The sequence below is a fragment of the Nymphaea colorata genome, chromosome 4 (assembly GCF_008831285.2).
Source record: "Nymphaea colorata isolate Beijing-Zhang1983 chromosome 4, ASM883128v2, whole genome shotgun sequence".
Lineage (NCBI taxonomy): Eukaryota > Viridiplantae > Streptophyta > Magnoliopsida > Nymphaeales > Nymphaeaceae > Nymphaea > Nymphaea colorata.
In genome coordinates, this window is record NC_045141.1 from 870,068 (window position 1) to 942,156 (window position 72,089).

A 72,089-nucleotide genomic window follows, 5' to 3' on the forward strand; every position below is an offset into this window, starting at 1 on the left:
TGAAAGATTTTTGAGAAGGGAGAGAAGTACGCTCACGTCTTGGCTAATTGAAGCGGGAGAGGATCAGCTTGATTGGGGCTGACCCGAGGAGATTCATGCCATTTCTAGGATTTCTGAAGTTTTAAACCTAGGTTTTCATCTCTAGAAAGAGTCAATTTCTATATTGACTCCAAATTTGTTCAATATAATTTTGAAAATTAGGAAATCCTTGCTCCAAGCGAGTCATTCCTGGATTGCTTTGATCTGCATCAATCTTCTTTTGTTGGGTCTTTCTAGAATAATTCTAAAGAAGCAAATAAAGAGAGGGGGGAGGGAGAGAGAGTCATGCCGAACCATTTCTTCTCTAAATGTCTGGACTTTGAAGTCGAGAAATTTTTAATTCTCTTTAGTTGTTCTTATTAGTTGGGGTTTTACCCACTACAGAGAATTTTGATTTTATTTATGAAAATTCTTGGATTTAGTTATTGGGCCTCAATCCGGATTGATCTCAGAATTTTAGTTAAAGTTCTAGTTGAATTGACAAAAACTTTAACTTTGCGACTCATAATTCTAAGTTGCTTTACAACTGAAATTGTAAATGTTTCCTAGACTTGGATCTAGGATTGGATTGGGTGGACTTCGACTCCTGCCCGACATATTTCCATGGAATTTTTAAAATTTCCATTGAGAAAAATTTGAGAAATTTTGAGGTGGTAACAAGATTAAAACAATCTTGAAGGAACTTGTTTTATAAATTATCAACTGCCCTAAAGGAATTCGGTTTCACAAATCTAAAGCCGACCACTCTCTCTTCATGTATAGACAAGGTAATATGTTCCCTCCAGTCCTAGTATGTGTAGATGATTTATTACTAGCAAGACATGAACAGGCCACTATTGCAAAGTTCAAAGCATTTCTCTGCAAAAAAAAATCCATATGAAGGACTTGGGAAAACCTAAATATTTTTTTAGGCATCGAAATTGTGGATCCTCCAAAAGCATTTATTTATCACAACAGAAATATGCATTGAATATTATTCAAGAAGGTCTTTTAGAAGTCAAACCAATACCAATGGAGCAAAGACATGGACTAGATATTGATGAAAGAGAACTTATCAAAGATCCCGCTACTTATTGTCGACTGGCAGGATGGATGATTTATCATAGCATTACAAGCCCAGATATACAGTTCGCAATACACGTTTTGTGTATTGCTATGTAGCAACCATGCATGTCTCACATGCAAGCAGCTTCATGAGTTGTTTGCTATCAAGTCAAACTCGAAGCAAAAAAATTTGATAAGCAAACAAAACAACATGCAATTAAGTGCATTTTGTAACTCGGATTGGGCAGCTTGTCAACAACAAACTAGGCAATCGGCCATAGGTTATTGTGTGTTTCTTGTTTCAGTAACCATCTCTTAGAACACCAAAAAGCAGCAAACTGTATCACGATCATCAGCTAAAGCTGAGTATAAATCAATGGCTAACGTGTTGTGTGAGATCACTTGGATGAAAAAATTATTACATGAACTGAGAGTTTATCAAGCACAACCAGTCACTGTCTAGTGTGATAGTCAAGTCACATTTACTTATTATGAAAAATCCAGTTTTTCATGAACGAACTAAACATATTGAATTATATTGTCACGTTGTTCATGAAAAGCTACTTCAAAGAGTAATAAGCACATGCTACATTTGCAGCAACTGGCCGATTTTCTTACTAATGGCATTAGGACGTGAGGCCCTTCAACATTTATTATGCAAACAGGGTGTCAGACCTTCACGCTCCAGTTCGCGAGGGAGTGTTAACAATAAACGTTAAATTTTAATAAACGTTTTATTTTAGAACATTGGAGTACTAGTGCCGAATGAAGAAGGTTTCAGATTCCAGAGTAAGGTCCTTCCTTCCTAAAGAGCGACGACTTGGGTGCTTTAGGAAAGAAGTTCTAGGACGTTGTGTTCTTAGACGTCAAGTTAAAATTAACGTTCTACGTTGTGTAAAGTTTATATGTCCCTTGTACAAGAGTCTAACAATAATAATAATAGCAGAAAATCACCGTAAGAAGCTCTAGGACGTTGTGTTCTTAGACGTCAAGTTAAAATTAACGTTCTATGTTGTGTAAAGTTTATATGTCCCTTGTACAAGAGTCTAACAATAATAGAAGAAAATCACCGTTTCTCACCCATCTCTTTTCTCCCTCATCTTCTTGAGTTGCACGAATTGTAATAGGTCTCCTACATAAAACATTAAAGCATCGCACGCACACCAACATGTCACCGTCCTCACCGTAAAGAGTCGCCAAGATCCGATGAAAACCAATCTCTATTTTCATGCCTTCTCCCTTAGTGAAATCCTAGCTTTCGACTATGCAACTAAATCCCCTACAAACAAAACCCTCACCCAAAACGTAACTTAGCACTTTGCCAAGTTGCAGAGAGAGTGAGTGCATATATTTGTGTTTACATATCAAAAGTGATGTAGTCCACTATTTTTCTCTCACGTACTCAAATCTTTTTGTAGGGTTAATCCTATTCTTTTATATCTCCAAAAAACAAGAATATATGTTAAGAGCTGCATATCATTTCAAAAGGATGCAGCCGATCTATTTTTAATAAGTGTTGCCCCTCAAATGTTTTAATAAGAATTATTTCAAATGTATCCCGATCTTCTATGCAATTAATACATTATTTATGCCTAGTGATGGACATCATCCGAACATCTTCCCTTCACAAACTTGTCTTCTTATTACTTTAACCGCAGTTAGCACAACTTATGTAAAATGGGTTTATGTCATTGAAAAATGCTCAATGTGGTAAGGATTCTTCACAGATTCTTATGTCATGTTGTTGAAGCAAAAGTTTTCATCAACAAGTTTAAGTCAAACACTAACTTGGCAAATAATAATAATAATAATAAAGCGAAGGCAAGTTTTGATATTTTTCTGTTGCACTGTAATGAAGACGCATCTGTCAATTGCCTATTTAATTGGTAAATATTTTTTTAGCAGAGACTAATTAGCTAGAAATTGTGATAGTCAATTTAACCTCTTTTGTGTTTAAGTAGTTATGAATTTTGCAAGGCCATCAATCACATTTTGAATTCGCTGACAGCAGATTATTGTCTTCCTCAATGTCGATAGCATTGTCAGAACATGCCTGACTAGTAACAGTCTGAGCATCAGGAATAAGAGAATCAAGCAGTCCCATCTAATGGCTTATTTTATATATGAGTGCCATTCAACCATTTTATTTTAACTTGATGATATATGTATGAACGTATGTTTTTGTATATTGCAAATATTAGGATTTATCAATATCATAATTTATTTAAAAAGAGTAAGTGCTTACCGATGGGGGAAAAAAACGTCAGCAGAGAGACAATTATTGAGACGAAGCTCATATCAAAAATGAGGAAAACCATTACTAATGTGCTGAGGACGCGTCAATACTTTTTTAATGTATTACTGATCCTGCTTTTCACTTACGTCTAGAGCGACATCAACAACGTAATACCTATCACTAACGCTCAAAAAAATATCAGCATTTTTACCGGTACTAACGCTGATACAACATCAGTAAATAAGGTCTTCTTTAGCTCACGATCATCGTTAATAGCTTCACTGACATATAAATTACTGACATTTTGGAGAGAGTGTCAATAAAGAGTCCGGTAGCATTGTTTTAGAGGTTTTTCTGACGTCAAGAAGGGTCGGTTTGATTGCAGAGATAAAACTAGAGGGGAGGGAAAAATTGTACGGGCAGGTAATTTCACCCGCTCGTATTCCTTGCCATCAAATGGGGTCAACTTTCACCCGTTTCTCGTCGTCAACTTTCACCCGTTTCTCGTCGACCGACTGAACGACGCAAAGGGAGAAGGACGAGAAGAAGAGAAATGGGCAAGAGATAGTTGGAAGGGAGGGGCCTCCTGTTCACCATTCCTCTTGCTGATTGAAGTAGAGGGGGAGAAGAAGAAGCGGTAGAAGTAGAAGGGGAAGGACGAGAAGAAGAAGAAGAAGGGGTAGAAGAAGGAAGACGTTTCTTCCTGCGTCGGTTGGGTGCTTGTTGAAGGAGGAAGACAGACGGACACTTGAAAGGGCGAGGGTTTAACATGTCCGTGCGATCTGCCCTCGTCTCCTTCATAATTTGCTGCTCTTCTCCCCACCCTTTCTCTTCTCTGTTCTCTCTTCCCTTCCTTCCCCTCCTCTGTCTATGCTATTCCCCCGTTTCAATTTTCCCAATCTTCCTGGTCATCGGCCACCGGGCAATTTCTCATATACCCACCTCTTGTTCTCCCTCAGGAAGAACAGGAACACCCACGAGTCAAGAAAAGCTCTTTTAAGTGATTCGCTCTTTTCCGCGGCTGTATCATCTTCATAACCGTAATCACCGTCCAATTCTTTACTCGTTCTGGCACTGCCCATTTTAGGTATTAGGGAAAGGAGGCCGTTGATCTCTTGCAGTCATGGCGGTGATGGAGAATGGCGGCGTGGATTTGGGGGTGAAGGTTGGATCGTTGTTGGCCGGCGGAATTCAGTCATTTTCCAACCGTCACCTAAAAAGTCTCTCCTTCATTTTATCTCCTTAAAAAGTCTCTCCTTCATTTTATCTCCTTCATTTTATATTGTGCATCAAACACACTGAAAAAAATTTTCCTACAATTAAACAGAACCTCAAATCGGAAAAGAGTTAACATCATGTATTTTTTTCAGAAAAATATACCGTGATAAAATTAAATGAGCCCTAAAGAAGAGGTTTCTTACATGCACGAATTTGAGATATCTATTTTCTTTTTAATAATTATTCTCACTAAAAATTAATGTGGGGTGGGGCCATATTTGTTTTTCCTTTTAGCACGAAAAGCATTCAAGGCGTAGTGGATTGCATTAATATATAGATGGCAGCGTAAATTGCCAATGGCTGTCAATATTAGTTCAAAATTCTTCTACTTTGAAATTCTTTTTACTCGTGCACTTACTGCAATTCTAACTTTTAAAGCACTAGAAATATACGTCTAACTTATACTCGTGTTCTTATTTTTAAGAGAGAGAGAGAATAAATGCACCTCTCTCCCTATTTCCCTTTGCTTGTGGAGTCCAAGGCTTTTAGATTGTAGATGCATTTCAGCTCAGTGGCAGAGCCGCATGACAGTCTCACAAAGGTCTATTTACTTTTATATATATATATATATAAGTGCCTATAACAAAATTAAAGTTGTTGAATTAGTGCTCCCACCAACTAAAATTTTTTTTCTCTGCTAGTGCCCCATCTCCATGTAGACTATGAGGTTCTCGGTCACCTTCTTATTTCTAAACAACTACCTCCAAGTCCTACCCATGAATCCATCCATGAACCATTGAAATCTACTGGGTAGCAAATCCATTCCACTGATCGCCCCCCTATATCTTACAAATGCCACGAATGCTATTTTCCTTTTTCAAAACAAAAAATTTAAGTGATTTTTTCCATTATTTTCTCAAAAAAATATATGAAAGAACAGCCTTGGTACTCGTTTCATATGTCTCTTCGGCCGGTTCAATTTTATTCAGTTTCGACTCATAAACCCATCCAACGCTCTACTTATGAATTAACATCAAAAAGCTATTGGATTTGATTTTGCTTAAACGGATTTTGAGTGGCAGATCTTTTTTATTCCTGTCACTCAAGGGAACTGTAGACACGACTTTTCGTATCAAAGTTCAAGGCGAAGGCGAAAGGTAAGAGGGGCCTTACTTAATTGGCAGGCCATACAATAAATAGGAAGACGTTGACATGGCATGGGATGGGGGAAGAAAAAGGCCGCTTTCTGAAATTAAATATTTTGAAGGGCATTTATTTTGAAAAACAAATCTGCCACGTCTGAGCACGTCCCTTTTTTTATTCGTCAAAGATTTCGAGGCCCGCGACCGTTGCGGTCGCCCGACGGTTTTCGCGAGTAATTCGCCGGCCTTAGCTAATTGGACGATTATACGCCCATGCAGCACAAGGAATGACAAAACTGCCCCTTCTTCATCTTATGTTATGTTGGGTTGTGTTCGTTGTGCCACAGACTTAAAGATCTACAATGATTTACATGACTTTAACGTCAGACTTTCCCTTCTTCTCTCCTTCATTTCATCTTAAATTCATGGATTTTAACACGTAAAATATACGTTACTATCTTAAATCGATTTTACCTTAAATCCATGGATTTTAACATCTAAGTTGATCTTTTTTTCAAAATACACTTTTTTTTATGCAGTCTCAGTTTTTATCAAAAGCAAACTTAAGAAGTGTCTGGATGACACTCTCTAAAAACTTAGTTTTGTGAAAACCAATTTCTTTGAAAACCTGATTAAAAAATCAGGTATCCAAACTTTATTTAAATGTTTGGATGACAAGTGAAAAACTTAGTGTAGTGGTAAAATTCGATTTTGCCTGAAAAATATGGAGGAACATAGGCATTTCAAGTCCTTTATGAAAACTGGGTTTTGTCAAAACTCAACCAAATTTTAATGTCATTCAAACATTCTTGAAATAGTGTTTTTGGTGCAAAACCAAAACCTGGTTTTAGGTTGTCATCAAAACACCCGCTTTGGTAGACACATTTGAAAAAATGATGTTTGTAAAAATGAATTTTTTGAATGAGTTTTTGTAAAACATAGTTCTTAAGTTTAGGTGGGGAAAGCGAAAACTGGTTTTAGATCAATAACCTGGTGGGGAGAGAAGTTTTTCCACTTGCTTATGAAAACTCTGTTTTTGAAGTCATCCAAACAAATAAAAAAGGGCAAAAGAAGTAAAAGATTTTGAAATGTCAACTTCATTTCTTCGGTCAATTAAGCACATCCCAGTAGTTTTAATAACATCATTTATTTGTTATGTTGTACACTGAATGTGTCGCTTTTCAGCTAAAGTCAAGACTATGAGTCTAGGCATTATGCTTGCAGGGTTCAATTTTTTGCAAGCAGCTGAGGTGAGCTGAACTGAGAACGGCCAACATGTTAAAATGGATCAACAGCAAAGTTCATTTTTAAAGTTGCAAATCTCCTGATGCCGCTCTCATATCCAAACGCATGTTTTCCAATTGATTATTTTTGTGGGCCGGGCTTTTGATTCATTCAAGTGTCTCACACAACATTCCGTTGGAGAAGCTTTGGCGGGGAAAAGGAAGAAAAGGAAATGGAGGTAAATATATTAACCGTTTCTTTTGAGAGGGCAAGTGTGAAATCCACCAACTGTAGCGTAAAGGGTAATGGTACCACCCACTTTTTCTTCGCTTTCCAAGTAACTGGGCCATCCCATCCGCACATGCATGAGCTTTACAAGGCTAATTTCGACCGCAATGGAATGACTAGTTTAATTAACCTGGATCTCAAGTTTCCTTTTTTTTTTTTTTTTTTTGGATCTCGAGCCTCAAATCTCGACATCTGAAAACCCAACTACTTAGACAGCTGATTTCGGATGTGAAAGAAAAAACCCACGTTTTAGACAAAAATTACGACCGCATACTTTTTGGCAATTCACGAGAAATTGTGCATATTTCACCAATTATTTGAGCACTGGTTCTCATTTAATAGGTAATGAGTACATCAGTTACATGCAATTTGGATGAGAAAACGAGTAGGAGAAATATTTATTTTGTCCTAGTCTCTCTCTACTCTTGAACGAGCCTCCAAGGCAAAGATACTGATTTGATTAAATTTAACCAAGGGCTCGAATCAAATTCCCGCTAAAATAAGCGGATCCAAAGTTGGGACACCAAAATGTTGAGTCCTACTCAGAAACCAATTGTGACATAAGCACGATGAAATGAAGGAGTCTGCTTGAGAAGTAAGAATACTAAACAGAGTTCATGGTCCAGGAGTTTGCTGAATCGGTTGCGATCCGTTACCATCCCTTGCAAGGGGACACGGATGGTCGAGGGGAGATGGGATCTTCCGTCCCCTCTTCCTTCTCCCCTGACGCCGCCGAAAGCGCGAAAATGAACAATAAACAAAAGAAAGGAAAAGGAGACGGCGGACCCTCAAAAAGCCAAGGAAAGAAAAGCCATTCGGGGTCCACGTGTACAAACAGCGGGAGATCGTCGTTGTGCACCCCGTCGTGCCGGACGGTCAGAGATTAATTCTTCCGGCCATGACATCACCAGAGGATCCACTCGTTGCAGCGCTTACAAGAGTCTTTTTCCCTTCTCTCTCTCTCTCTCCCCCCACAACTCCCATGGCCGGACCCCATTGGACCTCTCCCCAAGTGTGAAGCTATGAAGCCCAAACAGGAAATGTATGCCCGAGCGAGAATTGGTCATGCTAACCAGTGATTTCTTTGAAACCAAGATGATCACGAGAGACATTATTAACCTGTGACTTCTTCTTCGAAGACACCATGCACAGAGACAGAGAGAAAGCCAGAGAGAGAGCGAGGGTGAGAGAGTTGGTTGAGGAGAGAGCAATTAATTCTTCTTTCATGGCTTTAGGCCTCTGCCTCGATTACCGTTGAACCTGTTACATTCTGTCAGGCCCTGAGTCAGTAGCGAGAGAGAGAGAGAGATTCCGCCATGAAAGCACCTGTCGAGTTCTTCACCCTTCTAGTCGTGGCTATTTCGATCTTTTACCCTGTCTTCTCTGCCATTTTAGTTGATTATTCAGGTGACCACCGACTCAGGAGGATACTGCACCACCCCCTGTTCCCTGCTGACCCCCCTTCTCCGCCTGCCCACACACCTCTCCCTCCAACTCCGACCATCGCTGCCCAGAACCCACAGTTTTTCCCTCACACGCCTCCGGGACCGCCACCGAACCAGACCCAGACCCTCTCCCCTGCCGCCAATGCCTCTGACCAGAACCGGACCGACATGTCCGATCAGAGGAAGATAAAGCCTGCTGGGAAGGTCTTCATTGCGGCTTCAGTCTCAATTGTGGCGCTGGGCAGTCTGATCGCATTGACTTGTTTCCTTTATTATCGCCGGAGACGGAATTCGGCTGAATCAGAGAAGTTGGTCGGACAGGGAGCTGCAGTCAGGCATGTCTCCGGCGAAACTAACCGGATTCGACGACCTTCAATGTCCGCAGCATCGCGTTTCCTCTACATTGGAACGGTGGAGCCATCAAAAAGCAGAAGCGGGGAGATAAAAGATTCACCTTATCACAGATTGAATGAGAGCCACGTAAGGCTTGGTTTGCACCAGCCAAGCCCGGAGCTTCAGCCGCTTCCACCACTTTCAGGACCGCCACAGTGGAGTCCTTCGGCGACCATGTCCCCTGATGAGGAGGATTCCTACTACAGCGCTAAAGCATCGCTAACCGGGAGCAATTGGAGCCCTGGCAGACTGGCTTTGCAGCAGAGATTTCCTACCTCCACCACCACCACCACCACCACCACCACCACGACGACCACCACCAACAGGAGCAGCACAAACACGAATAGCAGCATCAACACCATCATAAGCAGGGACAGAGCTATGGTGCACAGCAGAGATGGTAGACTTTCAGCAGAACGGTGCCCCACTGAAAGCCGAGATACCGCTCCTAGGATCAGCATTGCGTCATCGCCAATGTTGCAGCCAATGACTGTCACGGACCTGCTACCCTCTCCTCAACATGATATGCCATCACCGGCCATTTTTTCTCCGCCTCTCTCTTCTGCGGCAAGCTCGCCACTTCCCCTTCCAATTCCTGCATTTCCGTCAACATTGTCCGAGAAATCCGGCCTTCCGACATCACCGCCACCAGCTCCACTCGTGTCGCCATCACAAACACAACTGCCGGTGCCACCACCAATATCTCGTCAGCAGCAGCCGCCGCCACCACCGCCACCGCCACCACGGCCATCACAACCACCGCCGTCGCCACCACCACGGCGGCCAACGCAAACACCACTGCCACTGCCGCCGCGGCCACTGTTGCAGCCGCAGCACCTAATACTCAACAAGGATAGGCTGCCGAAATCATGCCCTCCACCCATGGCTGCTCACTTTCGGAATCAAGTTCTCTTTCCGGAGCCTAGCAGCCCAAAGAATCAGAATACTGATTCCATGGGCCAAGCACCTGCGGTAAATGACAACAAAGAGGCGTTTCCGGAGCAGTTAACTGACACAGAAGGTGCTAATTCAAGGCCCAGACTGAGGCCTCTGCATTGGGACAAAGTCCGAGCTAGTTCAGATCGTGCGATGGTCTGGGACAGACTGAAATCAAGCTCTTTCACGTAAAAATTTCAAACTCAAACATCCTGCTTGTTAATTCATCTTCTGATATAAATAAGTTCAGGCAGAGCAATTACTTGAAGGAAGAGTTTGTAGTCGGAAATTGCATGACATTAGGATGAGTCCCGATTCATATCTTACTTGGACATCATCATTGAAAATCACTTCCTACATTTATGAATCTGCTCAAGTTTATTAGTTACTAGTTGGTAGAAATGAGTTCCCCTATAATATGGCTGGATGTTGTGGCCTTGTTGTGCAGTTTCTGTATATGATTCAGCTGTTAAAGTTCTAAGTTGTGCGCTGCTCTAATATATCGTTTATGAATAGTTCATGTGCAGTTTCAGTTGCAAATCTGTAGTAATTTTTTTTTGCTACCTTCCTGCAGACTGGACGAAGATATGATTGAGACTTTATTCATATGTAAACCTTCAAATTCCTCCCAGAAGGAATCACTAAAGAAAGTTGTGCCTCCTACCGAAAGGGAGACCAGAGTACTTGACCCAAAGAAATCCCAAAACATAGCCATACTTTTAAGAGCACTGAATGTCACAAGAGATGAAGTGTTTGAAGCACTCGTAGAAGGTGAAGATCATGCTGTTCCTTGCATTTTTTTTTCTCTTAATTTGTGATTTCAATTAATGAGATGAAGCTTGATGCGTGCATCATTTTGTTGAGATACAGAGTATTAGTGTTGGGGGCAAGATTTCTTAACTGTCGGCCTAAATCCTGTCACCTGTAATTTCTGAAGTTTAAAACCCATGGACTGACCAAATTGGGAACACCAGGAAGACCAAGACAGATATATTCTATACATGCTGGTTTCTATTTAAAAAGCATGAAGCATCTGTGACGAAAGTACAAGGGCCATGATGCTCGAAAGGACAAACATCAAATATTCTGCACTTACAACTTAGGTTGTGGCTCAAATCTATTCATCTTGCTCCAAGATTGTACCAAGTTGGTCTAGTGAGATGAACATGAGCTGGCTCATAGGACTGGATGACTATTCAGCTTGGATACTTATGCCCTTTTATTATACAGGCAGCTTACAAAAATTTTGATATATATGATTACTCAAACCTTACAATTCCTATCACTATGTTCTATCCATTAATTTTATTTTTTTATCAAGTCCTAATCTCATCATCTAAATGATTGCTCGCTTGACCTCGGCAGCTAAATCAGACCTACAACCTACTAAGCCTGAAGTCATGTTTCAGCTTGGCTCATTATCAAACAGATTAGAGATGAGCTTGAACCAGTTTTTCATGATTTTTTTTTAGATTGACCTCAATGTCTGATGAATGTGAACCAAGCTAATCTACTTTATGGAGTTAACAAACTGAGAATGAGCGTCTGCCATGCAGTTCATTTACCCACAAATTTAGCAGGTTCATGTGCAAAATTAGATGTCTATATCCGAAGCATATTGCAGCAATTGCATGATTTTATTGTTTTCTCTACAAGAGTTATTCTTAGCGAATCATATCTTCTTTCTTTTTATTCTCCAGCTTTTCTTTGGTTCTAGCAACGATTATATGCTATATGCATATACTTGTATTTCAAAAAGAAAACCTATAAATTAAGTAAACATATATGAATAGAAAAACTGACTATCTCTTGTGGATTGTACATGTCTTCATATTCTACATAGGAAGGTTGATTCATGTGCTCATTCATTTAATCTAATTGACTAGAGTCAGATAAATGTACTGCATGCATGTACATTGATGTTAGTTCTGTATTATGTTTTGTTCCAAAGAAATAGTTTGCTTTTTTTTGTCGGAACTTACTTAATGATATATTGGCCTGGTGTTCCAAGCTGTTTGTTGGTAAAAAAAATTCAGTGTGTTTTTGCTATAAAAAGTACTAGCATGGTCAGTATTAAAGTTCATTTGTGCTAGAGCTAACATAGTACTGCAATTGTTTATCTTCTCGTGGATATCTTCTCCACCAAATTCAATTGCAGTAAGTTAGACACTGGTTCTGAAACAATTTCAGGTAGTCTAGGCTTATTTGTCTCTAGATGTCATTCCTTGGTCGATTCTGTACATGTGACCAATATGTTTCTGAATTATTCTTATTACCCTTTTCTTTACTTAAATCTAAGCCAAGGTGCCTCTGGATTTTCTTGTGTATTTTCATTTTCCTTATAAACATGGGTTAATTCCTCTACCTTAGTGAAATGGGAAAACAAAAGCTCTGTCAGCATTTCTTGCACTTCATTAGGTAACTGGGTTTACTCTTTCTGAGAAGTAGAGATAATGCAAAACACATTGGTGCAGAAATCACTGTCACCTGTAATTTCTGAGTAGTCCTTTTCAGTGAGTGGGTGTTTTGGTCATTCTTCTGCCTTTGATGGTATGACAAGAAAGGGAAGGGTTTTTTCTAAAAGGATAATGAAATCGTAAGAATATGATGGCCTCATATTTGGCCTGTAACAGCACATTAGAAAGCCAAAATAATGTGGAAGCTTAGGTAGATCACGGACTATAGAGAGAAGTGGAGGGAGATCGGAAGCAGATGGGTGTAACCTTTGGGCAGAGGGAATGTGAACCTTTAGGTAAGCCAATCTATTGCTTATGCGAGAGCTTCAGTCACATAACTCTCCATAAGTAGTCAAGTAATGGGAACCCAAAGCCCTCATAGGACATAAATATAGCATCCATTGAGAGAGATGGAATGTCAACTCTTCAGAAATTTTTTTTACAGCAAAATTTGAACTCCAAAATGCTGACTTGTCCCTTGTATCAGAATTTGTTTGTCCAGTAGATATGGAGGAGAGATGCATCAAACATGCTCTGTAGCTTTTTCTTTTTTCTGTTTTTTTTTTCATTGGTAGTACTAGCTTAGCTCTAGATTGTTACATCTGTTACATTTGTGCTAGAGCTAAGCTAGTTACTAGGTTTTTTACAGACCTTAGCCTGAAACAAATATGGGAACTTCAGTGCAATGAAAAATAGAGTAACATTATATCAGCAAAAATATAACTGACATTTTCTTTTACTTCTATTTCTATTTCAATTCATGTTTAGGACAGATGATATTTAAGAGAAATTTTTATTCCATATATATTACTAGTAAATTAATGTGAAGGAACCAAATTAAGGAATAAACTTTTAATGGGGGAAAGGCAATAAGTTTTTGTGAAATGAGTTATTGGGCTTACAGAGCAGGAAAAGGGAGATTCTTATGCATTCATATCAATATAATGAACGACTGTGGAAAATGGTACTATTAGCTGAAATATCCATCATTAATTTCGTTGGTATTTAGGAATATACTGTGTTTGCACAACCATGATGGACAACAAGTTCTGTCCTCCATTTTTACTCTTAGTAAGCACAGAAACATAGCACATGCACGTAGGCCATAGATATAAGAACCTTAGAAGCAGGAGATGTTATAGATAGCCAGTACATGCTTCCATGCGAAAGTATAAGTCTATGGCTCCATTTTTTTCTCGGCTCACGCAGCCATATGAACACCTTCTTTTCTGACAGCTTTGGTTGTCAATCTCTTTTTTGCTAAAAAAGATCAGTATGGGATCTCATTACACATAATCCAGTTATCTAACAGTTTTCTAATTGTATGAGAAGCTTTTCACCACAACAGGTAATCCTGAAGGTTTAGGTGTGGAGCTTCTGGAAACTTTGTTAAGGATGGCCCCAACAAAGGAGGAAGAACTACGACTTAAGGAATATAGTGGAGATATGTCAAAACTTGGCCCAGCAGAGCGGTTTCTCAAGGCCATCTTGGATATCCCATTTGCCTTCAAAAGGATTGATGCATTGCTTTATGTAGCCAACTTTGAATCGGAAATGAAATACCTGAGACAATCCTTTGAGACCCTGGAGGTAATTCTTGTGGATCCTTTAATTCTTGTACTTTCCTATGCTTGGAATCAAAAAATTTAGTAATTTATTGTAAAAAGCTGCATTGAGAAGTTAGGATATTCTATATATATCCATGGAGGCTTAGCACGTACCTGCATAATCAACCCCAGAAAGGGGGGCAAGACGATGGAAAAAATGATGTAAACAATGTAAGCAGGCCTTTGAAATTTGCACATATAGTATGCTTTTCATTTGTAGGATGAGCTGCAAATCCATTTCAATGAATAACACTCAAATGAAATGGGATTCTGATAAATACTGTATTAATATTGAGGTAACATAGCATCTTTTCAATTAACATGCTTAGTGACATTTCCTTCAAAAACATGTTCAGGCCGCATGCGAGGAACTGAGAAGCAGCCGACTATTCCTCAGACTGCTTGAAGCTGTACTTAAAACGGGAAATAGGATGAACACTGGGACAAGCCGAGGTGGTGCTGAAGCATTCAAGCTCGACACACTTTTGAAGTTAATTGATATCAAAGGAACAGATGGCAAAACAACGCTACTCCATTTTGTTGTTCAAGAGATCATCCGATCAGAAGGTCAAACAGTTTATAACAATGAAAAGCACCAGCAATCTGATCTTAAGGTTGAAAATACCCTCATTAAAGTACGCTCATGTGTGATTGAGGACAACCTCAAGAAGACAGGTTTGCGAGTTGTTTCTGGACTAAGCAATGAACTCAGTCATGTGAAGAAGGCAGCTGGGATGGATTCAGATGTCCTAAGCAGCTACTTGTCCAAGCTTGCTGCAGGATTGGAAAAGGTAAAGTCAGTCATGCAACTGGAGGATTCACAAAGAAACAGAGAAATCTACAACAGGAAATTTTGTGAGTCAGTGAAGCAATTTGTTGATAAAGCTGAGATGGAGATTCTTAGAGTGAAAGCTGAGGAAAGTGTGGCACTGTCATTGGTCAAAGAGATGACAGAGTACTTTCATGGTGATGCAGCAAAGGAGGAAGCTCATCCTTTCAGGATATTTATGATAGTAAGCGATTTCCTTTCCCTTTTGGATAAAGTTTGTAAAGAGGTAGGGATGATGCAGGAGAGAGCAATCATGGGTTCAGCTAGGACCTTTCTGATTTCAGAAGCAGCTTCCTTACCAGCCTTCCTGAGATTTCAAAGGACTGGTAGTTCAGACGATGAAAGTTCAGCACCATAGGCTTATGCTCAGCAATCCACTCAATTAGAGCAACCACACAATGCTTATTTTGTCCGAGCATTTTAAATTCCACTCCAACATTTCAAATCGGAAGATTGCATGTTAAAGAAATTATTTTTGTTTGATGGAAAAATCCTGACATCAATGAAGACTCAGAGAATCAAACTAACAATGGTTGTCAAGGTATCCACAAGACTGCAGCTCCTATGGCGACACAAGGGAGTGGAATTTTTCTGGTGCAATTCTATATAAAAAATCCAATGATGTGTAACAGAGAGAAGGCGCCTTGAAGAAGGTCCTTGTTGTCCATAGCCTATCCACTACCAATGGAACGGAACATTCTGCGTTACGTTTCAATATCTCATGCTGCTAAAAGGTAACACTTCTGATGAGAATCCGTTGGGAAGCAAAAATATGAGCTTTCTCTTCTTTATAGTGAGCTGTATAAAGTCCACGTTTTTTTTCGCATGGATAAATAATATTCATTCTTTTTCTTTTCTTAATTTTGATTTGTGAAAATTGGGTGCAACCTTTTTTGCCTTGCCCACCATAAGAACCGTTAACTTCAAGTTACATGGGAACTGGAATTAAGCCTCAAGCATCAAAAGAACAAGCCCACACTCAAGGTAGGATGAACCACCCGTCCATTCCTTAGTTTTAGTATTTCTAAGTTCTTTAGAAACCACGAGGACCGTTCTTAACGAGGTTTTATTAAGATGGTTCTTAATTGTGTTCTTTAGAGTAAGTTCTTATATGTTAGGTTGTTTATTGGACTAGCTAAATTCTTAGGAGCCGATAGCAAGACACTTCAATATTACAGCAGAGCATGACACGCCAAGACTCTTTTCTCTGTTCCTCGCATTCAAAAACTCCAAAAGTAAACTAATGAAGGATCATCTTTGACACTGTAAACCAATTACTGATTTTTTACATTACCATCGCTAGCAAGCAGCGGCATGGTTTCTACTTCGTTTAGTGCACCCTTCAAATTGCATGAACCAATCAGTCAGTTGCTATCCAAAGCGAAGTTCTAATTCTAACTGGACACAAAATTTCATAATCTCAAGATTTTCAACTACTATGTCACATGGGTTCTCTTAAATGGCTGCCGCACCCATGTCAACACTTGAGCCGGTTCTTCTCGGACAGCACCTGACCGAACTGTTTTAAATGTACATATAACTAAACTAGCTCTAACATAACAAGTTTATATGTAAATATAAAAAAATAAGATTACTAAACTGTTAGATAACTATATATATTTATACATATACATACACACATATATATGCAACATCGCTTAACCCACACCTAAATTTATTCGACATCAATTGGGACTATAATTTTTCAAACATGTAACATGCAAACAGCCAAGGAAAATATAACTTAAAATTTGAAGTTTTGAGATTCATATAAGAGCATAATCATTTTATGTAGAGCAGGAAAAGTAGCTTGAAATAAAGAAGCTATGATCCAATCCGTATCAAGTCAACGACTAAATGTTCTACAGTAGCATGATTAGCAGGCCCAACTAGGTAGCAGAAAGTAGTGCTGAGAAGAGTGTGGCTTTAGAAACCAAAACAAAGAAGCAATGCCAAGCCCCCTAGTGGAAAATAGTAATAGACTATGATGGTAGTACTCTCGGATTTTATTGAAGGTCCTCGCCCCCAAAGTTTATTGCCTGAATTTGGTTGCAATTCTTCTTCAAGTAATGATTTTCCAATGCTTTGATGAATTATGTATATTTTCAATGAGGATTAATTACCTTTAAAACATGATTATGCTTAAATTGCATTTGGTCATTATCTTATTTTAAAACTTAAATTGTGTTGATTTAGTTTAGCTTATCAATTATGAGCCTTTTTTAGATCCACTCATTTATACCATTTTAATATTGCGTAAAAAGTTCACTTCAAGTTCAAGGCCATACCACACAATTCAATCCTTTCGGAGACCAAGTATTTATGAGATCCAAATTCATCTAATCCAATCTATGTCAGAATGATCTAAGAGAACGTTCCAAAACAGACCCACATCAAATCAAGAGCTTTTAGTCTCTATATAAAATCAACTAAGCCAAAATAATTATATGGGATCCATGCAAGGACCTACTGCTTCTAAAATGGTCTATAAGGATCAATAGCTGTAGGATCTAGTTACTAATTTTTTCAAAATGATCCATATTTTACCAAATTATTTAATGGATTGCCTAACACAATTATTGTAAACACCCCAAATTTTGCTTTTATAACTTCCGTTTTACCTACAGTCCCGACCATATATCACCATTCTGCCATTCACTTGAGCATCATATCTAATTTAGGTCCAAATCCACGCCTTAGATCAGGTTTAGATACAAGTTCAGGTCAATATACTACTTTTGGATCCAATTCAGATCCAAACAACCACTTTTGGATCCAGTTCAGATCTAATTTACCACTTTCGAATTTAATATGGATTTAGATTTCACTTTCATATCAAATTTGAACCCAATCTAGATCCAAATTTCACTTTTGCATCCAATCCCGATCCAAACTATCTCCATCAAATCAAACATGACCAAATATCACTTGTAGATTGAATTTGGGTGAAATATCACTTCTAGATCCATTTGGACCCAAATTATCACTTTTTGATTCAAACCATGTTCATGCTGCCACTTCCAGATCCACCTGGTTCCAAACTATCACTGCTGGATGTAGTTCGAATCCAAATTCTCATTTTTAGATCCATTTTAGATCCAAACTATCATTTTAAGATCATTTTTTAATCCAGACCCTCATTTTTACATCCATCTGAAGCTAGGATATCACTTCGAGATCTATTTTGGTTCCAAACTATCACTTCTAGATCTGATTCAATATGAACTATCACTTACGAATCCAATCAGATCCAAATTATCAGTTGTGGATTCATCCATATCCAAATCTCACTTTTGGATCTGGTCTGCACTTACCATTCAAGGGTGCATTATGTGTGCTAAGTATACCAAATCATGTCTTTGAGAGATGATTATTTCCTTTCATAATCTTAGTTGGTTACCACAAATTAGGGAATTAATCACTCTTTAAGCAAGATTAAGTAATGTGCAAATGTATTAAGCAAAGATGAATGGAAATCTTGTCTAAATGGAAATTAGAAAAGATAATTAACATCAAGATTAAGGAAAGAAGGCATACCTAACCCTAGTTTTCACTCACTCCTCGATACTAACGCAACAAGTTAACCTTGACCTTCAGGGCATTGCTTTGGTTTAACATGCTTTCACCCTCTTGATCAAGAAAGAAAGATGTAGCTCCCACAATTTTTTCTTCCATCTCAAATTATCCTAATCACATTTAGAGTGAATCTAATCCTAGTCTAAAGATGATTAATAGATGAATAACAATTATTAAACACATAAATAAAGAAAGAGTGGCCAATCTCCATGAGCTTAATGACTAGTCCTGGAATATAAAGTTGAAATGAAAGCTAAGCTAATCTTAATTAATAGGGCCTAAGCACAATTAAAATTATTATTTAAGTTAAGAAAACAAATCATAACTGAAAAGCATGGCTTTAAATTAAAACCCAAAGCATGATACTAATCAAAATTAAAGAACCAGGGTTTGTGGGCTGACCTGGAGGGCTCGGGCGGGTGTAGGTGTAGAATGGCGGTAGAGCGTTGCTAAAGTGGTGTTTGAGTGTAAACATGCCAAATTTTTCATGCTGTAAAATGACTCATTTTTTATTGATTTTAGCATTAATCCAAACCCAAAAGGACTCCAGCCCTTGGTTAACCCTAGATCACTGTCACCATTTTACCCTGATACTCTAGAAGACACTATAAACAACCTTATTTGAGTGCATTGACCTCGACCAACCCATTTGCACCCTCCAATTAGGTCTCATGACCATTACTTTTGGTTTACTGATGCTTGACCAAGCAAATTTTGATTTAAAGCAATTCAATTGAGCTTGATGGGTCTCATTTGACAAGAAATGGTAGGTTTTTAGTTTCAATTTTCATCCTCAATGGGAACCAAGCCAAGGGCTGGTCCTTTATAGTCTATCCAATCAAACTTTAATGGCTCTGGTAGTACAATTTTCAAATTTTAGTTCTACTGAGTCCAGACCTTAAAAGGTAGGTTATGTAGCCACCCATTTTAGTAGTTTCAGCCCAATTTCACCATAGTTATGTTGAGTTAACCTAGATCGAGTGAGGACCTATTAATCATACTAAGAATAGTTAAATACCCATTAGAATAAGGTAGATAATGCCAGATTTAGTTCAATTGAGTGTCCTAGCTGTTAGGAAGTTACTCCCCTGGCGATAGTCACTCCATTTCTAATGTCTGAGCTCAATTTCTTTATATCATCATGTAAATTCTTATCGAGCTGGCGTTTGCATCCCAAAAATTTCATTGGTTTTGGAGTGCTTCAGAAAAATGAGGTTTAGTTTTGAAATAGGGAAGAAAGAGACTCGCCCGTCCGTACGAGGATCGACCGTTCCCGGCTCCTTTACCGGGGGTAATCAACCCAAGGACTATGTTGATCATTGATGCATTTCATTTTGACTTAAACAACTTTTTGATTCTATATGCGGTGTTGAAAAATGTTGAAAGTTTGGTGCTTCAAACTTTTGAAAAGATTCTTGAAGAATCGCTTGAAAATGTGAAATATTTTGAGGAAAAAGTGGAATTAGTAAATATCATTTGAAAAGCTTGTGAAATCATTTTGAAATCACTTTATTGTTTTCTTAAGACTTTAAGTAGGTTTGAGATTTTGCTCTAATTCGGTTACCACCTAGTTAGAGCTCTATCATCTCTTGCTTAAATTCTTTTGGAGATGTGCTTGTGATCATAAGTGAAATAAAGTGGGTGAGAATGCATGGATGCATTTATCCTATATGATTGGAAGAATGTAAAACATTCCTACCACAACATTCATCTAAAGTCATTCCTACCACAACATACATCTAAGAATTTTGTTTTTGTAAATATCATATATATGAAGGAAAAGTTTTTGAAAATGGATTGGGGTTGTAGACCTATCAAGCATGAATCCAATATTAGGTCATTACTTGGTTTGTAGTCTTAATGAAGTCAGTAAAATTTTAAAATCTTAAATGGTAAGATATTGAAAGAACGAAAAAGATGAAAGACTACATTTCAAGAGACATATAAAAAATAAAAGAGAGAAAAAGATCTTGAAAATCATAAAATCATATGTTTTTAAAGGAAGAGAGATACGTATTCATACACATATTTATATATATATATATATATATATATATATATATATATATATATATATATATATATATATATATATATATATATATATATATATATATATATATATATATATGAAATCTTGTAAAAATGAGGTTTAAAACAAATAGAGAAGAGAAGATCATTTTAGAAAGAGAGAGATTTAAAATGGAATACATGTACATATATTCATATATACATATACGAGAGTTTGTAAAAGTATGATAAATAATAAAGAAAGATATTCATGTGCACACATACGTATATAACATGTATATACGCATATGTCTTCATGAGTATTAAAATCAAGAAATGAATTGAAAATACCCGACTTCAATTTTTGATATATGCCGGAGGGGAACTTGGGCTCATGCAAGAACCTAAGTTGAGTCTCCAAGGCCGTATTAGAGAAGTTTCTTTTGAAAATGTTTTGGAAAATATGATTCATATCTAAACATGGAATGTTATGATTTAGTTTGCCACAAGGGATATATTTCTTCCACCATTGGGTATGGAAGAAAAGCAAGCAATATAACGAGGCACTCGTTAGGGTTCATAATGGGGTGATTAGAAAAGAAACTAGCGTAAAATGACATGCAAATGCATATTAACATGTACATATTTCGTGAAGGTTTTCCCGGGTTGGACAAGTCCCAACCTCAAAAATCACAAGAAGAAATCCCAACCCCAAACACTCACTCTCATCGTGCATTGGCTCATATAAATGGAAGATTAGAATATCATGCCTGAGCATCATTTCAAACATGAATGATGAATGAAGACAATATATCAAGTATATTTTTGGAGATAAATGAAGATATGGATTTTGTTTGTCTTGCTCATACTCCCGGTGCACTCAAGAGTAGCTCTTGATTCCGGATCATTTGAGCTATCTTGCGTGGCCATGGGGAGATGACAAGAGGAAAAAGACGATATGAAAAGGAAAGATTGCATGATATAAGCATGAACATAAAATATCATCTCATCTTCTCATGCTCCCGGTGCACTTGAGCATAGCCTCTTGACTCTAAAAATAGAGATTAAAGGTTATCTCATATGGCCATGGGGAGAGGAAGAAGAGAGAAAATGATGAAATGAAAATAGAGGTTTACATACCACGGATATGAATGATATTGGAAATGCCAGGGAGAGGAGAAAATGAAAATAGAGGAAGATTAAATATCTCGAATGTGATTGATATTGGAAATAAGTCCTCTTTTGAATGATCTTGGACTTACCTTGAATGAAGCTCCCATGATGTTGAAGATGAAGAGAAATGGAAACAGGAAAAGGGAGAAAGAAAGAACTCAAGAGAAACTCTAAGTCAAGGCTAACTCTTGCCCAAGAGGGGGGAAGTATGGGGTATTTATAGAGGATTTTGGAGCCAAAATTCGAAATTCAAATTCAAGAGGAAAAACTTTTAAGAGCCAAAATTTGAAATTCAAATTCAAGATTTGAATTCAAGAGGGTAGAGTTTTAGAGCCAAAATTCAAAATTCGAATTTAGGATTTGAATTCAAGAGGGAAGAGTTTTAGAGCTAAAATTTGAAATTTGAATTCAAGATTTGAATCCAAGAGGAAGAAGTTTTGGAGCCAATATTCAAAATTTGAATTCGGCTTTGGAATTTGAGTTTGGAATTCTCGATTTGGATCTAAACTTGGATTTTGGATCTCAATTTGGATTTAAAATTTATTTTAAAAATAATAGGACCAAAATTTTAATAGCCCCCTTTTTTTAAAAAAATTGGGGTGATTACAGATGTCCCTCTTTGTTAATAAGCCAGTGTTAGCCATGCTTAGTGACAAAGATAAGCGCCACAAATTTTTCAAACAAAACATGTTGGGAGAGATGTTTCAAGCTTAACCCCATGCCTGAATGGGTTGTTTGAGCTTACATTGCAGGTTTAACCCCTTGCCTGCGTGGGTTTGCCAATATGAAATTCAGGTTTACCCCCCTGAGTAGGTTGCCTTGACTTGCATCGCAAATTTATATCCTTACCTGTGTGGGTGGCATTGGCTTGCAGTGTAGGTTTAACCTCTTTACCTGTGTGGGTTGCTTTGGCATGTAGTGCAGGTTTAACCCCTTACCTGTGTAGGTTGTTTTCGCTTGCAGTGCAGGTTTAACCCCTTTACCTACGTGGGTTGCTTTGGCTTGCAGTGCAGGTTTGACCCCTTACCTGCGTGGGTTTGCCGATATGAAATTCAGGTTTACCCCCCTGAATAGGTTGCCTTGACTTGCATCGCAAATTGATATCCTTACCTGTGTGGGTGGCATTCGCTTGTAGTGCCGGTTTACCCCTTACCTGTGTGGGTTGCTTTGGCTTGCAGTGCAGGTTTAACCCCTTTACCTGCGTGGGTTGCTTTGGCTTGTAGTGCAGGTTTGACCCCTTACCTGCGTGGGTTTGCTGATATGAAATTCAGGTTTACCCCCCTGAATAGGTTGCCTTGACTTGCATCGCAAATTTATATCCTTACCTGTGTGGGTGGCGTTCGCTTGCAGTGCAGGTTTACCCCTTATCTGTGTGGGTTGCTTTGGCTTGTAGTGCAGGTTTAACCCCTTTACCTGCGTGGGTTGCTTTGGCATGCAGTGCAGGTTTAACCCCTTACCTGCGAGGGTTGCTTTGGCTTGCAGTGCATGTTTAACCCCTTACCTGCATGGGTTGCTTTGGCTTGCATTGCAGGTTTAACCCCTTGCTTGCGTGGGTTGCTCTTTTGTCCATAATGTCAGGTTTTATCCCCTTCCTAAATGGGTTGCTCTATAACAAGTGGCAATGCCAGGAAAGAACCCTCATCTCCTTGGATACCTCTGCTGAAACAAGGAATGAAGCCCTATTGCTCTAACATTAGTTGTGACAAGAAGATTTTCCTATCACGTCGAGTGCCTTTTAGTGAAATTTTTGTTTTCACCCAAGGCTGGATTTTGAACTTGTTAAAATTCCCCAAACTAGCGCTTGGGTTGAGCTTGCTTCGAAAAAGCCCTTAGCGAAACGGCCAAGTTGCGCTTGCTCCATAAAATTTCCTTGTCTAGTGACATGGTTGAGCTAGCTTTAGAAAGCTCCGAGCCTAGCGGCCGGATTGCGCGTGATCAAATATTTAGCTTAACAGCTGGTTGATTTGATTGGGATATGATCCCTTTTTCTATGGATAATGATAATTGTGTATGAAAATATTTGTTGCGAAAGCAATTTGAAAATGTCTCGAAATAATAAAAATGCCACAGTATTAGGAATTTGCCATGATTGATAAAGGAAAGAATGGTAGGTAGAAGATTGAGACTGAGGCAGAGAAAGTAATGGAAATTGTCTCAATCAAATAAGGTATGAGCAAAATTATATAAAGGAAATTGATATAGCTTCCACTAACAGAAAAATGTGGGTGCAAGGTAATGACATATATATGAACTTTGGTATGCAAGAATTTATGTTTTGTCTCTAAGGTAAAGAAATTGAGACAAAGCTTGTAGGAGAAAAATTTGTTATAAGAATATGATAGGTAGATGGTAATTCTCATGGCGAGATATCTAGTTGATAATGCAGCAAAACAAAGAATCTTAGTTTTGCGATTAAATCTCGAGTAGAGTATGAATATATGAGGTTTGACTCAGGAAGATATAGATTGAACCAGGGTGAATGAATGAGTCAAAAATTAGATGTCCAACGATTGAAAATATAATATATAGAGCATTAGCAAAAAATCTTGGAATAAATGATGACCCAATAAAATCATGGAAGTAGTAAAATGGAAAGAAATACATTCCATATGTATTGAAGTTGAAAAATTATTGGGCTAAATGTAAGTGAGAAAACAAGGAATGTATGGCCCGAGTCAAGCACGTGTTGATCTGAGACTGAACTTGAGGCGAAGAAAATAATGGAAATTGCCACAAATGTATATAAAAAATAATTGATATGTAAGGGTGAAAGGTAATATCACGTGTCTGCACTTGGATATGAAAGAATTTTGACACGTAATTGGGACAAAGCTAGTATGAAAGGAATTTGTTGTAGAAATATGATTGGTAAATAGTGATTTTCATAGCAAGATAGGAAGTTGATAATATAAGAAAATATAGAGAATTATTAGCAATTTATCACTTGTAAAGAGAATCTTAATTTTGAAAGGATTAAACCTCCAATAGAGTATAATGAATACATGATGTTTGATTCATATGGATCCAATAAATGGAAACCACGTGTCTGACGATTGAAGATGGAGTATAATTGAGTAAAGCAAATATTGATATTCAATTTGGGATAAATGATAGTTCAATGAAATAAGGAGAAAGATATGGGTGTTGAGGCCAAAATAATTATGTATGACTTGAGTCATATAAAGTTAGTAATTGAACCAATAGATGGGTCACATACTTGATAATAGGAAATTAGACAAATAAGGGATTGACAAGATATAGATTTTGAAGCCATTCTAAAAAAAGATTTGACAAGGAATAATTGATGATCCAATGAAATTGTGGAAGAAGTAAAATATGAGGAAAGATATCTCATAAGTATTGAAGCTTGAAAAAATGTTTGGCTAAAATGATGGCAAAAGACTGCCTGACCTAAGTCCAGCCAAGATTGGTAATTGAGCCAATAACTAGCCATCATGTTTAAGAATATGAGGTAGGACCAATGAAGAAATGAGTGATTGAAAATGTAGATCTTGAAATGATTCTTGAAAAATGGATGACAATATTTGAAAAATCAATGTCATGTAGATAATAGGGTCCAAACATGATTTCATAGCATGATCATGTTGAAGTTTATATAGAAATGATTGAAAAAGACATTGATTTAAATAACAAAATGAGATGCAAGATTATTAATTTGATCAAAGATTGCATGAAGACACACATGTATTCATCATATAATGATAAAGTATTTTTGAAAGTTACCTTTATCATGCATATATTTGAAAATGAGCTTAGGACCCTAATTGAATTTGGTTTGATCAAATTGTTGCATATAAGATATGCCAATATACCTTAGCCAAAAGGCTTAGTACGAGCATAGAATTCTCCATTAGGCAACTAAGGGTAAGGTTTATCCACTTCTTCTTGATCACTCGTCGATATACCATAAATTACCACTCATGGTACTAACGAGGGGGCATTCCCGCCCAAGGTATGGTCTAATTGTAAGGCTTAGTCTTATGCTACCGCCTAAGACCAAGCCCGGCAACATGATGACCGTGACAAATAGGTATTGAAATTTTGAAATATGAGAAATCATGAAAAATCAGTTGTCTCTAATGCAATGTTGCCTAAGATGGTGATTAAAATAAATAGAAGAGCAAACATGGTTTTCAAACAAGTCCTAAATTGAGGAGAGTTGTATTTGATCCTAGATCTAGGTGAACATGATTGATCATCCTCAATTAGTCTTATATACAAGAGAGAAAACATAATCATCAATCAATGTAATGAAATGCCGATGGGGTCAAGGCCAAAGAAGGCAACATGCTTTATCATCGGCAATATATGAGATGTTCAAGTTTGTAGAAGTGCATTAATTATAATCATAGCTAAACGATGACGGGTCCCATCACGGTCGCCATCTGTTTGCATCTCAAAATTTTCATTGGTTTTGGAGTGCTCTAGAAAAATGAGGTTTAGTTTTGAAATAGGGAAGAAAGAGACTCGCCCGTTGGTACGAGGATCGACCGTTCCCGGTGCCTTTACCGGGGGTAATCAACCCAATTTATCATTGATGCATTTCATTTTGACTTAAACAACTTTTTGATTTTATATGTGGTGTTGAAAAATGTCGAAAGTTTGGTGTTTCAAACTTTTGAAAAGATTCTTGAAGAATCGCTTGAAAATGTGAAATATTTTGAGGAAAAAGTGGAATTAGTAAATATCATTTGAAAAGCTTGTGAAATCATTTTAAAATCACTTTAGTGTTCTCTTAAGACTTTAAGTATGTTTGAGATTTTGCTTTAATTCGGTTACCACCTATTTAGAGCTCTATCCCCTCTTACTTAAATTCTTTTGGAGATGTGTTTGTGATCATAAATGAAATAAAGTGAGTGAGAATGCATAGATGCATTTATCCAATATGATTGGAAGAATGTAAAACATTCCTACCATAACATTTATCTAAAGTCATTCCTACCACAACATACATATAAGAATTTTGTTTTTGTAAATATCATATATATGAAGGAAAAGTTTTTAAAAATGGATTGGGATTGTAGACCTATCAAGCATGAATCCAATATTGGGTCATTACTTGGTTTGTGGTCTTAATGAAGTCAGTAAAATTTTAAAATCTTAAATGGTAAGATATTGAAAGAACGGAAAAGATGAAAGACTACATTTCAAGAGAGATATAGAAAATAAAAGAGAGAAAAAGATCTTGAAAATCATAAAATCATATGTTTTTAAAGGAAGAGAGATACATATTCATACACATAATTTATATATATATATATATATATATACATATATGAAATCTTGTAAAAATGAGGTTTAAAACAAATAGAGAAGAGAAGATCGTTTTAGAAAGAGAGAGATTTAAAATGGAATACATGTACATATATTCATATATACATATACGAGAGTTTGTAAAAGTATGATAAATCATCAAGAAAGAATAATAAAGAAAAATATTCATGTGCACACATACGTATATAATATGTATATACACATATGTCTTCATGCGTATTAAAATCAAGAAATGAATTGAAAATAGCCGACTTCAATTTTTGATATAGGCCGGAGGGAAACTTGGGCTCATGCAAGAACCTAAGTTGAGTCTCCAAGGCCGTATTAGAGAAGTTTCTTTTAAAAATTTTTTGGAAAATATGATTCATATCTAAACATGGAATGTTATGATTTAGTTTGCCACAAGGGATATATTTCTTCCACCATTGGGTATGGAAGAAAAGCAAGCAATATAACGAGACACTCGTTAGGGTTCCTAATGGGGTGATTAGAAAAGAAACTAGCGTAAAATGACATGCAAATGCATATTAACATGTACATATTTCGTGAAGGTTTTCCCGGGTTGGACAAGTCCCAACCTCAAAAATCACAAGGAGAAATCACAACCCCAAACACTCACTCTCATCGTGCATTGGCTCATATAAATGGAAGATTAGAATATCATGCATGAGCATCATTTCAAACATGAATGATGAATGAAGACAATATATCAAGTATATTTTTGGAGATAAATGAAGATATGGATTTTGTTTGTCTTGCTCATACTCCCGGTGTACTCAAGAGTAGCTCTTGATTCCGGATCATTTGAGCTATCTTGCATGGCCATGGGGAGATGACAAAAGGAAAAGGACAATATGAAAAGGAAAGATTGCATGATATAAGCATGAACATAAAATATCATCTCATTTTCTCATGCTCCCGGTGCACTTGAGCATAGCCTCTTGACTCCAAAAATAGAGATTAAAGGTTATCTCATATGGCCATGGGGAGAGGAAGAAGAGAGAAAATGATGAAATGAAAATAGAGGTTTACATACCACGGATATGAATGATACTGGAAATGCCATGGAGAGGAGAAAATGAAAATAGAGGAAGATTAAATATCTCGAATGTGATTGATATTGGAAATAAGTCCTCTTTTGAATGATCTTGGACTTACCTTGAATGAAGCTCCCATGATGTTGAAGATGAAGAGAAATGGAAACAGGAAGAGGGAGAGAGAAAGAACTCAAGAGAAACTCTAAGTCTTCAAGTGAGAATACTCTAGAATTTCTCTCAATGCTAACTCTTGCCCAAGAGGGGGGAAGTATGAGGTATTTATAGAGTATTTTGGAGCCAAAATTTGAAATTCGAATTTAAGAGGGAAAACTTTTAAGAGCCAAAATTCGAAATTCAAATTCAAGATTTGAATTCAAGAGGGAAGAGTTTTAGAGCTAAAATTCAAAATTCGAATTTAGGATTTGAATTCAAGAGGGAAGAGTTTTAGAGCTAAAATTTGAAATTTGAATTCAAGATTTGAATCCGAAAGGAATGAGTTTTGGAGCCAAAATTCAAAATTTGAATTCGGCTTTAGAATTTGAGTTTGGAATTCTCAATTTGGATCTAAACTTGGATTTTGGATCTAAATTTGGATTTAAAATTTATTTTAAAAATAATAGGACCAAAATTTTAATAGCCCCCTTTTTTTGAAAAATTTGGGGTGATTACAACTGATGATATCATTTTAGTAAGTTGATTCAGCTTCCCTCAGCCCAATGTAGTTACATCATTCATAGTGGAAGACCATTTCTGTTATACATATCCACCAACCTTATCTATTTCACTCACCCGATCAATTCACTCTATTTATGTCTGGAGTTCATTTTAACTCAATTTCCATTAGAATTTCCTGATCTTCCAATTGATAATAGTCTGGGAGTCACTGATTGGGGTTCCCTTTGTTCAACCTGTTGAAACTCCACCTAGAGCCATCCAAATTTACCAATTTTTTATTCTCACCTAGTGATTTTAGTAAAACAGACTTTTTGGGCATACCCAATAGCATTTTTGAATTTCGTCTGAACCAGGCTAGCATTTGGGATGTGATGACTGGCCTTGTCAAATTTAAGGACCATACTTCATTGGTCACTAATTTTGGCATGAACCTACAAAAATATGCTCAATAGGGCCCACAAATCCTAACCCCCTCAAAACTACCATAATAGTTGCTGCAGGTCTCCCAAACATTCGTTTCTGAAGACCACCTAGAAATAACTCTAGTGGGACACATAGATCCTAGTATAATCGTTCTTGTCAGAAATAGATAAACTTGAACGTAGAAGAGCCAACTCAACTCAGCTTGCAAATTTAGCCCCCACAAAACCCCACCTAGTTCAATCTACCAAAACCTGCCTAATTTAGATCTGGTGGGAACCATCAAGGCTACCACAACTGAACTTGGCTAAACCCATTGAACCTTAAAAGAAATTAAGATTTAGTCAATTCAGCTCAAGTCACCCAGACCAACATAAAGTGACCTACCCATGGTCCAAGGCTCGTCAAGCACATCTCTCACCTTGGCTCAAGCCAAATAAATTTCCTATTGAATAAGCTTAAGTTTACTGAACTTAATTTCTAAAGCTATAGACTTCGTTTTGCCAGGTTCAGTCAATGAAGCCCAATTCTATCAAAACCAATTATAGTTTGACCAGTACCTAACTCAAGCTCAGTCAATTGAGGTTCGTTTGCTCAAACAAGTGCTAGTTTGACTTGGTTTGTCTAGACTCAGTCAACATTGGACCCAAACCAAACTCACCTACCTCAGTGGGACCCAAAAAGGGGCACCTCCATGTTTCAGTTGAAATGTTCATCCAAATTTGTAATTTAGATCCAAAATCTACAATCTGAGTCCAATTTTGGATCCATATTAGACATACATCCTTATTTCAAATCCTATTTTGAAACTTCAATATTTTGACATCTGAACTAAATCTATATTTCAAGTTCAAATATTGATATGAATATGGATCTAAGTCCTATCATCACAATATGAAGCTCCCAAATGATGACACTTCTCATTGGGCTAATCCTAACTATCCAAATCAGGGTTATATTTTTCAATGATGCAAATCCTAGCCACCTTGTTGTGATGCCCTTTAGGGTTAAAACCCTCCAAAAATAACCAAAATGCCATAAACAACAATTGTAAATAGGGGTGAGAAGTAGACGGATTATTCATTGTCTTAGCACATTTCAGGTATGTCTCTCTGTTTTCTTAGTTTCTTCAAGCTCTCTTTGTAGATTCTCTGACTTAGCCAACTTTGAGGTTTTGAAAAGACCCAAGTTGAGGCTGCCATCCACCCTAGAAATCTCTAGTTGGGACATCCAGTAGGAAGAGGAAAGAAGAAGAAGAAGAAGAAATAGCTGTTTCCTAAGTAGGCTATCCTTCTCCCTCTCCATCCCTCACACTACAAGTTGCATGAAGCTCTCTATAGAGGCTTCATTATTTGTTTATCTTCTTGTCTATGGCCATTAATGAGAAGAGTTCGTATTCATGGATGAAGCTCCTTCTCAACACCAACATACTGCTTTCTTGCTCCTTCCATTATTATTTTAAGTTTTTTGCCTTACTAGTCATCTTAGTTGAGGCTACTTGCATGGACGTTGTCTCCCTCTTGAGGAACAGAATGCATGGTTTTATTTATTTTCTTACCAATTTTTTCGCATGTTGCATTTTCTTAGTGTTAAGAGCATTGATAGGTTGATACTACCTTTATGGATGTATCTCCCTCTTGGCCAACAAGGATTTATTATGTTTCCCTCATTGTGTGGCATATTAAGCAGGTTCTCGAATGGATCTTCAAGTTACGTTCAATATAAGATTAACTTAATCCATACAAAACTGCTTTATGCATTCTTATTTGCCAGTACAGTTATCTATATCTTTATGTTATTTTTTATTTTGGCATGCATGCATGCATTATATATGTTCGATTATGCATTATAGGTCTAGATATGCTCTATTCCATGATTTGCAAGTGGTCCACGTGATTAGTCTTGGTTCTTATTAAGAGTCTACATTTTGAGAACCTAGGTTCTTAAGGTCAAAATCTGTTTTCCAAAGAATCCACATTTTCGTCTAACTTGAGAATCCCTTTTCTCCCAGTCCACTAGCTAGTTTAACTAATCATAAGAGGCAATTGTTTTATTCCATGTGCCCAATAAGGTCCCACCAAGTTTTGTAAGAATTAGACTTATTTTGGCCCTCAGTTTGCATGATTTTCTAGATCATATTTTATGCAATTACAAGTATCCGAAATTTGGTCCTGAAATTTCATCAAATTGGGAACTCAATAAGTTGAGTTCTACAAGTTAGACTTCTGTTTTGTCAAAGCCACTGACTTGCCTCATGTGCCTAGTTAGCTAACACTAATTTTCAGCCTAGTCCAAGATGTTTTGGTTTTTTTAGATCGATTCCTTAGAGTCTGTTTTTTGCTGAATTTCCAACTTTCAGTTAAAACTGTTTCTGTCCCAATTTTGTCACATCATAGTTCCTGTTCTAGCTATAGTTTTTTCAGATTTTTTCACTTAGGATCACTTTGATAGACCAAGCAACTAACTACACTATTTAAGCCCATCCCAGTTCATCTAGGCATCTAAATGTGGTCATAAATTTGGCTGTTGGATCATTTTATCTGTCATTTTCCTGCAACTTCTGTTTTCTTACACTAAGTTTGCAACATCGTAGTTTTCGGTCCAAACCTTGTTATTCAATGTGTATACGAGGGTAGATTGATGATGTACGGAGAATATAGACATCAAATTTCAAGTCAAAGCTAAGGTTGTTTGATAAGATTTTCATTGTTCTAAATAGTTATGCTTGGTATGATATCATAATGACTTCCACAACACATGAAAACAATGTCATCTAACCATTGTCTAATGGTGTTAATCGTTTTCCTATCCAATATCTTCATTTATCAGCTTTCATATTTGCTGGCCTCTTGTCGTCAATGGGTGCATACAAATCATTACAATGGAGTAAATCCTTCATTTTTGCTTTTCATATAATCTAGTTTTTTTTTTTTTTTTTTCATTGAGAGAAATGATCATAGTGGTAGACAACTCCATCTTCCTATAAAAATGAACACCACAAACCTTAGGCACAGTGATGCCACTATGTTATGATGATTCACAACTCACAAACCTTGAGACAAACTCGTAAAAGCTCTCCTAAAATAGATAGATTCTTATGAAGAATAGATTACCAGTACAAGTGTATACTTAAAGAGACAATACAAGTTTGTTTCAATACTTAATGTTGCCACAAGAGATCTCAGACATAAAAGATGCATAGATTGAATATTTACGCAGCGAGCGACAACTTTAGCACCAATATAGCAGGCCAAACAAAAAGGGATTGCACTAAACTGCTGAAACTGATTTCGAACTGCGAGAATAGATGTGATGCTGAAATTTCAATTAAAAGTGAAGATATTGCAGAAATAAAACAGTAGAAAACAGTCACATTGAAAATGCCTAATTTTTAGGATGAAATAAATAAATAAATAAATAAATTAATAACTACACACACACACGTTAACATCAATATATGTGTTGTTCTTCTTGCATAAAATAGCAAAAATCATCTAAGGGAATGAACCTAAAAAGAGAAACCGCAAGAAAAGATATCACCGAGAATTCTTCTTTTCTTCCGCTTATTCTTCTCATTTTATTTCACTCCCTCTTTCTCTGCACATGCACCCACGCAGCAGCACGATTCTTCATCGTCTACAGCTGCGTTCTTTCTCCTCTTCCTCTCTCGCTGCCTTCACCGATGGCACCTCTCCCAAGCTATCCTATTTGTGGTTTTGTGAGAGACCAACGTAGAACTCTCGTTCCCTCTTTCTATTGGAGATCCCATGCTCCTGCCAGTTCTGCCCAATTCCAGCAGTCTATGGGTGAAGGCACGACTTCATTCAACTCTCATGAAGTCTAATTTGTTGATGTTGATAGAAGAATGCTTGCTGAAGCCGGATGTTGTTGTTAGCATCCCTCTTTTCTATCGGCATGTGTGCCAGTCTGCAGACATCAATGGCTGACCCTATTGTCGTCATCAGCCACCGTCATTCCATTTCCTTCCTCCTTTTCCTAACCTACGAAAGCCACTGTCTTCACTTCAATGGTGAATGATAGAAATATGGTGGCTGGGATCAGCCAATTTAATTGCATCAAGGTTGCAGGTAGCAAACAGATCCATTGCGGCTGAAGCAAGACACTATCGGACCCTCTTCCATCATACTGGATCTCAAGAGGCCCTATAATCTCATCGAGCAGTCCCTATTTGCTTGCAATCGAATGCTCACCACACTGCCGCTGCCATCGTTCCCAACTGCCAAAGGTTCCCCTGTTTCAGGCAGCCATTATCCCACTTTCTCCATTTTTGTCGCCAATCCACCTTCATCTGCTCACCGTCAATTTACTCTCCATTTGGCACACCCATTGTTCATCGTTTCATTAAATATCAGTTACCAACGAGATTGACTGGAGCAACCTTGGTCAATTCTACTCCCACGAACAGCATTACTCTGCCAAATCCCTAAATCAGACGTGGATTCTACCAGCATTGTTCTCAGCTGCTGCTGACTTTCACCAATCATTCGTCAGCCCCTGTTCGATGCTAGCCATTGCCCACCATTCCATATCATTCCGATCATTGCAGGCAATCATGGGAATTCTGGATGAAAAACTGCATTTCCCTGTTCATAACTGGCCTTTGAAGTTCTGGCTGAACATGCAACAATGGCTGCCCTTCCGAAAAGGTGTGTATTGTGACTTTAGATTTTGAGAATTTAGGCGTTTACAGTTCCCGATTGCTGCCGGTTCATCTTCTTCTGTCATAGGGTCGGCGGTCAACACTTCCAAATCTTGTGGACCTATTATCTCAGTTAAGAGTTTTCATTCCATTTTAACTTGCACGAGGATTTCAGTTCGCTTGCACCTTTCTTTGTATCATTAATTGCCATAGATCTGGTTGTAGGTTTATTAATATATGTTCTGGTTCTTTTCAGGGTGATTTGCCATGTTTCTATTGCAGTTCATCTAAACTTAGCTCAGATACATATTAATTTTCCTTTCAATCTGTTAAATATGTGTTTCATACCATTACATTTTTTTCTAAGCCATGTGACCAATCTCATGCTATCCTTTTGTTTTAATTCCTCTGTAGGTATGCATATAATTAAATTTATATTTATTAGATGCACGTCTACAATACGTTTTTCAATTTTTTGTTAGTCCAAGACATGTGTCCCTACAAAAAAAACAGGGTTGTACCAGTGAAGAAGAGTCACCAGCAAAGACAAAGAAATTATACCGGTGGAGGATTTCACCGGTATAATTGTGCCCGGTGATAAACTTCACCGGGATATTTTTTGAGAGAGAACCACCGCTATAGTCTTTTTTTTTTTTTTTTTTTGAAACCCACGTGGTGGGAAGTCTATACCGCTGAATTTTCACCGGTCTAGGCAGGAAGATTTATAACGGCATTCCTACAGCGGGGAATACATTGACCGCTATAGTTGAGATTTTACACCACTCAAATTTTTCGCTGGCAGTCTGTTTTTCCAGTCTCCAGTATAAGTAACTTTTTATACAAACCCACTCCCCCCACCTCCCTCCACAACCCTCGGATTTTCTTCCCGAATTAATTTCTCTTTCCTTCCCTCTAAAAATTTCTCTGTGCATTGTCGAAGGTTTCCATCCTCTTTCTTGTGGGGATTGCCGGTAGTAGATTCCGGCGATCATGCTTTTCTCTGGTAAGTGTTCTCTTCCTCCTTCCATTGTTGCTGCGTAGGAAGCTGAAGAGCCTGCCGGCTTCACCTGTGCCATTGAGGTTAATGAAAGGGAGCACCGGCGAGCCCTCCTATTCTCACTCTCAGGCTATGGCTTGCCCTTTTAGGGTTCTAAAATTTCCCCTTCGTTGATTGTGGGAACGCCCAACTGATCCTCTTCTAGCTGGTCGACCAGCAGGAGCGATGGAGGAAGGCTTAGCTTCCTCATCCACTGGTTCCGGCTTCTTGCAGTCGGATTCAGGGTGATCGGTGGAGGGAGGTAGAGCAGCGGATGATGCAGATGGAGGCGAGGCAAACAGCTGCGAAGGCGTAGGCTAACCACCCGCTCTTGGCTGCCGACGCCAAGATGTGGGAGATAATGGAAGCCAAGTGTTTGTTGAAATCTTTGAGAGCGGATGAGAGCGGAGTGTGGGTGCAGGTGCCGAAGTGGCACATTTCAAAAAATTTAGTTGCGGTGGTGGTGAAGAGAAGGTATTTTGTTATTATTATTATTATTATTAATTTATTATTATATTATAAAATAAGAATATATATATTATTATTACAATTTAGTTATCAATGTATATAAACATAGTTGCATAATTGTATTACATAAGAAAATACCATAACAACATATATTATATATATTATATTATATATAGTAATTTAGTAACATGACATACTAACGGTCTAACATAAAACATAAAAATTGATAGAATCATAGAAGTAGAAATTGAAAATTTGAAATTAAAACTTTAAAAGAACAAGACAATATAAGCTTAGATTATATATTATAAGTTTATAAGATGACAATATATCACTATATCACTTGCAAAGTATATATGCACGACTGTATATATACACGACTGACAATATATATTTGTTAGTTGAACTTTGAAACTTTTATAAGAGATTCAAAAACAACTCAACAAGCATCTAAAATAAAATGCTAAAAATGTATATAACAATAGTACCAAAAGATGAGACACATTTAGACCGAACGCGGGTTGACCACACCTGACTTGAGTTTGACATGAGTCAGGTGTGTGTCAAAAATGGACAAATATAGTCTGGTGCACCTGAGATTCACGTTGACTGGGTTCAGGTGTGAGTCGGAGCCGCACCCATGTCTGGTGCACATGCGACTCGGGTGCAGTAGTAAAATAAAAGAGTCCGTGTGACTTAGATTGAAATGTGTCAATGAACATTTAATCATTCCTTCACAATGGTCGAGCAAGCATGCTTTAGATTGTAGACTTTTCAGGCTATGTTATTTTGATGTGTTCCTCTTCCTGTTAACGTTTCTTTTGATCTTTCATACTTCTTGTTCTCTTGCAAATCGAGGCTACTTTGGGGCATCAGATAAGTTGAAGGTTTTTAATTCCCGCTAGAATTTGTCATCATATATCAGTGTGCTATTGGTTTGGGCCCATTGCTGCTTCTTAAAGTATCCAAAATTCTCCTTGCAGAACTAAATTCTACAGGTCCGTAAAGGAGAGCCACCTGAACATCATGGAACCTAATGTATGGTGAACACCGATTAGAGAACCACCAAGTGAAAACAGAAGACCAAAGTTCCTCCTTCTGTCAAAAAAGGTGTCTCCTCTAAGATCAAAGAGTAGAGGGTCTTTTACTAAGTCCACGGATTTCAAATTCTGAGTATTCAAGACTTGTTCAGATCAGAGGTAATCGAACACCTTTGTAAAAAACGGCTTGCTAGCATCCTTGGCTTGTAATCAAGGACAATGTTTCTTAGGAAGTTCCGGTATTAGGTAAACTTGTGAAGTTGAAAACTGATTTTTCCGCAGGTTTAACTTCAAGTCTTACGTCCAAAATAAGAGTGCAGTCGCAGAAGAAAATGAGTTCCAGCCAAAAAATGTGGCACTCAATTTATGGCACAAAGGAACCATCTCCGACCAGCAAAATCACCGCTTTTTTGTAGGGCTGAAAACGAGCCGAGTCGAGCCCGATCAGCTCGACTAAGTAAGACACGAGCTCGACTCGGCTTGAACTCGAATATAGCTCACCTATCCTGACTCGAACTCGACTCGATAGTCACTTGTCGAGCTCAAGCATTAAGCTCGATAAGCTCGTTTAAAGTATACTCATCCTTGTTGAGCTCGAGCTCGATTAACTCGTTTGGTACTCATCCTTATCGAGCTCGATTAACTCGTTACCAAGGAAATCAAATGTTCCATTAATGTTTATCCTCATAATTATTTTTTGCCTACGATTTCCTGAAAAAACTTCAACTTAAAAAAATAATAATAATAAGAGGTCCTATTTGAGTTGACAAAATTAAACATCATAGGGGTTGGGAGTCAGATCTTGTGAACATTATATATTTTCCTATTTGCAGCTAATGGAAACTGTTGTTGTTGTTGCTGTTGTTGTTGGACAACACTTTGTTGTTGCTCTGGGATCTGCTTTTGGAGTTGCAAACTTTGTTGCAGAAGAGAAGATTGGAGGGGATTCTGATTGGAAAGAAGTAATTGCTGCTGGTTCACTCCAAGCAATTGCTGCTGTTGCAGTTTAGACTGGATGAGATTCTGTTGCAGCAGCTGGTTTTGTAGCTGAGATTGTGTCAATGGTTGACTGATAAGGCACTGAAGAGCTGCTTGTGACACTTGTTGTTGTTGCTGCTGCTGCAGCTGTTGTTGCTGTTGCTGCAGTTGTTGACCAGCGATTCCTGGTTTCTGTGTCTGTGTGAAGGGGTTTGCCAAAGTCCTATTTTGCTGTTGAAGACTATCTAGTTGTTGAGTTTGCTGCTGCAAGTTGGGTAGTCCAAACTGCAGGTTAGATAATGGTAGGACATGGCCCTGAAGGGCTAATTGCTTTGAAGGATCATCCACACCAACATTATGTAATTGTGATGGTGTCATGGAGGGAAAACAGTCAGCTTGAATAACCGAACCAAGAATCTGGAGGTTCTGCTGCATATTCATCCACTGAACCAAACTCATACCATGTTGTATTGGGTTTTGAACATCTTTGATGCCAATATCATCAGTAAGCCAAGGCATTGCATTTTTAAAGGCATTCTCTATCTCTGACTCTTCACCTGAAGAAAAGTAAGAGATCATGGTTATAAACGATTTCCAAGAAGCCTCACAACATCTCAAATTCAAGATAGACCATCAAATATTCATCGGCAACATAACTGGAATGAGGGTTAAGATCCTCAAAAATGTGGAAGCAACAAAAGATTAAAGAACTTTACACACATAAAAAAACAAAGGAAAGGCTATGTAGTAATCCTAAGTTCCTAACCTTGGATTATAGATCACAGTGACAGGACTAATTAAGCAAGCATAACAAGCAAAGACAAAAAGAACCATAAAACCAGATTGAAAAGGGACAATGCATCGATTGAAAGGAGAACCTGGCATTCATAAACAGGTCAGGGAACAACAAAGTACAAAGCAAATAAACAGTCGTTCTCTCTTTATCGGCACTTGTATAATGGTTTTACATCATGATAGATCCAACTGGACGAACATACAATTGACAGGAGGCGAGGTCACAAAGAAAGGATCAAGGAACCCTGATAACCGAATCGAACCTTGTGACTAATGCTACTTCTTGTTAGTGCCCTTATTGCCTCCCGCATTCCCGGATGCTGCTGCTTCTCCCCCCCGCAGCTTTCTTCGCCGCCTTCTCCTGGAGCGCCTTGGCATCCAGGGGGGACACGACGCCAACACCAACCAAAAGGGAACCATCAATCAAACGAAATAAAGTATATTATAATAGAGAAGACGAACACATCGCAACCATTATCACCATCTTAAAAAAAAACGAAAAACCAACTCACTCCAAAAACCTAAATACCCAAAATGCAGAAACAAAACAAGAACGAGTCCACACACAAGCAATCAAAGATTCAAAAGCACAACCCAGTTCACAAGACCAGCTCCCGCACCATGAGCAATTGAAGAAAGCCATTAACAGATGAAAACAAGAGCAAAAATGGGATAAGGGACAAAGGAGAAGATTACCTTTCCCTTCTCTGTTCCGGAGTCAACCCATCATCTCCGCCCTTCCCCTTGGGGTTCCTTGCCTGAGCCCTCTCCAGATCTCGCTCTCTCTGGTTTCCCCGTGGGCTATCTCGTCAAGGTAAAGCACATCTCAATCACAAAACCAATAAACAGTGAAGAAAAAGAGGGGATAAAATATCAATAAAGGCATGTCTTGAGACGCAGAAACGGCATTAGATTCTCACAAAAAATACACGAAAAACACGGATTATTGGGGTTTTGAATAGAAGATCGCCGAAGGAAACAGGTATTCCCACGATTACTTTTTCCGACACAAACTACCATCGAGCAAATAAACACTAAAAAGGAGAAGACATTTAAAATATTCTCAGTTTATCAAGGATATGAGTCATTCTGGTATCGTCGCCGGGAGGAAGAAACGACGACTCCGCCTGTCAGCAACAAACCAAAAGATCGTGACCAATGGAAAAGAAAAGGGTTCCAAAGATCATCACACCAACGGATCAGAAAATATGCCAATGATGGTCTTCCTCCTAAGATCGAGCAACTGATTTCTTTTTCTTCCTCAGGAAACAAACAGAGAGAGAGAGCGCGAGGGAGAGACCTGGAAGTGCAGACGTCGGAGACGGGAGAACTAGAGAAGAGAAGGTGAAGTCGGAGAGACCGAGAGGCAAGAGAGGGAGAGTCGGAGTCGGAGAGAGCTCAGAGAGGGAGAAGTGAGAACGAAAAAAAGAAAGTAGGAAACCCTAAATTCTCGAAAAGAGTTTCCCGCTTTCTCATTTGAACCGGTTTTAAAAAAACCGGTTCATTAACTAATCGAACCGAGGCGAGCTGTAACCACTCAAATGAACTCGAACTGGACTCGATTAGTTAAACGAGTCGACTCGTCAACTCGAGCTCGACTCGTTTAACTAAATAAGCAGCTTGAATGTGCTTACGAGTCGAGCTCGAGTAGCCCGACTCTTTGTGCAGCCCATATTGCATGAAGGTATTCTTTCCCAACGTGGAAGAATTTTTTCTTGTGCAGATAATAGGCAAAGAAACTGTGGCAAGGTTGGAGCTGCAGCATCCTTTCAGCTGTTATAAAGGAGGAACATTCTGGTCTTTGCTGAGGACAACAACATGTACGGGTGATAATATCTAGTGGGGTCAAGTCTTCACTTCGTCTATTGAAGAAGAATTGCAAGCAGGGGATTTGTGTGCGATTATATGACAATGGACCTCAAATGTGGTACCACAGTCATTGCAGAGTATCCACATCATCTTGTTTTGGTACATTTCAGGCATGCTTATTATTGGCATTATCTTTCCTGCTTTTAGGGAAGTCAACGGATCAGATTCGGATTGGATATCCATTCGAAATGCCTTTAAAAATTTGGATATAGTAAGCAATTTAACATCCGAATAAGAAAATCAGATTGGATTCAGATTTAAGAAATAACATCCAATCGGATTCGGTTTTAAGTAAATATCCGATGGATACTCAACCATCTTATCCGATCGGATACGAATTCAGATTCAGTTTTAAGTAAATATCTGATCAGATACTTAACCGTATATCCAAATCCTGAGTTGATATCTGAATCTGAATTACATCTTGATATCTGAATCCAAATCACGAGTTGATATCCGAATCTGAACCACGAGTTGATATCCAAATCCAAAATGCAAGTGTTGAAATCCGAATCCGAACCTTGAGTTGGTGTTCCCACGTTTTGAAGTTGAGACTATGAATGGTTGGGCAAAATGGCTAACCAAACACACCAACTTAAAGTTCTGATTGAATAAAAATATGAGTTGTATATGAAGGTATAATCTGATTAAGAGGTAATGTTTTCCATAAACTTACATATAATAATAGTCAAATAGTTACCATATACAACATTTAACTTAAAGTATTCAAAACTATATCACATAAAACTAATTAATTAATAATTCATATAATATTTAATTAAACATTTTTTTGTAAACAAGCAAACTATTATAATTAAGACATCAACTAAACAAGATTTCTTAAATAATGTATTTATTTAATTAAAATAATAAAAAAACTTGTATTAAGAAATTTCAATAAAATGAGCGTTTTTAAAAATATGAAAATTAACCGTTAATAAATATATTTAATATGAAACAACTAGTAACTCATAAAAAAGTTTCATTTATTAAACTATCAATTATTTATTTAATTAATCAAGTAAATTATTTTGTATAATCATATAATATGTCCAAAAGTCTTAAATATTTGATATACAAAACATAATTCACAAATTTAAAAACAAAAACCTTTAACTAGTAAGAAAACAATAAATTGTTTGATTTAATAAATTATATGGTTTGATTGAATAATACAAATTTATGTAAAAGAACACTTATTGCAATAAAGCTAAGAGGGCTAACCCAAAAAGTTAGTGAGAATGTGGAAGAATGAAGGTTTGACATCATTGAAACACTCTTTTTACAGATATAAAATAAAAGGTTTTTAATTAACTCAATGAAATTAGAAAAAACCATTAAATAATGTTTTTGTTAAATGAGAAATAATAGAGGTCACTTGATATTATCATCAAATAATAGTTTACTCCATCAAAATATGTTATTATTTAAAAATAATAAAATCAATGTTCAATACGCACAATTGATATGAAAAAAGTATGAAATGTCATATGAATAACCTATGGAAAAAATATACAAATTATATGGAAAACTTGTGGAAAAAATATAGAAAACATATAAAAAAATATGTTTTATAATAAATTGTTCGATTTAATAACTATTTTATATATAATTAGAGTAATTATACATTTTTATGTAAAAAAAACTATTGTAATAAAGGTAGGAGGTCTAATAAATTATCTGATATATCATTAAACATTCTTTTTACGGATGTGACACAAATTATTTCAATTAACTCAATGAAATAAGAAAAAATTATTAAATGATGTCTTTTTAATGAAAAATAATATGGGTCACCTGATTTAACAATTATTATGAAGAAAGTATGAAAGTCGAATATACTAGTAAAAAAAAGAATTACGAGTTGTTTAGATGACACACTTAAATTCATTTCTTTAAAATGTTAAGTGAAGCCAAAATATAATTTTTTTTTATACGATAAACTTACGAGTTGTTTTGTTGTAAAAGTCAAACTATAATTTTAAAATTTTAAGTGAAGCCAAAACATAATTTTAATTTTTTTTTATATTCGATAAACTTACGAGTTGTTTTGTTGCAAGAGCCAAACTATAGTTTTAAAATTTTAAGGGAAGCCAAAACATAATTTTTTAATTTGTTTTATACACGATAAACTTACCAACAATTATTTCACATTAAATATATATTTTTAGCGATTAATTTTCATATTTTTAAGAACACTCATTTTATTAAAATTTCTTGATACAAGTTTTTTTTATTAATGTTAATTAAATAAATATATTATTTAAGATATAATGTTTAGTTGATGCCTTAAATATAATAGTTTGCTTCCTTGTTTACACAAAAACGTTCAATTAAATATAATATAAATTATTAATTAATTAATTTTATGTGATATAGTTTCAAATTATTTAAGTTAAATGGTAATATGGTAATTTTTTATTATTATTATATGCAACTTCATAAAAGTCATTACCTCTTAATGAGATTATACTCTTTCATATACAATTTACATTTTTTAATGTCATAACTTTAAGTTGGTGCATTTAGCTAGACCTTTTGCCCAACCATTCATAGGTCACAACTTCAAAACGTGAGGACACCAACTCATGCTCTAGGTTCGAATTCAGATCAGATTTGGATATAATTTAAAATTCGGTTCGGATTCAGATATAACTTAAAATTCGGATTCAAATCAGATTCAAGTATAAATAAAACTCGGATTCGGATGTAGATTTTAAAGTCGGATTTGGATATGGTATAAACTTCTTCTCATCTGAATTCGAAACCTAATCCGAATCCGAATATATGAATATCCGAAAAATCGGATATTAGGTATATCTGATCCGAATCTTGACATCCCTACCTGCTTTATCCCCCATTCAACCCATAGGTGAAAGTGTAGTTGCAACAAATTATAGATATGCAGTTGTTCTATCAATGGACTGGACGTTCATGCTAATTTCTCACAATTTTGTATGGCATTTAACTATACTTAAATTACCCTCATGGATAGGCTCATGCTGCCTCCCCCACTGGTTATAACTGAGGCAGCATACAACTCCATCATGGAGGCCTTTCTGTTAATATGTATATATTTTAATTATTGTAACTTCTAAGTAGGGTTCAACAAACCCCAGCTTGCCTGTTGAAAAGAGGTTATTGTTGTGTCCATTATATGGAAAAGTACCCTTATTGTTATGGCTTGGAAGTCTAACAACCTAAAGAAACATAAGTAGATGCATTCTGATGCTATGTCAATTGCCAACAAAAATTATCTAACTCTTTATTCAGGGGCAAACAGTTGGAAGTTTGCAATAGAGTTGAAATCAGCTGATTCAGCTCCAACCAGCAAAGGAGCTTGGCTGATGAAAAATCAGTAGGGGACCAAAACTGGGCAAACTGCTGAGAAGTTTCTCTTCTCCAAGTCTAGAAGGTCACTCCTTGAATACCTTGCAACTTCACCTAAAAAACCAAAAACGAAAAGGCTAAACATGTCACGGTCTCCAATTAGCTTGTGTATTTCTTATTGCAGAATAACAATGTAACAACTAAAAATTTCGATAGTCAGATACATCAATATAAGTGCTGAAAATTAAACAAGCACGTGAAAATAGAATGAGTTGATCACAGATTCATGTTATACTTGTGCACATTTTATTTCACATCTTTAGAAATTTCTGGTCACTTTCATCCCAATTTGACCTGGAAACCTCCTTTGTCTTAAATCTGCTTTCATTTTCTTCCTTAATTTCACTTTCCTATTTGCACAGAATCTTGTTTTACCATAAGCCATTGCCAAGGCAGGAGAAATTCTTGATTTTCTGCTGCCTATCTCCCTATTAGCATGCACTGTCCTTTTAGCAACTACATTCATACAAGGCTGATATCATAATAAGGAAACCTTTTGATTGTCTGAAATGTGCAACATTTTTATATTTTCTGCATCACAACTTAAAATGGGATACTGCTACTTGTCTGAATTTTTAAGGTACGATGGCTGTGTAAGGGAACTTTTCAACTTCAGCATGTACTTGGATATCAGCAATGAGATCAAGTTTGCATGGAAAATTCAGGTCTATGAACAAGTATAAAACATAGTCAGAAACACTTGAACTTGTTAGGACTCAATTTTTTTCTTTTTTCTCCATTGTTTTTCTCTTACTTGGTTACTAATTTAAATTTTACACAAGTTACCTTTATGAAGCAAAGGGTATAACTCAACTTGGCAGCCCTATGCCCCAAAATTTGTTTTTGTTTTTGGAGTGCTTTAGAAAAGTAAATTTTATAGAGGAAAAGGGGACTCGCCCATTGGTGCATAGATTGGCCATTCCTAGTACCTTTACTAGAAATAATTAATCTAAGGGCTATGTTCGCTCTCAATATATTTCATGTTCACTTGAACATCTTTTTCATCCTAAATGCAATGTGGTGGTTAGTAAGGAAATTCTTTTAAAGATAAGTATCTCACAAACATTTATCTAAAGATGAGAAAAGTTTGAAGTAATTTTCAGCGAAAAAACCATTTCAATTTGAGAAATCTTTTAGAACTTTTGCAAGTAGCCTTGAAATTTGGGAAGCGAAGGTTGATATTTTAATGACTTCTTTTGCAATCGATTTAGAGTTCTCTTGGAATCTTAAATAGGTTCAAAATATTGCTCTAATTTGGTTAGTACCTAATTAGTGCTCCATCTCATTTTGTTTAAGTTCTTCAGAGAAGTGCTTATAATCATTTGTGAATTTCATAAGTGATTGTGAATGTATGAATACATTGATTTTATATATTAAAAAATAAATTGTTTATTCCTACCATAACATTCATTTAAAAACATTTGTACTATCACATCTACATTTTCATGCCTTTGGTGTATGTCTTTTATTGAACAAAACTTACTACCATGATATTCTTTTCAAATAAAAAAAATTGAAAATATATTGGCATTGTAGTCCATCAAACATGGCTCTAATGTTGGATGCATTACTTAAGTTTTGGCCTTTTTGAAGTCAATAAACAAAAATCGAAATTTGAGATTTTAAAGAAAAAACATTTGGGGGAGGGAGAAAGATTATAGTAGAGAAAGAGTAATTGGAAAAAATGATGATTGTCAACTGCAAAAGAATTTTTTTTGAGAAAAAGACAAAATAAATAGAGCAAACTTATAAGTGAGAGAAATTTTAATTAAAAAAAAGAGAATGAAAATTTAAGAGAATGAAAGAAATTGGAAGAGAAACTAGAGAAAGAAACTTTAAGAGAAAGCTAAAGAGTGATAAAAGAAAGAAACGATGAAAGAGAATTGTAAGGGAGGGAGAGATTTTAAAACTAGGTGTGAGAGAGAAAGATGTTCAGGAGAGTGAGTAAAATAGAGAAACTAATAAAAAGAGAATTTTTTATGACATATATGTATATATATAATATAAAAATTTATAAACGAGAGATTTTAAAGTTAAAGAAAAAGAGAGAGAGAGAAATAAAGTAGAGAAACTTATAAAAGGAGGGATTTTAAAATTAAAAAATAAAGAAAGAGAGACGTAGATAAAATACAAAAACTTTTACAAAAAGTGATTTTAAATTTTTTTATAAAAAGATATAAAAGTTTCAAGAGAGGGAGAAAAGAAAGAAGTTTTAGAGAGAGAGAGAGAATATGAAAATTTATAGAAAAGAGCTTTTGAAGTTAGAGAGGGAGACAAGAGAGATTTTAAAAGAAAATCAAAGAGAATGAGATAGATATCTTAAAAGAGAAGAAAATATAGAAAAAGAGAAACTAGTAAGAGGGAGATTAAGAATCAAGACAAGAAAATTTTCCAGCAAGGAGATATTTCATCTCTAACTTCTTTTTTGTAATTTTGAAACTAAGATCGAGAGATAATTTTGAGAATTTTTGACTTCAATCTTTTTATGTAGGCCATAAAAGAACTTGAGCTCATGAGAGAGCCTAGGCTAAGTCTTAATAGCCTTTTTAGAGATAACTTTTACTTTTATATTTGTTTTTAAAAACAAGATTCAAAAGATATTTATATACATGTACATATATAAATAAATAATCATATTTCATTTGCTCTTATCTACTACAAGAAAGCATGTCTCTCCTTTTGTTGGGTATGAGAGGGAATCTAGCTATAATGAAATGAAAAATTAATGGCAAAGAGATCTTCTCTTAGAATCACTAATCGGGTGATTAACAAGTGATTTATCATGAAAAATAAAGTAGTCAATCTTAACTGTAGGGATGTTATGAGAATGCATTTTAACATGCACATATTCATAGGGTTTTTCTAGGTTGGACATGCCTCAACCTCAAACATCAATGCATTAGAAAGGAAATTTCATCTCAAACTCTCATTCTCACCATTCATTCACATATGAATTAAAAAATCAAATAGCCATGTATGCATATTATCATAAAGACATAGGATATGCCTACATCCAACGAGCATAGAAGGAAAGAAACAGATTTTGTGTCTATTTGTATTGATAATAGAGGAAGAAAATATAATTTTACTTCACTTTGCTAATGCTTCCGGTGCACTTAAAAGTTTCTTGACTCCAAAGAGGAGATTTTTAGTGCTTTCTTTCATGGCTATGAGGAGATGATGAATGGAACAAAAAAGAGAAATGACTACATACCTCTAGATAGCTTAGTTGAAGAAGGGTGAATCCTCTACTTTGGATTATCAAGAACCTCTCAAAAAGGGACACCGAGTTGTTGATGAAGCTTTTCAAGGGATCTCCACCTGCTCCATTGAAGAATGAAGATTGAAGAAGAGGATGGAAGCCAAGGTTGAAGAAGCCTAAGTGTTAGAAGAGGGGGAGAAGAGAAGAGAAAGGGAGAGAGCTAGGGAAAAACTTCTAAAACTTTAAGTTTGAGGGCTCAAGAAGTTCCCCAAAGGTTAACTCATACCCAAGGATGAAGAAGTGTGGGACACTTATAGAGGATTTTGAAATAAAAACCCAAATTTTGATTTTTTTTTTAATTTATCAAGATTTCAAGCGAATTTCATTTTTTGAATTTTTTTTATGCTTTTTTGTTTATTTTCATAGGCTTTAACTAAGAGGGATGCTTTGCCCCCTTGCACTGCCAAAGACTGGGATTATGAATTAAATAGCTGTTTTTAGGCTAAAAATACATTTTAAACACAGTTTTTAAATTCTATGAGGCAAGATTGTGTTGAAAAGCAAAGAGGAGGCTCCTCGGCATGAGCCTCGATAGCGTCTGAATTTGATTCTTGGACTCCTTTTAGGATTTTAAGTTGGAATTTTGATTTGATCCAAATTTTGGGTTTTGAATCTAATTCAGATGCATGACCAATTTTTTATATTCTGGACATGATTTCACTTTTCGGGTTCAATTATGGACTTTGGCTTTTTTAGATCGAGGTATGATATTGGATCTGGATCTAGATCTGATATTGAATTTTGGATCTGTACCACAAATTTGGATCTAAATCTGAGATTTGAATTCAGATATGATTCTAGAGATCTGTTTTGGACCTAGGGCTGAGATTTGGACTGGATTCGTATTTGAATTTGGATCAAAAGCATGGAACAACTCTAAATTGGGGTTGAGCTTGGGTCCAAAGTTCGAAATTAGATCCAAATGTGATGCACGTGTGATCAGTCATCAAAGCGAAGGATGAATTGATCAAAATCATGGAGATTTGTCCAAATATATTGAATATATTCTTTTTTTTTATTTGGGGTGGTAACAGACATACCTGGACCTTCCTCTGGAGTTTGTTCAAATCATGGATCTTCTGAAGGATAGGGGTCCTAGTTAGGCATCACAAACCCTTACAACAGATGGATTAGTAGGTATGTCTGACGAAATTGAAGAGCAGAAGCGGAAGGGAGATAACAAAGTTTAGTAGATATTAAGGGCTCCATGTAGGGATGCAATCTTATAGAGAGTTTAGTAGTTGTAAAACAGTGTATCAGTCCAAGAATTTATACTGCTATTAACCTCTTTGGTACTGGCTATCATCTATAGCAGGAACTAGATCAGTTCCTCCCCAGAACATACCTTTCCATTAACCAACATACGCTTAGCCACATCTCATGGTTATCATACAAAATAGAAAATTAATTATTTGTTAAAAGAAATAATTTTCATTATAACAATAACTAAGTTACTGCTCCCATCGTGACTTGAGAAAGAGGGCCCATATCCTCAAATGAGGTTGGACCTACATACAAGTGAGGCACCATACCACTCTAAATTTATAATATAAAACCAACATCCTCACCTTGCCAACAACAAAGTTTGGTGACCAAAACCTTTTTTGCACAGGGAAAAAAATTTAAAACTGAAAGGACCATTTTATAGGGCTTATTATTTGTCAACCCATAACTTACTTTTACTCTTAATATGTAGTCCGTCCAAAAAATCAACAATGTATTGTTATGATGGAGAGGAACTATCATCTTAAGATGGATGCAACAAATAAGGAAGGAAAAAGAATCACAAGGACTTGAGATGCTGGTGGGAACCTAGACCCGGCTAGCGATTTCTACGCCTGAGAATAGATCCCAAGTCCAGGATCAACTCGCGGGAGCCTAAAGTCCACACTTAAGCAAATTATATTTACAAAACTTTTCCCGCCGGACAGCAACCCCGGCTTAATAGTACCCTGGGTATAAGATACAAGTATGTTTTCCCTATCCCAAGTCTTCAATCATATTACAAAACTGAGGGGATTAAGGCTAGTACAAACGCGAGCGATACAGATTTAACTCTCACAACTCACTCATCATTCGTTCCCAAACCATGCATACAATCCCTAAGAATGGCCAAACCATGCCCTTTCCCATTGGTGGTCTAGCTACTCACAGTCGTGTCCTTGGCAAGGTGCCTTGGAGGGACTACCGACAGTAGCAAATGGCTAGAGCCTGGCTTAGAAAGCAAATGCACCCAATAACCCCGTTCTATAGGATGTTTAGAAGTTACCTAGCCGATGAGAGATCGACTTAAACAGCAATAGGATCCGAGAGAAAACCAGCGGCTTAGCCACTCTCGGATATCTCAGCAAGGAGGTGGAGGGGAGGCTAGACCCGCCTTGTCTAGGACGCCTGGTCTTCTAGTAAGATCTGGCCGAGAGTGATCGTGGATCTCGGCAATAGGAGTGGATGGAGTGTGGCTGCTGCAGGCCTCGGTCGGCCGAGAGAGGCAGCAAAGTGATGGAGGAGCGCCCGGATGGAGGCAGGGGCTCGGCCCACCTGGCCGAGGTCACCTTGGCGCCTAGGAAGATGTCGGGAGATGGTTGCAGCGAGGGAGGCTGCAAGATGTCTTACTTGCGGTAGTAGAGATGCTAACTTGATCACGTGCAATCCTTGGAGATGAACCTAGCTAATGGACTCCAAGGGGTCAAACCGAGCCCGGAACAAGGAGTGAGCTCGGAGTGGGATTAGGTAGGCTCGATTTGGGTTAGGTTGTATAGAGCCGGGAGATGGAGATTAATTGCTAAGGGGTTGGTTATGGCTTAGAGATAGACTAAGGGTCAGGCGTATGTTGGTGGAGGGTTAATCCTACGAGAGAGTGAAATTAAGGCTAGGTGAGATGGCTCCTAATGATGAGAGGTGGCTCTTAATGAGTATGGTCGGTTATGAGGATGGGTTACACCAAGGGAGGAAACTAAGAGACTTGGATGGAAAGGAGCTTAATTCACGTGAGGGCTGGATAAGGTCATTGAGTGGAGAGTTAATGTGAGGCTAATGATGAGAGGCAAGGTGGCGTGAGGAGTGGAGCACTTAAGATGGTGCCGGTTTTGGTTTGGGGAGAGCCAAAGGGTCATACAAGAGGGTATAGGTGTTATGCACAAGGGGGAGATGGGGTTATAACTCAAAGTGGGGTAATGATGAGGATTCAAGAGTTAGACAAGTGGCGAGTTAAGAGGGTAAGACTCTTGGGCTGGTGAGGCTTTAGGGACAGTTTCAAGAGGAGGTGAAGAGGCTAATGGTGTGGGTGGAGAGGACTGTTGAAGTTGAGAGGTGATAGGGAGAAGTGTAACTCCCAGCGTTAAGGCGAGAAGCCCCAAAGGGAGCTGCTGCGTTTAACGCTCACTGCTGGTTTCCTTTTCTTTAAGGGCTTATGAGGTGGAATGACTACAATGCCCTCGCCAATTAAATTCTAACTTAATAACCAATAACACTGACCATGGGCAAGTTGGGAAAACCAGAAGTTATTGAGTGCCTCTCGGTTTTGGACTGAAAAATTGCAGCGTTCAAGATTCCGGCGAGCAGGGACGGAATTTCTACCGAAAGCTGGTTCTCCGCGATGGTTGGACGGATTTGCATGCAATTTGGTGGGGATGTTGCTAAGGCCAGGGCGATGCTACTGGAATAAGCGAGAGAGTGAAACCCGCCCTGCTTTGCTTCAGAATTTGCCTGCAACGTCCGCCCGATGGCTGTTTGATTCCGCCAAGTCGTGAATACGAATTTGCTCACTTTTGGGGAATTTCTATCTCCTTCTTCGACAGCAATCCCTTTACTGAGTGGGGTTTGGATTGCTGCTGCCGTGGACGAGTTTCCAAGGGAATTAACCGATCAATTTCACTGAAATTCTATTGGCCGTCTACCAACAGAATTCCGACGAGCTCTCTCGGTTTCTTACCGTGAAAATCAGTCTCCTAAGAGCTAGTCTCGATCCTCCTTTCCGGCACTCTTTCTCTCTGTTTTTAGCAGAGATCAAGTGGCCTACTAGGGACGATTTCAACTAGTCCTCTGCTCTGCTCAAGTAGGGAAGGAGCCGGGATATTATCGGCACCTACCTCTTCTCTTGCAGCCGGAGTCGTGCGCTTGGGTACTAGGCGACTAGAGCCACGAGTCGCTCTCCTCCAAGCCTTCCCGATTATCTTCTCCTGCCTCTAACTCCTTCCGGGGATGAAGAAGTTGCACTGTAAGAAGATGGCGATTCAGTCGGGGAATTATGCGTAGGATGAAGTAACTCCAAGAGAAATTCCGGTAGCCTCGAGGAATGTCTACAAGCTTGTTTTGCTTCAACCAGAGCCACCGGTTGGAGCCTTTGGATTCCGATCACCGGCGGTAAGACGATGAAGGGAAGAGAGAGGCAAGAGCCAATTCACACGAAAAACTCAACTTCTAATTCTTGATTGCATAATGAAAAAAGACTTACAAAAGAGTTTAAGTACTTGAAATAAAACCGGTTCTTAACATGAGAACCGAGACACTTGCTGAAATGAAACGACTCAACTATAAAGCAAAAGCATAAAAGGAGACCGAGACGAGACGTCTCGAATGTTTAGTGAGTTTGGCCTCTCCCTCATGGGTTCAGCCATATAACTTGCCTAAGTTAGGCCTTAGGCTTGCCACGTGTGGACTGGGTCAGGACTAGACTCAGGGTTCGAAATCGCTATAACCGGATCTAGGTCTAGTTCCCGTGCCTATTCTGCCTTGAAGTCTTCAGCCCGCTGCCCGCGCTCCGCTGATGATGCTCCGCCCACACCGCCCGCTACATCAACTTCAAGTTCTATGTTAGCCTCCCTTAGCTCATCATTGCTTTTCATCATGTTGGCCGATGGTGCTTGACTCTCTTGGCCTTGCTGGCCCTAGTTCTCGGCCTCCTGGTGGGAAGGTTTGCATCAGATGCCACCCAAAGCCTTTATTTCAATGAGAATAGAACAAAATACAAAAAAAGATGGGAATGTATAAAATTTACAAACTAGAAGACATTGTGTCTTTCTATACTAAAAAAGTTAGCCTCTTGAAACTCAAAATGACCTTGTCTGAAAAGAATTACAGCAGAAACAACTTAATGTCTCCACTTGCTTGGACCTGGAGCAAGACCAATTTTCCCTTGAGTTATCCTGCTACTTGTAACAAAACTGCTAAGGAATTGCTGGGCATTCCATGCTTGATTGTTGTACACTCGGCATCAACACAATCAGCTCCAAGATTGTCGCTGTAAAAGATAATGCCCATGTCAACAAGACTGCAGCTGAAGGAGATCACGCTCATATCAGATCCAAAATTATAGCTACAAGAGATCACATCCATACCAAAGATAACATTGATCTATGTATAGCAACAGAAAAAAGGGAAACATGTGATTCTGTAATTAAATCAAACCCCAAGAAATGTGGGACTGACAAATGTGAAAATTGACTATAAAATCAAATCTCTTGTCTTGTAAAAAAAAATTAATAAGAAAAAGATATTTCCTTTCGTGGATGTAGACCAAAGGTTGAACCACGTTAAAACATTGTTGTTCTCTCTCTTAAGTTTTTCTTCTCCTTGGTGTGTGGTTTTGTATGGTATCAGAGCCAAGTTATTCATAAATGGCACCAACAGTCAAACCCATACAAAATAAACCTACACTCCCCTTAGTCATCACCATGCCTCCCCAAACCATACCACATCCACCAAACTGTCCCTCAATCAAAACCGTGCTACATCCACCAAATATTATATCACCCCTAGCACCCGATCTCTCAACTCAACCAACCTCTCCAATTCATTCACCTTCTACCATGATCTCCCCTATCCAAGATACAAAAACAGCCACCACCGAACCCTCCACCTCCTCCAACATTCTCAAACCACACCGATCTCATACCATGCTCACTCGATCCCAAACTGGCTCTCTAAAACCCAAAACTTATACGATCTCCAAATATCCTCTCCCTAAATCTCATTTCGCCCATCTAACCATTGAAACCGAACCTCATACTACTATGAAAAGTGACTATAACAGTCACAAAAGATGCATATAACAATAAAGGCACTAAGGCCAAGTGGAGAAGAAACTCATTCAATAAAATATATGAAGGCTGTAAAACACAGCTTGCCTTATACAAGAGATTGCTTGGATATTTATACAAGAGACAAAGAAGAAGAAGAGGGTAAAGATAGAGAGGGTTCTAGCCGTTGGGAGTTCCAACCTCCAACGACTAGATGCAAAAAGGAAATAAAAAAAATAAGGGAAAAAAGAAGAAAATAAAATGTAAAACCTACCTAAGCTAAAAACCTAATTATAATATTACTAAGAAATCTTATTTCTTAACATCTTCCCGAAAGTTTATCTAAAAAAAAATTGAATCTAGGAGAACATAAAGGCTTTGTGAAGAAATCAGCTAGTTGAAACTTGGAGGAGACATATGGAAGCTTGATAATCTTCTTAAAAAATTCTTCACGAACATAGTGACAATCCATCTCTATATGCTTTATTCGTTCATGGAATGTTTGATTCTTGACAATGTAGATAGAACTCTTGTTGTTGCAGCACAAATCAGTGGGTTCTTAAATTCTTGTTCCCATATCAATGAGCATTTGATGAAGCTAGATAATTTCCACAGTTGTAGTAGCCATGACTCGATATTCAGCTTCAGTAGAGGATAGAGAGACTTTCTGTTGTTTTTTGCACTTCCATAAGATGAGTGATTCCCCTAAAAAAAACACAAAATCCAGTAGTTGAGTGTCTATCATTTGAATCTCCTCTCCAATCAACATCAGTATAAGCAATCAAGTTTAAGGAGGAAGAGGAAGACATAAATACTCCCTTATTTATTGTTCTCTTAATGTATCTAATGATACGAAGAATAACTCCCATATGAACTGTTGATGCAACATGTTGAAATTGACTCATAGTATCAACTGCATGAGCAAGGTCAGGCCGAGTGATGCTAAGATACATTAAGGAACCCACAAGCTGTCGGTAAGGAGTGAGATTCGTAAGTGGAACTCCATCATCAATCTTCATTTTGTTTCCTACTGCTTCATGAGTTTCTGTGGCCTTATAATCTATAATGCCTGATTTAGCAATGATCTCTACAACAAACTTAGTTTGTGATAAAAAATAGCCTCTAGTGGAGTATGCAACCTGAATACCCAAGAAAAATGTTATAAAACCTAAATCTTTCATTTCAAAAAGTTTTTTGTAGTAATCTCTTGCATTCTTTAATACCTTCTTTATCACTACCTGTAATGATCATGTCATCAACATATAGTAGGAGGATTATGATACATGCAGTAGTGTTCTTAACAAACAAGGTAGTGTCAGTTAAACATGAATGAAATCCATAATAAAAAATAATAATGAAAACGGTCAAACCAAGCTTTAGGAGCTTGTTTGAGGCCATAAAAAGCTTTCTTAAGTCTAAGAACTTTTCATGTAGTAGTGTTCTTAACAAACAAGGCAGTGTCAGTTAAACATGAATGAAATCCATAATAAAAAATAATAGTGAAAACGGTCAAACCAAGCTTTAGGAGCTTGTTTGAGGCCATAAAAAGCTTTCTTAAGTCTAAGAACTTTTCCTTGTGGAATAGACAAACCAGGTGATACTTTCATATAAACTTCTTCCATAAGATTTCCATTAAAAAGATATTTTTAACATCCATTTGATAGATGTTCCAGTTTTTAATAGATGCTAAAGAAAAAGGAGTCATAACAGTAGTCATTCTAGTTACAGGGGCAAAAGTTTTCTCATACTCAATGTCATATTCTTGTATATAACCTTTTGCAACAAGCTTCACCTTATATCTTTCTAGAGATCCATCACTTCTAGTCTTCACCTTGTATACTCATTTGCATCCAATAGTCTTTTTTTCTATAGGTAAATCTTGTATTTCCCAAGTTTGGGCTTTCTTCAAGGCATCTAATTCTTCTTTCATGGCATCTTTCCACTCAATATATTTGGAGACTTCATTAAAAGTGGAAGGTTCAAGGTGAGAGTGAATGACATTAATTCTTGCTCTATGTGTTGGAGTAAAAGTTTCATATGACACAAACCTATTAGGTTGTCTTATATTTCTAGTGGATCTTCTAAGGTTTTCTTCACTTGAGGTTGGTTGGGGATTGATAGTCTCATGATGTTCTTCTTCATCAATATCTTGTTGGTGGTTTCTTTTTTGATATGTGATTATGTCCTTGGCTACTTTGCCATCACTATTGTCATCAATATTACAATCATCAATGTCATGCATTTCATCATCACATTGAGAGAGATACTTAAATAAAAAGGAATATTCATTGTCGTGTTGTGACTCTTCACAACTTTTAAATCCACTTTCATCTTCACAAAACTTTACATTCCTTGAGACTATGATCATGTCTTTGACTGGGTCATAACATTTGTAGCCTTTTTGAGTTTCAGAGTAACACTTAGTTTGTCAGTCTTGTCATTAAGAACAAAACATTTGCATCCAAAAATAGAAAGTCTATTGAATCGGGTTCATACTTGAATAACTTTTCAAATGAGATTGTACTATTTAAAACTTTTGAAGGCGTTCTGTTTATGAGATAAACAGAAGCAAGGGCTGTTTTTGCCCAAAAGTTCTTAGGCACATTTTTTGTAATAAGAAGAGTTCTTGTTGTTTCAATTATGTGCCTATGTTTTCTTTCAGAAAGTCTAGTTTGTTGATGTGTTCTTGGAAATGATTTTTGATGGACTATTCTATAGTTTTTCAAATATCTCTTGAACTCATTTGAAATATATTCACCCCAGAATCAGTCCTTAAAATTTTTAATTTAGCATTGAACTGTGTTTGTACCAACATGTAAAAGTTTTGAATATTTCAAAAACTTTGGATTTATATCTTAGGAAATATATCTAAAATACCTAGTGAAGTCATCAACAAAGATCACATAATATGATAGCCCTCCTTTTGACATGATAGGAGATGGTCCCCATACATCAGAATGAACAAGCTCAAAAGGTAAATAAGAGAAGAAGTTTCTTTGTCCGAAAGATAAGGATTTCATTTTTTCATGTATACAATCATTACATTTAAAGTTCTCAATACAAATATCCTTGGTAGGACTCATCATAGACAATTTTCTAATGTTTGGATGACCTAATCTTTGGTGCCAAATATTGATGTTCACATTTTCGACATAGTGACAAAACTTTTCTTTAAGGATACATAAATTGTCTATGTAGTAAAGGCCTCCTTTTCTAAAACCTTCTCCAATCAATCTCCCGGTTTGATGATTCTGCAACAAACATTTATTTGGTGAGAAAACTATGTGAAAACCAAGATATGAGATTTGTGCCATGAAGTAAGTTAAGATTAAGTCTAGGGACATAACTAACTTTTGGAACAAAAAATTTTTGTTTTCCAAAATCTTTTTCAAAATTCTGAATCCCTTTAACACTCAAAGAAGTTCCATCAGTGCTAACTACGTTTAATTCTTTTCTTGTTTGTTCAAAATTGTTCAAAGATGATATATTTGATGTCATATGAAAAGATGCACCAAAATCTAAAAACCAAGAAAACATATCGGAAGTGTTGGAGATGGATGCCGTTGTTGCTAGTGCTCCGGAATATGACTCATTGATCATGGGTTGAAGGGCCGTCATGATTTGATTCAACGTTGTGGAGATCGATGAACGATCACATCCTTCATTTGCAACATTTGCAGCCTTTCTTTGATCAAATTGTCTATTGTTGTATTGTCCACCTTGGGGATATGAAATTCCCCAGTTGTATTGCCCTCCTTGAGGATATGAAGTTCCTCCTTTGAGAAAATTTCCTCCAAGATTTCGTGATTGTCCTTCATTGTTGTTCAACTTAGGACAACTAGGTCATATGTGACCGGGATTATGACAAAAGAAGAAAACAACTTTATATTCTCATCTATTTTTATTCTTAAAGTGAGGTCTAAAAGATTTGATGTTGTTTCCGGGTCTAGAGGCTGCTAAGACTGTTTCTACTTCTTGTTTTGAAAAAAGAACACTATCTTTATCCATTTCTCTGGATAGTTTCATTCTAGTTTCTTCTCCACTTAGCTTTGTAAGGAGTTCATGAATGGGTGGAGGAAAGGCTAAGGAAAGAAGGGCTGACCTTATTTGTTCAAATTCGGGTTGTAGCCCTTGAAGAAATATTGAAAAAACCTAAATTCATTAACTTCAATTCTTCTAATCTCATGGCACTTGCAATCTATCCTTAGTTCGGGACTAAGTTGATCTAGCTCATTTCATTACACTAGAGATTTTCATAAAATATTCTCTAACATTTTTCTCTCCTTGTTTGGTACTTTAGGCTTTTTGAATCAAAAGATACTTTCGGGCCATATCTTTTTGGGTAAACATTCCTTTGAGATATTCTCAAACTTCACTAGCTTTTTCATAATACATAAGATTTTGGGCAATCCTAGGTTCAATACTTCCATAAATTCATTCTTTGATCCTAGAATTCTTGGCTTCCCAATCGCCTAATTTTTTGTAATATTCATTCATGGCATTTTGTCTTTCCTCTCCATCTAGTTGTTTCTCAATCTCATTTTCAACTTTGGTTAACTTAGGAGAATGAGGGATAGACGTACCTCTTATGAAGCCCCATAAATATTTTCCTTTGATATGCATCTCCAAACATTTCATCCATAACATACAATTGGTTCCATCAAGCTTGTAGGGAGCATAATAACTTCCTCCTTCAATTGAAACTTTGGAGTCCTCCATGAGAGCAATATTTGAAACAATAATCTCCAAGGAAGTCAAGAAGAAATTCTTCTAGGAGTTTCACCAAACAGTTGGTGAGCAACCATTGCAATAGCCTTCAAAGGATGATATCCACCAGCCAAAAAATTTCTTCAACTAACCAGCAACTCAAAATAACAGCAACAACCTTTAATAAGCTTCAAGAATCAGCCCAATGGCTCTGATACCATGTGAAAAATGACTATAACAGTAACAAAAGATGCATATAACAATAAAAAGGCACTAAGGCCAAGTGGAGAAGAATGAAACTCATTCAATAAAATATATGAAGGCTGTAAAACACAGCTTGCCTTATACAAGAGATTGCTTGAGTATTTATACAAGAGACAAGGAAGAAGAAGGGGGTAAAAAGAGAGAGGGTTCTAGCCATTGGGAGTTCCAACGGCTAGATTAAAAGGGCAAAAAGAAAATAAAAAAATAAGGAAAAAAAGAAGAAAATAAAATGTAAAACCTGCCTAAGCTAAAAACCTAGTTATAATATCACTAAGAAATCTTATTTCTTAACAACTACGTCCCAAGCCTTGAAACATATTCAGTGGGTTCAAGCCATGAAAGATGAACTTGCAGCTCTACACAAACAATCACACAAGAGACTCTTGTTCCTCCGCCTCCCTCTACTAATATTATTGGTTCGAAATGGGTTTTTCGCATCAAAAGGAAAGTTGATGGCATGCTTGAAAGATACAAGGCTCACTTAGTTGCCAAGGGCTATACTCAAGAACATGGTATTGACTACTTTGAAACCTTCGATCCAGTTGTCAAACATACTTCTATATAGGTTTTTCTCACAATTGCCCTCACCTTTGGTTGGACTGTTCGACAACTTGATGTTCACAATGCTTTCCTTCATGGCATTCTCACTGAAAAAGTATACATGGCTCAACCACCGGGTTTCATCGATCACTGTTTCCCTCATCATATTTGTTAGTTGCATAAGGCTATCTATGGTTTAAAACCTCTCTTTTTATGAGGTTGCGGCAAGATTCAATATTATATATTTTAATCTATGTTGACGACATCATTATTACAGGCAATAATGATACTATGATTCAGTCTATTATTCACAATCTAGATCAAGGGTTTGGCATCAAAGACCTTGGACTCCTGCACTATTTTTTGGGCATACAAGCAACGTTCTCGTCCAAAGGTCTGTTTCTTTCTCAAGAAAAATATATGCTTGATCTTCTCCAAAAAGCAAATATGGTTGATGCAAAACCTCACTTGACGCCTATGTCGACCACTTTTAAGCTATCAAAACATGCTGGGAAGCCCTTATTAAATTCCACTCCTTATCGACAACTTGTTGGCGCACTGCAATATCTTACGCTTACATGGCCCAATCTCTCTTTTGCTGTTAACAAAGTGTGTCAGTACATGCAGCATCCTACCACTTTCCATATGACTGCAGTCAAATGTATTTTACGTTATGTTAAGGCCACATTATCTTGCAGTCTTCTTTTAAAACCAGCCACCAAATTTCAAATTGATGCTTACATTGATGCAGACTGGGCTGGTAATATTGATGATCGAAAGTCTATTGGAGGATTTGCCATTTTTTTTGGGTTCATACCTTGTCTCTTGGTCTGCTTGCAAACAGCTTACTGTTACTCAATCAAGCACCAAAGCTGAATATCATACTCTAGCATCCTATTCCTCTGAGGTTTTATGGCTCATGTTTTTACTTAGGAATTAAACTTCACTATGCTGCATGTTCCCTGTTTGTGGTGTGATAAGATCAGTGTTGCCTCTCTCTCCAGCAATCATGTATTTCATAATAGGACAAAACATATTGAGATCAATGTTCATTTTGTTCGAGATCACATCGCCAAGAATCATCTTCAAGTACACTATATTCTTAGTGCTAATTAGCTGGCAGACATCCTCACAAAACCTCTTGCTCAACCTACTTTTGACAACCTTGGATTCAAGCTAAATGCTCTTTCCCAAGTGTTCATCTTGTGGGGGGATAATAAACCACAACATGGTGCACTCGGCATCAACACAATCAGCTCTAAGATTGTCGTTGGAAGAGATAACGTCCATGTCAACAAGACTGCAGCTGATACCAACCATGCCGACAAGACTACAGCTGGAGGAGATCACGCTCATATCAGATCCAAAATTATAGCTACAAAAGATCACATCCATATCAAAGATAGCGTTGATCTATGTATAGCAATAGAAAAAGGGAAAACATGTGATTTTGTAATTAAATCAAACCCCAAGAAATGTGGGACTGATAAACGTACAATTGGTTATAAAATCAAATCTCGTCTTGTAAAAAAATTAACAAGAAAGAGATATTTCCTTTCATGGACATAGACCAAATGGTCGAACCACGTTAAAACATTGTTGTTCTCTCTCTTAAGTTTTTCTTCTCCTTGGCGTGTGGTTTTGTACATATCTTACCACTGTCTAGATATACAAACTTTTGCCACCTTTTCTGACCAAGCAAACTATTGAGGAAGGCTCCACGACCTCTCCACGAATAAAGGAGCAGTTCCTGTGCATGTTCTCACGATAATGAGAGGAGCAATTACAATACATGACACCAAAACTAGTGGAACCACCACCATTACTGGTACCAAGATGGTTGACGAGAAGAAAGGGAACAAAGAGTTTGGAGAACGTGGCCAAAATGAAAATCTGGAAAACAAACCTGTCATGCCTCTTTGTTGTAACTAAAACTTGAACTGCTGTGGTTGTGGTAAACAGTTAAATGCGACCACTCTTGCTCACTGTAAACAATGAGAGAGATATAAATTTTGAGTGAGCAAAGACTCCTATGAGGATGTAGCTTTAAGACGAACCTCATTAAATTTCTTATGTTGTGTGAATTTTATCATTGGTAGTGCCATTAATCCTGTCTTTTTATGGTATCAGAGGCCAGTGAGCTGTTCCCTTCTCGTGGCATCTCCAAGCTCATCATCATCATCCACAAGATCTCCTGATTCAACACAAACGGGTATGGATGTCTCTCAAGCTCTTTTGCAGTCACCCAATAGCCTTCAATAATTTCTCTCAACTCAGCTGAATGGAGGAAGCTATCATTTGTGGGAGTCTTAGTTCACTCCCATTTTACTTATGATCTTATGGGTTTGGTAGACGTTAACCACCCTACTTCTCCAGGAAAAAGGAGTGGTACTAATGAGATAAACCCTGAATACCGTGAATGTTTGAGGCATCACCAACTCTTGGTCAGCTGGATTTTATCATCACTTACAGAAAATGTGCATGGTCAGATCATGGACTAAAAATGTCTTATGACTGGCAAACCTTAAAATAGTCTTATGCTGCTCACTCTCATTTGAGAGTGATGCAACTTAAATTTCAATTTCATGACATGAAGAAAGGTCACAAGACTATTGATGAATATATTCAGCGAGTGAACTCTCTAGCTTATCAGCTTGCTATTGCCTGAAGACCAGTTCCTGAGGGAGACCTAGTTATACAAATACTTAGAGGTCTTCCACCATAATATATGGCATTCAGGACTTCCATTGAAACTCGACCTGATCTTGTATCTCTTAGTGAGCTTCATAGCATGCTGCTCATTCAGGAAGCACACTTCAATGAAAATGATTATCAAAGTTACTTAATTTCAGCCAACTCTGTTGTGAATCCAACAATGGCAAAGGTCAAAATCAATATTATCATAATAACAGTAATATAAACCAGAGTTACAACAAGTTAAAATATCAAAAGAGTTGGAGGAAAGGGTCTGGTCAGAATAGTTGTGACAAACCAATATGTCAGATCTGTGAAAAAATCAGTCATGCAGTGAAGACGTGCTATAGGTTCACAATCTATTGAAGAAAGGCAACAGAAATTCAGGTCCACAGGCATACACAACAGCCCTTCAAACAATTCTAGTGGATAAAAGGATGAAACAAGGTATCCTAACTCAGGTGCGAGTCACCATGTTACCAATTATTTGAACAACCTTTCAGTTTACTCACCTTATCATGGTAATGATGCAGTAAAGATTGGCAATGGATCAGGTTTGGTAATCAACCATATTGAATATTCTTGCACTTCTAATAATTTTAAGCTTAATGGTATTCTACATGTACCTAGTATTGCAAAAAATTAATTTTAAGCTTAATGATATTCTACATGTACGTAGTATTGCAAAAACTTTCTCTGCACTTGTTTGTGATGGACAATAATGTCAGCTTTGAGTTCACACCATCTACTTGTTACATTAAGGAACAGGGCACAGGGAAGATAATCCAGCAAGGACAAAGTAGAGGATGACTCTACAAAATCAAGTTGCGATGTCAAGAAAAGGAGGCGAATAATGCTGATCGTCAGTCTACAGTCAAGTGGCATGCACACCTAGGTCATCCTGTGTTGAAAGTAGTTGAGTTCATATTGAGTTCTATGAACGAGTCTTACAATGCTTACTATCACGGTTTAATTTGTGATGCTTGTCAAAGGGGTAAATCACACAGATTGCCCTTCCAAGGTAAGGTTGAGTCGTATGAGGAACTTTTAGAAGTTATTTCCTCCAATGTTTGGGGACCTGTCCCAGTCTTAAGTCCTAATGGATTCAAACACTATGTCAACTTTAATGACAATTTTTCAAAGTATATTTGGCTCTATTATATGAAGTACAAGTCTGATGTTTTCAGTATTTTTCAGTTATTCAAAACACATGCTGAATATATAACTAGCCCAAAACATAAAAAATTCCCTCATTACGATTGAGGTGGAAAGTTTTAAACATTAACAGATTTTGTAATGAAGCATGGAATTGGACATCGTGTCTCTTGCCTTCATATGCCTCAGGAAAACAGAATGTCAGAACAACAAGTTTATGTATGATGGAAACTGCAGGGGTTCAAAAAAGATTATGGGCACACGTGTTTCACTTGTCAGTCTTCTTGATTACCCGACTTCCTACTAAAATCTTGAATTTCAAGTCGGTTATAGAAGTTATATTTCCTCAAGAACCAGATTACAACTTACAAAAATTGTATAGATGTGTGTGCTATACATGTCTAGTTGATTATATAACAAAGATAAACTAGACTATAAGAGTGATCTATGCACGTTTGCTGGTTATGCACCAAATCATAACAACTATATATGCTTGAGAATGCAAGATAAAAAAGTATTTGCCTTTAGACATGTAGTTTTTGATGAAAATATATTTCCTTTCCTTGAGTAGCAAAAGAAAAAGAACTCAATGGAGGAAAGAAAAAATAGCAACAGTCAAGGACATGTCATCCAAGTGCATTCATTTCTCATTTTAACACAAGGCAAACATGACAACCAAGCTGGTAATGGTACTGTCGACTCTCAAGATAACATCATAACAAGTGAAAATGAAAGATGTTCACATACGATCAAACATATCAAAACAGATCAAAAAGTTCAATGAACCAAAAAACTCTAGAGTAGCCATGACTAATAAGAAGTGGAGGGCAGCGATGCAAACTGAATTTCAAGCTACCATGAAACTGGACACTCATGCCACCCGAACAGGCCAAGAGCGTTTTTGGCTATAAGTGGATATTTAAAATAAAGAGAAAGGCAGATGGAACTTTGGAGAGGTACAAAGCACGGTTAGTTGCAAAGAGGTACAATCAAAGAGATGGGTTGGATTATTTTGAGACATTCAGTCCTATAGTCAAGCCCATGATAATCCGAACAGTTCTAACCATTGCAGTTAGTAGAAATTGGTGCATTCAACAGCTTAATTCAAAACACTTACTTCCATGGAAATCTGAAGGAAACAGTTTATGTGCAGCAGCCTCCATTATTTGAAAACCCAAGTAAACCTGACTATGTGTGTAAATTAAAGAAATCCTTGTACAGACTCAAACATGCACCAAGGGCGTGGTACTCTAGGTTAAGTTCTCATCTTCAAAAACTTGGTTTTAAGAAAGCCAAAACTGACACATATTTCTTTATTCTTGTATCAGGAAATATAAAGTTGTTTGTTTTAGTATACATAGATGATATTGTTATTATAGATAATGATAGTAAAGAGGTGATGGAACTCATCTCTCATCTTGATCATGAATTTGTAGTCAAAGATTTGGGAGTTCTACATTTCTTCCTACGCATTCAAGCCAAGAAAGTACCAAACAGGCTATATCTAAGTTAGGAAAAATATATTATGGAGATGCTACTCATAGTGAAAAGGCAAGGAGGGCATCCTATTTTGATGCCCATGGCCACAACTAGCATTAGAGAATCCGAGGTAATGATAAGTGACAGTGCTCTATGCCATAGCACTATGAGAGGTTTACAATATGTTACTCTTACTCATTTGGATAACAGTTTTATAGTAAATCGAGTATGTCAATTCATGCACAACCCTCGGGGAGTCATTGGACAGCTGTAAAGAGAATTTTGAGATATGTTAAGGGCCACCATGCATGATGGCATTCTTATTTAGAAAAAAACTAACTTATCATTGTCTGACTTCCCCGACGCAGATTGTGCTGGGTTACACTGATGGTCCATATGGGGATATGTTGTCTTTCTTGGAGACACTTTTGTGTCATGGAATTCAAGAAACCAAAATGTGATAGCAAGATCAAGTACAAAAGAAAAATAATGTTCACTACACAATGCCGTTTCAAAATTATTATGGATGAAATACTTAATGAACAAGTTGCATGAAACTAGTTCACATATACCCATCATTTGGTGTGACAAGGTGGGAGCAGCATGTTTAGCATCACATCTTGCTTTTCACAGTAGAACTAAGCACTTGGAGATAGCTTTATTATTTGTAAGAAAAAAGCCAAGAGAGAAACACTTTGCATATCTAGTATATATCATCCAAAGATCAAATTGCCGATATATTTACCAAGCCTCCTGCTAAGGATCGTTTTCTATATCTCATACACAAGTTACATGTGCACACAGAGCCCACGAACTTGAGGAGGGATCTTGAGGAAGGCAGTTCCACGACCTCTCTACAAGGAAAGGAGCAGTTGTTGCACATTTTCTCACGATAATGAGAGGAGCAGTTACAACACATGACACCAAAAACAAAGGAACCACCATCACTATTGGTACCAAGGTGGTTGACGAGAAGAAAAGAAACAAAGGATTTGGAGAATGTGGCCAAAATAACAATATGAAAAATAAACTTGTTTTGCCTCTTTGTTGTAACTGAAACTTGAATTGATGTGGTCATGGTAAACAGTTAAATACAACCACTCTTGCTCAATGTAAACAATGAGAGATATAGTAATCTCGAGTGAGAAAACACTCCTCAGAGAATGTAAGCTTTAAGTTGAATCTCGTTAAATTTCTTGTGTTGTGTGAATTTAATCATTGGTACTACCATCAATCCTGTTTTTCTTATGCAAACAACATGAATAATTACTAAATGATGATTGAATGACAGCCAAAGATCAGGCCAAAGTTAGTAGCCACCAAAAATCTTCTCTTTCTTAACATCCTCTTTCCAATTCGTAGAGGAAACTAAATCCTTAATGTCATTTCAGATCTTCCAGCACAAGTCCCTTTCAGTGCCCAAATCTTTATGGGTAATAGAATTTCTAAAATTCCACATATTCCAGTAGGTGATCAGAAACATGAACACCAAAGTTTAGTTTCCCACTTAGATTTTAAATTTACACTTCCACCACTGGCTCAAAAATTCATGGAGGGAGTTCCCTTCTTTGACCTTCACATTAAATCTTGTCACCAAATATATCCATAAAACTCGTAGTTTGGCATGATAGGAAAAGGTTATTGTTCTTTTCCTCTTTGCATCTACATAAAAAGCAACAGTTAGGTAAGCGAACACCAAATCTATGTATCCTATCATGAGTCAGTAATTCACCTTTCAGCACTAGCAATAGGCGCACCAAGAAGCTCTCAAAATGCATCTCTTTGGCTAAATTTTCTTGTAATTAAGATATAAGGGATTCTTAGTTTTGATTTCATTATAGAACCTTGAGAGAGAATGCTTTCCTAACTCCCACCCTCCCCCCCCCCCCCCCCCCCCCCCCCCGCAAAACAAGAATAAAAAACTCAGCATTCTTCAAATTAGCTTGCCTCAACACTTGAGGTAGAGCTGATGAGGAAAACTCCAAACCCAAATAGTGATTCTTCCTACTAAGAACCTGCTACACCATGTTACTAAGATGGTCTCGAACTTTTAATGTCTTACAGATTCAATAAGTAAAACAAGAGGGCCTAACCCCAGTTGTCCAGGCATATTCTTACTTCACGTCCATTCCAACCTGCCATGAAACTATCTGGTTGATCTCGTCCCATCCCCAAAGTTAGCTTTTACAAGCCCGAGAATTATGGAATTTTTTGTAACATTCCAAAAGGTAGCCTTTCAAGTACTTGACATTGATCAAACGAGCCCATTTCATATAAAAGGCAGTGGATTGAATTGCTGCTCGAGCCATCATATCCTTGTTATATACAGTAATATCCTCTATGCCTACGTTTCCTTCCTCAATAGGTGACAAGATTGATTTCTAGTTGAGAAGGTGGCAATTTACTTGATGTTTAGAATCTCCCTCACAAGAAGTAACAAGTTTTCTCCTCAGTCACTTTAATAATAGGGCGAGAAAGTTGAAACACTTTCAGCCAATAACTAATTAGCTATTGATGTACATGTTTCACCAAGCATAGATGTCCTGCAAACGGCAAAAGTTATATGTTCCAGTCCACAAATCTGCCCACCACTTTCTTGCATAGTTCTTGATAGAGATTAACATTAATGTTTCCACTAAAGAATGTAATGCCAAGATAGGTAAAAGAAGAGCACAGGGCTGCCAGCCAAGTATGCTTGAAATTATGCTTAGCTTCTCATCATGCAAGTGCAAAGGGACTAGCCTAATTAGAAGAATTAATTACCAATCTTGTAAAATTACAAAATTAATTCAAAACTTGCTTGATATTAATGACAGAAGGAGTTGCTGCTATGATTAGGATTATATCACCAGAGAAATATATGCCCGAGGATGATACAAAGTGAGGTTACATCTAGGAATTGTCACTCTTCCTCTTAGAACTTCATATTTAAATCCACATAAGAGAATTTCAATCACAAAAGTAAAAAGCAAAGGCAATAGAGGGTTTCTTGCACAAAGACTTATAACCCTTCTAGAAATCACCCTCTTTGCCATTGATAACCGTAGCAAATGAAGAAGTAGTAACACAAGACATAATCTTTTGACCACAATCTTTGAAAAAGCCCAAACACTAAAGAGATTTCTCAAAAAATGACTATCAACCTTTGTCATATACTTTGGAAATATCTAATTTTAAGAATACAGACTTCCCCCTACTTTTATCTAAACTCTTTACAACTTCATTCACCAACCTAATGTGACCACAGAGAAATTTATTCAACAAAAAATTGTCATGTCTATCACCAAGAAGTCTTGTTAAATTAGATCTTGTTGACATATGTTGTATTTGGGTCACCTATTCGGGTCTGGATCTGGACCCGATCCAGTGTATTACTGTTACGGCCCTTCTTAACCTGTGTAAACTCTAATTTCCGTGTGTGAATGAAAATTTAAGAGAGAGGGTGTCTGGTTGCTAGTGGGCACCAGTCCTCCTCACCCGTGGTTTTTTCCCTCTTGTTGAGGGGTTTTCCACGTTACATCTGTGTTATTTCATTGTTCTACTCGCTTTCACTGTTTCTACATGGTATCAGAGACAAGTTGGTTTTGATTTTTCTACTGTGCTCAAATTGGAGGAGGATTTTATCATCACCGTTCAGTTTGGACGGAAGATCCCTTGCCACTGTTTGGGTGAAGATCCTCCGTTTGCCCTCTTGGCCACCGTAAAGTTCTGGTGGAGGGTCGCTGTCGTTGACCATCACCCGACACCTGCTCGCCTGATGCCCGACCTTGCTCTATCATTCAACATTGCCCTGCTCTCGCCATTGGTCAACACTTGATGCCTGGTCCATTGCCTAATGCTGCTCCTTCCCCCCAACGTCGCCTAGCTCCTGCTCTGTCAGGTGCTGCTCCGACCAGCCCAGCTTTTACTCCATCGGGTGCTGCTCTGTCATCCTACAGTCTCATTGCCGTTCTATACCATCCCGTGGAGCTCTGACGTCGGCCGCTGCCAGTTCTCTGCCGCTGCTCCCTATCGTTGCCAGTCTCAGCGGTGCCTGCTCCTTTAGCGCCGCCCTGCGTCGCCTGATCTACCTAGTGCCACGATGGTAAAAATCATCTTCTTGTATGAACAATACAAACCACGCTAACGTTGAGGCCTCTAAAACTGAAAATATTCCAGTTCAAGTTACTACTATTCGTCTTACCAAAGAAAACTACATTCAATGGTTTCCTGCTATCACCATGGGGATCGCAGGTCGAGGCCGAATTGTGTATATAAATGGGACGAAGATTGAACCGGCTGAGACTAATGTTGCTTGGGACACATGGTTTCTTGAGGACAACCAAGTTAAGACTTAGATTGTCAACTCTGTGTTCCCCGAGATTCAACCCCTCATTCTTCGCAAAAGGACTACGAGAGATATGTGCGTTATACTTGAGCAGATGTATGGCCAGAAGAAGAAAGATGTTCGAGTGTATTAGTTGATGAAGGATGTCTATTCTCTTTGGCAAGGTGAACACTCTGTGGCAGATTTCTATGCAGCCTTGAAATCTATGTGGGAGGAACTTGACTACTATTCAGATGACACTTGAGATTGTTCCCAAGATCAGGTGTGTCATTTGGCCAAGGAATGGAAGAATAGGGTGTTCCTATTTTTAGCAGGGTTGAATGATGACTTTGAAAGTATAAGAAGTCAAATCCTTAATTCTAAAGAACTACTTAGTATTGAAGGTGTTTACTCTCGTGTAGAGGCTGAAGAGCAAAGGCGCCTTGTTATTACTGGGAAAAAGGAGGATCACATCTCGTAGAATGAGAGGTCTACCCTTGTTAGCCGTGGCCCTGTAGGGCTGTCCGACCTTTTCGCAAGTGCACTCACTGCAAGAAGACTTATCATACTGTGGATTTTTGTTGGGACCTCCATCCATAAAAGAAGAATAGTTGAGGGCGACCTTCTAGTGGGAAGAAATCTATCTCTGATGCTACCAACTCTAGTGGAGGGAGTCTCTGTCTCTACTGAACAGATTCGTGAGCTTCGTGCTTATCTAAGTCGGATTGATGTTGGTCAGGCTGAAGTGTCAGATGACGTGAATGTTAACCATGCTCTGGCCATTTCTGGCAAAAAAGGTAATTCTCGTATGGAAGAATAGATTGTTGACAGTGGTGCCACCCATCACATGACTGGCAAACCTACGCTCTTTCACGAGTATAAGCTATCATCTAGAAATGACCTTGTTTCTCTTGTTGATGGTTCATTTACCTCTATGGCAGGAAAATGGAGTATTTCTTTGTTAAACAAATTTTTAGTGCATGGTGCCTTACATGTTCTTCATATTCCCTTGAATCTTTTGTCTGTCAATAATATTACAAAGGAGTTTAATTGTGAACTCATATTCTCTGCAAATCATTGTGTTTGGCAGGACTTGGCGACAGGGAAGATGATTAGGATTGGTTTGGTGTCTGAACGCTCATATCGACTTCCCATCCTTGTGGCCACAGCTCTTATGACAACAGTTAGCAGAACAAAGAAGAAGAGAGAAGATTGTCTTCAGTTACTTTTGTATTGGCATGAATGCCTTGGGCATCTCCCTTTTGGGGTTTTGAAACAGTTATTTCTTCATTTATGTTCTAGTTTGGACATATCTACGTTATCTTGTGATGTATGTTAGGGCTTCATACCATGTTTCCAACAATCATGCTAATAAAGTTTTTTTCTTGATTCATTCCAATGTGTGGGGGCCTTCGGAAACTCATAGTCATTGTGGTTTTTAGTATTTTATAACCTTTAAAGGTGATTACTCAAGGAGTACCTTTGTTTACCTGTTGAAAGACCGTAGTGAAGTGCCTCATGTCATAGAGACCTTCATTCTTCTTGTAGAGACCCAATATGGTAGTTCTGTTAAGATCTTTTAGTCTGATAATGTTCATGAGTATATGTGTCAAGCTGTTGAGGATTTCCTTCAAAAAAGGGGGATTGTTCATGAGACATCTTGCAGCGATACCCCTCCTCAAAATGGGTCGCTGAGAGGAAAAATCATCAGCTGCTTGATGTTACTAGGGCCCTCTTGTTTCAAAGGAATCTTCCAAAGCATTATTGGTGAGATGTTGTTCTCACTAGTGCATATTTAATTAACCGTATGCCTAGCTGTGTGCTAAATGAGCAGACACCCCCCTCTATGCTTCCAGGGCATCGTCAACCCTTTCACCTCCCTCCTCATGTCTTTGGATGTGTTTGATTTATTCATTATCAGAGTCCTAATGTTAAAAAACTTGATTCAAGGTCGATTAAGGAAATATTTGTTGGGTATCTTCCTACTCAAAATGGGTATAAGTGTCTCGATCCGACCACTGGTCGTGTTTACGTTACGAAGGATGTCATTTTCTTGGAACATGTCTCATATTTTGGTGAGAATCCTCTTTAAGGGGAGAAGTCTATGTCAGGGGAAGAGTATTCTTCAAGTAAGGAAATTCAATTTACAGATTTATTGGAGTACAAGCGGGAAGAGAGTCCATCAACTGTGATGTGCTTGAACATGAGAGGAATGAAGGGTGTTCTACTGGGATGGAAGAGGACGTAATCGCTTGTTTGGGAAGGTGTACTCTAGACGAAGAGTTCGTACAGATGAAGTGACTAATGGTGAGAATTTTACTCCTAATCCCAATGTCGCTTCTTCCCTAGATGAACCAAGTCATGCTCAGGAAAAACTAGTTGATAAAGACATTCAGACAGAAACTAAAAATGAAGAGCTTCCCATTTCCCTAAGAAAGGGTGTCAGGTCATGTACTCAACATCCTATTAGTAACTTTGTATCATATTCTACACTGAGCAAGGATTACAAATGTTTTGTTTCATCTCTTTCTTTGGATGTAATTCCTAGGACCGTTACAAAGGCTCAGAGTGATCTCAAGTGGAATCATGCTATGCAAGAAGAGATAGAAGCCTTGAGCAGAAACCGGACATGAGAAGTAGTAGAGATCCCTAAAGTGGCTCATCTGGTTGGATCCAGGTGGGTCTACACCATTAAGTACAAATCAGATGGGAATGTTGAGAGGTACAAAGCTCGCCTGGTTGCCATGGGGTTTAGTCAAAAATATGTGATTGACTACTTGGAGACTTTCGCTCCCATTGCAAAAATGAAGACTGTTAGAGTTATCATTTCTTTAGCAGTGTTGAAGGAGTGGAAGATGTACCAACTTGACGTTAAGAATGCTTTTATCAATGGAGATCTTGAAGAAGAAGTGTATATGTGTATGCCCCTAGGAAATGAGAAACCGAGAAAATGCTGCAAAATGAAGAAAGCGTTATATAGGCTCAAGTAGTCTTTCCGAGCATGGTTTGAACGTCTTAAGTTTGTGATGAGACAACATGGTTACAATCAAGGAAACAAAGATCATATTCTGTTTGTATAAAGGAAGGAGGGTAAGGTTACTCTTTTGTTAGTCTATGTTGATGATATGATCATTACAAGTGATGATGAAGATGAGATAACAAGATTGAAGGGTTTACTGGCTGCCGAATTTGGTCTCAAGGACCTTGGCAAACTAAGATATTTTCTGAGTATTGAAATTGCTAGGTCAGGTACGACCCTTGTGCTGAATCAAAGGAAGTATACCTTGGATTTACTAAAGGAGACAGGAAAACTTGGGTGTAGACCGGCTTTTACTCCTCTAGATGTTGAACACAAACTCAACATTAAGAATGAAGAACTTCTTTGTGAAAAGGCTAAGGGGAGGTTTCAACGTTTGGTTGGAAGATTGATTTACCTCACTTTGACTAGACTTGATATTACCTTTGTTGTTAATGTGATGAGTCAATTCATGCATGTGCCTACGGATGCTTACTTAAAGGCTGTCGATAGAATGTTGTGCTACTTAAAGAGGAATCCTAGCAAGGGGCTTCTATATGTGAAACAAGGGCTTATTGAGATTGAAGAGTATTCAGATGCAGACTGGGCAGATTGTGTTGATACTAGAAGATCTACTTCAGGGTACTGCATCTACTTGGGGGGAAATCTTGTTGTTTGGAGGAGCAAGAGACAAGATGTTTGTTCCCGCTCAAGTGCAAAGGCTGAATATAGGGATGTTGCTATGAGAGTGTCAGACTTACTGTGGCCGAAAGTATTGTTGATTGATATTGGAATAGAGACTGAAGGACCTATGAAGATGTACTGTGATAACAACTCCGCAATCAATCTGGCCAACACCCTTTGTTACATGACCGAAGAAAACATGTCGAGATTGACCGCCACTTCATCTGGGAGAAGATTGATGCCAGAGAATTTATTCTACCATATATGAAGTCTAAATACCAAACTGCTGATGTTCTTACTAAAGCCTTACCTTCGACTCAGTTTGAGAGAAATGTATCTAAGTTGGGCATGTTTGGTATGTATGTCCAACTTGAGGGGAAGTGTTGACATATGTTGTATTTGGGTCACCTATTTGGGTCTGGATCTGGACCCAATCCCGTGTGTTACTGTTATGACCCTTCTTGACCTGTGTAAACCCTAATTTCTGTGTGTGAATGAAAATCTAAGAGAGAGGGTGTCGGGTTGTTAGTGGACACCAGTCCTCCTCACCCGTGGTTTTTTCCCTCTTGTTGAGGGGTTTTCCACATTACATTCATGTTTGTTCATTGTTCTACTCGCTTTTATTGTTTCTACATATCTCATACTTTCTATTGGGTTTGGTGATTAACTTATATATGCAGTTACAT

The 72,089-nt window shown here is 37.5% G+C and overlaps 2 protein-coding genes across 3 annotated transcripts; one reads left to right on the forward strand and one right to left on the reverse strand.

The window, feature by feature from the left end:
- Positions 1-7,979: 7,979 nt before the first annotated feature.
- Positions 7,980-15,718, forward strand: LOC116253393 (formin-like protein 6). Its single transcript, XM_031628188.2, has 4 exons — positions 7,980-10,153; positions 10,540-10,736; positions 13,770-14,011; positions 14,385-15,718. The coding sequence occupies exons 1-4, from the start codon at positions 8,508-8,510 to the stop codon at positions 15,213-15,215; spliced, it is 2,916 nt and encodes a 971-aa protein (XP_031484048.1). The 5' UTR covers positions 7,980-8,507; the 3' UTR covers positions 15,216-15,718.
- Positions 15,719-36,974: 21,256 nt separating this feature from the next.
- On the reverse strand, positions 36,975-38,815 carry LOC116252198 (auxin response factor 19-like). Of its 2 annotated transcripts, XM_031626315.2 has the most exons (3): positions 38,717-38,815; positions 38,284-38,390; positions 36,975-37,782 (listed from the first exon to the last, which is right to left on the reverse strand). In XM_031626315.2, the coding sequence occupies exon 3, from the start codon at positions 37,742-37,744 to the stop codon at positions 37,043-37,045; it is 702 nt and encodes a 233-aa protein (XP_031482175.1). In that variant the 5' UTR covers positions 37,745-37,782; positions 38,284-38,390; positions 38,717-38,815; the 3' UTR covers positions 36,975-37,042. The 2 variants fall into 2 exon arrangements, with proteins under 2 accessions (XP_031482175.1, XP_031482174.1); XM_031626314.2 differs by lacking the exon at positions 38,284-38,390.
- Between the last annotated feature and the right edge of the window lie 33,274 nt (positions 38,816-72,089).

What these genes read in the sequence shown, in the direction of transcription:
- LOC116252198 (XM_031626314.2), bottom strand. Translation starts at nt 37,744, where the DNA reads ATGCCTTGGCTTACTGATGATATTGGCATCAAAGATGTTCAAAACCCA.
- LOC116253393 (XM_031628188.2), top strand. Translation starts at nt 8,508, where the DNA reads ATGAAAGCACCTGTCGAGTTCTTCACCCTTCTAGTCGTGGCTATTTCG. An exon ending in CTGAAATCAAGCTCTTTCAC is followed by an intron (nt 10,154 to 10,539) that starts GTAAAAATTTCA and finishes ACCTTCCTGCAG; the next exon opens with ACTGGACGAAGATATGATTG. An exon ending in AATCCTTTGAGACCCTGGAG is followed by an intron (nt 14,012 to 14,384) that starts GTAATTCTTGTG and finishes AAACATGTTCAG; the next exon opens with GCCGCATGCGAGGAACTGAG.